Source organism: Lepidochelys olivacea (genome assembly GCF_965140295.1).
Source record: "Lepidochelys olivacea isolate rLepOli2 genome assembly, chromosome: 2".
Taxonomy (NCBI): domain Eukaryota; kingdom Metazoa; phylum Chordata; order Testudines; family Cheloniidae; genus Lepidochelys; species Lepidochelys olivacea.
In genome coordinates this window covers 99,305,573-99,377,661 of record NC_140412.1, presented here as the reverse complement: position 1 = coordinate 99,377,661, position 72,089 = coordinate 99,305,573, and positions in this window count along the sequence as shown.

Sequence of the window (72,089 nt, the reverse complement as noted above, 5' to 3'; positions counted from 1 at the left end):
CGGATGCATACCGTGGAAACTGCAGTAGACATTATATACACACAGAGACCATGAAACAATACCCCCTCCCACCCCACTGTCCTGCTGGTGATAGCTTATCTAAAGTGATCATCAAGTTGGGCCATTTCCAGCACAAATCCAGGTTTTCTCACCCTCCGCCCCCCCCCCCCCAACTCACTCTCCTGCTGGTAATAGCCCATCCAAAGTGACCACTCTCTTCACAATGTGTATGATAATCAAGGTGGGTCATTTCCAGCACAAATCCAGGTTCTCTCACTCCCTCACCCCCCTCCAAAAACCACACACACAAACTCACTCTCCTGCTGGTAATAGCTTATCAAAAGTGATCACTCTCCCTACAATGTGCATGATAATCAAGGTGGGCCATTTCCAGCACAAATCCAGGTTTTCTCACCCTCCGCCCCCCCCCCCCACACACACACAAACTCACTCTCCTGCTGGTAATAGCTTATCCAAAGTGACCACTCTCCCTACAATGTGCATGATAATCAAGGTGGGCCATTTCCAGCATAAATCCAGGTTTTCTCACCCCCCCACCCCCTATTATTTGATTGCACTTTTCATGTTTCATGCATACAATGTATAATTAGGTCGAGAAAGGTATCTTTTCTTATTAGTAATAAAACAATAATTATTGTGTGATACCAATGAATATTAATAAGAGCCTAAAATGGGCACAACAGAACTTTTTAAAAAGGGCAAATGTAGTTCTGCATGTCACTCATACTAATTTGAATGATTCTTGACAGCCTGACACATACTGTGTGCTGTCGAAAGGGCACTTATTCAAGAAGAAAGCAAATAGAGCCTGTTTGTTAGTGAATGCTCTGTTACTATAAAGTATAGTCATGCAACAGATAAAAGATAGATAACTTTATATAGGCCACTTTCTGCTACCTTTGCTTATGCTGAGGAGTATCTGTGAGTAAAGCTAGAGGAGTCAGTGATAAGAGTAATGGTGGCAGAATCTAGCCCATATACATATATACTCTTAAAACAATATGGGATAGATTGTGCAACTCTTACTCCCACTGCTGAGTCTGCTCATGTGAGTAAGTGCTCAGCAATGTAAAGGTTGTGTGAGCTAGTGTGATTTTGCCTTGCAGTATTTTTCTTTATTGCAGGGTGAATTTTGCCAGACCAAAGGCATGCTAAACTGCTGTGCCCATCAAGTATAACATTGGATGTTTTTGTCAGACTCTGTAGATTTCATGACTGATTCTAAGTAAGGGCTTGTTCATGTCCTTGATTCACATATTTATTCTGACTCAGACATGTTCAGTAGACAAGTTAGTGGCCATTAAATTCACATGCTTTACACACACTGTACTCACTCTCACAGATTTATAGACAGGTACCATATTTTGAAGATAATTTAAATTTGCAATAAAGAAAAAGTGCTTTGTTCTATAACAGCAGACTTAAGCGATTTGGAAAAAAAAATGTAATATGATGCCATAGCTGTCACATCTCCAAACGGCTTATATGTCTCATAAGAAATGACTGCTACTATAAAGTCAAAATAATTATCCGCCTGAGAAAATAGCCTGTGGTAAACAAACTTCTGTAGCACAAGGAAAAAGCAGATTTTGAGATAGAAAATTAAAATTTCATAATACCAAGTCTGTTAGATATTCATAATTCTGTCTTCTCAACATACATCACAAAATTACCATATCCTCATTTCAAAACCCTTTTTAAAAAAATAAATAAATTTAGGACTCCGTAATCTCTATCCTAGGAAGATTCAAGCAAATTCAGGAAAGAAAAAGAATAATAAAAAATAAGGGAATATGGTGCTTTTTATAATGATTTTATAATCTCTTATGAGTCAGCAAAGACTGAAATAGCTATGTGGAATATTCAGTAGATATGTGTGTTTTGCTGAATCATCTGAGGAAGAATGCCAGCAAGAAATGAAAAGTGACAAGGTTGCTTCTTGGTTCATGTTTCAGTAGATATCCAGCGCATTTATTTTTTTTAAATACTCCTCTTTGAGGAGGCCTGGATATTATTGTTGTATCCTAGGAAAAGAATGGTGCAACAAAGATAGGAAGCTATGGTCTAGAATAACTGCTTTTTAATAGCTAATGACTAAGAGCCCAAATAATCAATTATCTGAGATTAGGGCTGACAGAGAAATCTAAACCATTGTTGGGAGATGTATTTGTGAGTTAGCTTTACTTGCTTAACATCTAATTAGAAGCAAAGATAGACATAGCTTTACTAGTGATAGGTTTTTGTAACATTTCTAAAGTAATTACTTTTCTAAAACAAGCGTGTAGAAATGAAATTTGTGATACGGCAAGTTCTTTCTTCATAAATGTATTTAATTTATTCTACAAGGGTTTCTTAACTGTTCGTCAGATTGATTCTCAGAAAAAAATGTGCTTAAACATTTCACCCAGGAGAGGAGACAGAAATGTTCACTCAGAGCTGTTTAGAGAACAAGGTGAAGTTCAACAAATTTAATATAAAGAGAAGAGTTATTGGCAGAAATGGTGTTTTTTAACAAAATGTGATGGTAAGGAATACTGCTCAGGATAGTCACGTCAGAGACACACTCTGGTATCGTACTACAGTAGGAACTTTTTCAGTTAGTAAAAACAGGTGAACTAATTAAACTGAACTTTGTTTGACATATATGGTTCAGAGGCAACATCTCCTTGATAAGATTCTCATTGTTTTACAGGGACCAGGTGATCACAGTCGCTTGCACGAACTACTTTTGTTGGCAGATGACCACCATTCTAGAAGTTTCTCATAAACTGTCAGTATGTCAATTAATGTCTAACCACCAAATTGAACTTGCCCCTGTGCACTTATATCACTGAAAACCAGTAAACGATGTGACTGGGAAACAATGAGCATCTCAGTTTTTAAACACTGATGCAATGAAGTGTCCAAAGAGGTAGACATGGACAACTTTAATGCCATCAATGACATTTTTAAACCTAAACATTACAAAACATATGAACGTTTTAAAAGGTATTTTAGGGCAAAGCATCACACGTTGTACAGAGAACTTGGTTAAAGAGGAAGTTTTAGACATACATTTATGAACATTAATATAGTTTGAGTAGCATCAAATCTAATTTGCTTTTAAAGTCTGTTTTGAAAATAGAAGTGTAGTGAATATCTTCCTCATCTTTCTATGCCTCCCTTACTACCTTCTGTTACCTTATACAGCAGTGTCTATCAACTATTCCTCCTCATGTCAAATTTACCTCTATCCCAATGCAAGTATAAAGTCTGTTCGCTTTTGTTGGAAATTGATTATATCAGGAATGTCAAATCATGAAACAGATTGTAAACAATGGCATTTATCCAGTTCTTAATTTGTAATGAAAGAGGTGCTGGGACTCAAGCAATTAGGTGCCACGGCTCAAACAATTTTTTTTTATATTCATAACTGATGCAGCAAGCCCAGGGGTGCCAGGGCTATGAACTGCAAAGCTTAGATGTGCCGGGGCTCAGCCCTGGCAAACCCTGGCACAAATTAAGCACTGCATTTATCCTGAAGTATCTCAAATAATTTAAAGCTTCCTGCCTATTAATTTTGGCACTTCTGGATGAATACACAGTATGTGTTACAAAGGGTAGCAATAGAATTGTATTTTGGCCTCTGCAGTGACGAAGAGACTAATTTCATCATCTTGTTATTTTTGCCGTACCTTCAAAATATAAAAAATACCCCTGAGGATACCCATGAAAGTGTAAAACCATGCATGCTGTCAGATTACTAGTATGTGAGGGTTTGTTTTTAAATCCCATCACACACCTGATGTATTAATGTGTAGATACAGACAACCTTGCCCTCTATTATGGGCATCTCCCACCCCCCTCCACGCCCCACACGTGATCCAGAAAAATTCTCAGAAGGAAGGAAAGGTTCCCATACAGAAGGAGTAGCAAAAAGCCTGTCCTCCCTGCAGTTGCTTTGTTGTACAGGGCTGTGGGTCTAATGTGGTCTAGAAAATCCTTATGGCTTAGTATACATGATGCATGCAGTTGTGTTGATAGAATTTTACATGACCTTTTCTCGCTCTTGCAATGTTGATATTGGTTTGTGTGGTCTTTATGTATTTTTGCAACATCTTAATTGGGTGTTTTCTTTTTATATTGTTACATTCCCAGAAGCTCTAGAAGTGCACATCTTACTTGTGAGAGTAGTCTTGTTGGGCCATAGCCTGAACCATCCATATGTCCTATTGGGTTCACTGGAAGTTGCATTTGCTTAACATCTCTCCTGATTTGGCCTACTAGAATATCTTGTGTTAGTTAGGAGAACAGGATTGGGCTTGCCCATTTACAATATTTTTCTCTCCTTTTTCTATGATCCTATAAGAAAATAAGTTAAAGCACTTCACTGTTATATATCAATACAATACCTGTGTTTATGTTTGAATATACTGTGAATATATCATGAAGTTTCCTGTGCTGAATACAATTGCATGTCCTTATTTAATTTTCTTCAATTTTTTTTTTGTACTGTAGCTGAACACAACAATATATGAGGTTGCTCCTCGGCACCATTTTTTCTCAAATGTCTTTTCTTTCTTCAGTGGGCATTAAAGGTTTGATTTGGAAATTGGCAGAAAGGCTCCTACTAACTTCAATTGGCTCTGGATCAGACCACTGAGTTTTTGATTAGTGATGAAACAAAAACTTTATTTAAAGTGAAACATAAAATGAGCAGGGATGTTGTTTAGGGACCGAATAGTGCTGTTCCAGGAGATAGTTTGCCTTCATATTTTGGCCAGAAATGTGCCGCAGGGGTGCTGGAGCAGTTTGTACAGTGGGGGTGCTGAGGGCCATTCACCCAAACTGTAAACCCTGTATGTAATGGAAACCACTTCAAGCCAGAGGATGCAGCAGCACCCCCAGTACCCCTAGTACCAGCACCTATGATGTGCCATACAGAGTAAAACTACCTAATGACTTTAGATGATGAAGGGAACATTTAAGGAGGGAACTGATGAAAGGAGCATTTAAGGCCTGGATCTCTCATGAGGAATAAAGAGAGAATTCATTCCCACAACTGAGCTCCAGTTATGTTGCCTTAAAGTTTGTTTGTTTGATATCACATTAAACAAAAATGTTACCTCTTTGCCCGAAGGATGGCTATAGTACGGATACATTCAACATCCACAAGAAAGAACCTTCAGTTTAGACTTTAAGATCATTATCTGGACTTCTTGTTGCTGTTAAGCACTGTAATTCCTTTCTCTCTCATGTAGTTGGTATTCTGTGTCTGGGTTGCCTTGAAGCTCCTGCTTATAGTGGGAGTGACATATTATTGCTGGATGTGTGCACCAGTTGCAAGCTGAATTGGTGTCACTACTTCACGTATGAAAAGCTAACCCCTTCAGAGATCAGTGGGAATACCAAGCATATCCATTTGTGCTTACAAAGATTCCTCATATACACTTATATATGCATATTTATAAAATACGCTAATAGACGGTGACATATTGGGCTTGTTCCTGACATGGTGTCTGACCTGGCATGGCAGAAGCTATGTTATTTGGTTTGGGAGTGGATTCCAGATCCTCTTTTCCAGATTAAGAGGAAATAATAGATTGATTATTATGTTTTATAGTACCGTCTGTCAGTCATTAACTTGGTACATAAGCACCTGACTCTGGAGAAAGCTTCTCATTCCATGAACACTCAAAAGCACTATGGGAGGTTGGTGGCAAGTATTAGGTTCTCATATATACTTTCAGTATGAAATTCTCACTAACAGGTCAGAGATACAATTTACAAGTATTTAAAGCACACACAAGAAGTAACAATAAGAAGATTATGAATATGATCTTAAGAAGCCAATTTGCATGCCTACTTCTGTGTACACATTTCATCCTCTTCATTTCTACCTGCTCTTATATGTGTAGATGCATAATTAAGGAGCTGAGTGCCTATGGGTATGTCTACACAGCATTTTGGAGCCTGTGGGAGAGAGCCTCCCAACATGGGTAGACAGACTCAAGCTAACGGGACTAGCATTCATGGAATTATTGGGTTAGAAGGGACCGCAAGGGTCATCTATTCTAACCCCATCCAAGACAGATGGCTAGCCAGCCTCCTTTTGGAAACCGCCAGTGAAGAATTCTAAAAATAGCTGGGTGGACAGCACTTTGAAGTCGCAGCTTTGCGCTCCCTCAGCCCAGCCCCTCCTTAGACTTCAGGGACACAACCCCAGAGCATTTGCCTCCTTCAGCAATTTTTAGCATGCCAGTGCAAGCCCCACAGGGCCAAGTCTGTCACCCTGGGCTGGGAGGCTCAACCCGGCATGCTCCCATGTGCTCCAAATTGCTGTGGAGACGTACTCCTTATGACTAAATGGCTGCCCCCATAGCCAGATATTCACTAACCCTCATCTTGAACATTTGGTAAGTGCACATTCCCAAACAGATGGGAGACTCCCATCTTGGCTTTATGAAAATCACATCTTTTGTGTAATGGCATCATTTTGATGAAATTTAGCTCTCTCTCTATAGAACCTGCTGGACACTAGAGAAGTCTCAAGTACTTTAGAGCTGGTCTGCTATCCTGAATTACCTCACTAAGGTAACAAAGGACAATTATCCTGGTACACAGGACAATCATACCACAGCAAAGCATATATCAAGTAATCCTTTCCCTGATACAAAGTTACTCAAAAATATCCTACGTGGGGACTTTAACTTAGTAAAAGTGTATACAGCAGCTAGCAAAATGGGGCCCAGTCCTGATTGAAGCTTCTGGGCACTATTGCAATATAAATAATGGACATTTTAATATTCACCTACACATAAGAGAAGTCCAGATGTACACTACTGATAATTCAAGGTCTTTTAGCCAGGGAGAAATAGCTTTTATTTTTACCCAAGAGGGAAGGAGAAAAGGAAACCTAAGTAACCCTTGAAATTCAAACTGTGCTCTGCACTGAATTGTTGGCCTAAAGCAGGAGGACATCTTGAATTTTTTTTAAGAGGCTAGTATAGTTTACTTTGACAACCATTTCTCTTTTTCTACACTTTGCTTTTGAGTTGGAGGCACTCACTGCGAAAAGTGTCTTATTCCCCTGCTACAAGAGAGAGCTGTACAATTTTCTGGCCTTTTAGTCAATCATTTCCCATTCAGGAGAGTCAGGGCTATTAAGTACTGCTCTGGTGCTTGGAGATTTATCTTAAGATGGTGTTTTCTCACTGATTTGTTGTAGTTCTTGAATGGACTTTTAGATATTACTCTTTACTGTCAGTGTCAAAAATGATCAGAATATACAGCATGCCACAGCGGGAGCAGGATCATCTCTTGCATGTATTGCACAGGTAGATAAATGTATTAGATTGGAATATGATCTGACCCAGCCCCTAAACAATATTCCTGACCTGAACCAAAGACTATATATTTTAAAGTTTCTAATCAGTCTTGATAAAACCCTTCTCCAAAGCTGCCCCCTTTTCCCTCCCCCCCCCCTTTTGCTTCTCAAGTTTGGAGAATTGGCAGCTGTGGCAGCCTTTCTGTTGAGACCTGTTGTAGTTTGAATTCCAACACTGCATTAATGAGGCACGCTACAACCAGCTATGCATATACATAGCACGTTCCCGTCTCTTTAAGCCTATTACAAATATTCCAGAGAAACAGTTTTAAAAAAATCTTCAGAACGAGAATGTGGTGTCATCACTCTGGAAACTGTAGGGAACAAAACACGAAGCTTTTCTGCACTCCAAGTCTGTCTTCATTAAACCTGTTTCCTACATGTTCAACCTTCACTTATTCCAGTAAACTAGTGGATTCTTTTTTATCCTCATATTGGTCACAGTGTGTCATTCATAGTGGGCTGGATGCAGTATAAGTGCCAGAGCATTCTCTACCAAAATGGCCTGCTCTATCATAGCCAAGTCTCCCCTTCTGTTCAGAGTAACTGAGCTTTGGTCAAGGAAAAGAGCAATTTAAAGTTGGGAATCTCATCTGGTCCTGAAAGAAGACTACTAGCCCTTCAATTTTTATCTGAGCTTATGTACCTACAGCTGCTATTTTTATTTAATGTATGTTTCCATCTGATCCTGTCTTGAATCCTATTAAGCCAATTGCTTCAATAATATTCCACAGCAGAGAGTTCCATGGCTTAATTTTACATATATATTTTTAGGATAGCTCTGGGATCTGAGAAAGTGATTTTTTTTTATTATAAACTGTTATTTTGAATGGAAAGAAACATGGCCAAGGGAAAGGAGGAAAATATTTCCTCTCTTCACTGTGTTCTGATGTCTCCTACTCAAACATCTTTTACTCAATAATCCCCTGGCACAAGGAATTGCTGTAGTCTCTTGGACTGCAGTTTCAAACCTCAGTTGGAAGGGATGCTTGTAAAAAGGTTTTTGGTTTTCATGTTATCCCTGGTACTTAATGTTTAGCTCATATGTCCCAAAGGGTCACAATTGATGCTTTTCCAAATCTCTGTTCCTTAGTGGCATTTTGTAGTAGTATTTGCAATGGAAATTGAGTCCACTCATAAAATCCATACTAAGGTCTGTAGCTAATACTTAGCCCATTTAGGATGGGGTTCATAACTCTTTCAATACTTTAGAATCCCTAACACCCTCATAGTTACTGGGACTCACTACTGAGACTTCAACCATGTTCATCTTCCTATAAAGATGAGGATGACTTCATTGGACATTTTTTTTTCAAGCATCCCTTCCAACTGAGATCTGAAACTACAGTCCAAGAGACTGCAGCAATCCTCTGTGCCAAGGGTTTATTGGGTAAAATATGTTTAAGTAGGAGACATCAGAACATAGTGAAGAGAAGAAATATATTCCTCCTTCCCCTTGGCTATGTTTCTTTCACTCAAAATAACAGTTTATCATAAAAAAAATCACTTTCTGAGATCCCAGAACTATCAAAAAAAATTCAATGTAAAATTAAGCCATGGAACTCTCTGCTGTGGAATATTATTGAAGCAATTGGCTTAATAGGATTCAAAACAGGATCAGATGGAAACATACATTAAATAAAAATAGCAGCTGTAGATACATAAGCTCAGATAAAAATTGAAGGGTTAGTAGTCCTCTTTCAAGGCCAGACATGATCATCATCTGGGAACATTAGGAATATTTCCTCCTTGTGAAATTACATACGTTGTACAGTTCCTTGCCGAGCTCATCTTACTTTCACAGCAGGAAGATTCTGATGTTGGCATCAGAAAAAGTAATTGAACAAAATGCATGCATACAACAACAATTAATTAATTATTCATTTCAGGCCTACTCATCTCCCATGGACATCAATAGAAAGATATCCATTTACTTCATTGGGAATTGGATCAGGTCCTTGGTGTCTTTTGAAAATGTCTTGTTTCTTTATTATGAAAAGACATAATGTCATAAATATAAAGGAAAGGGTAAACCCCTTTGAAATCCCTTCTGGCCAGGGGAAAACTCCTCTCACCTGTAAAGGGTTAAGAAGCTAAAGGTAACCTCGCTAGCACCTGACCAAAATGACCAATGAGGAGACAAGATACTTTCAAAAGCTGGGAGGAGGGAGAAAAACAAAGGGTCTCTCTCTGTCTATATGCTGTTTCTGCCGGGGATAGACCAGGAATGAAGTCTTAGAACTTTTAGTAAGTAATCTAGCTAGGTATGTGTTAGATTATGATTTCTTTAAATGGCTGAGAAAAGAATTGTGCTGAATAGAATAACTATTTCTGTCTGTGTATCTTTTTTGTAACTTAAGGTTTTGCCTAGAGGGGTTCTCTATGTTTTGAATCTAATTACCCTGTAAGGTATCTACCATCCTGATTTTACAGAGGTGATTTCTATTTACTTCTATTTCTATTAAAAGTCTTCTTGTAAGAAAACTGAATGCTTTTTCTTTGTTCTCAGATCCAAGGGTTGGGTCTGTAGTCACCTAGGCAAATTGGTGAGGCTTTTTACCAAACCTTGTCCAGGAAGTGCGGTGCAAGGTTTTGGGAAGTATTTTGGGGGGAAAGACGTGTCCAAACAGCTCTTGCCCAGTAACCAGTATTTGCTTGGTGGTGGTAGCGGCCAATCCAAGGCCAAAGGGTGGAATATTTTGTACCTTGGGGAAGTTTTGACCTAAGCTGGTAAAAATAAGCTTAGGAGGTTTTTCATGCAGGTCCCCACATCTGTACCCTAGAGTTCAGAGTGGGGAAGGAAACTTGACATGGTGGCGGGATTAACTTGAAATCATTTTGAGATCTAGCTGAGATTTTTTGAACTAGAAATACAGATTTTAAAAAGGATTTTTTTTTCCTTCCTTTGGAAAGGAAGTCCAGAAAGCAGCTGTTTTTTTCTCTGCTTTGTGGCCAAGCAGAGACAAAAGAGGATAATCTTTGTGAATTGCAGGTTTTCTTTGCCTGGAGGCAGGGTACTTAACTCCTGCAGGGAAATTCACAGTCTTCCAACACAGAGTTGTTTTTTTTCCCTAAAAGTAAATGGGGGGGGGGTGTTCTACCCATTTGCCTGGAGACAAATAAGGCAGGGGTTTTTTGGGGGGGGATTTTGATTTTTTACAAGGAGCACAAGTTCAAAAAGGAATTTTTTTTTCCTTTGGGCTGCTGGTAAGCAGGTTTCCAAGTAGTTGGAGGTTTTTTGCTTTGATTTGGGCCCAGAGCAGAGACAAGGGAATTGTCTTTTTCTGTAGGCTGACAATCGCTATCAGAGAATAGGTATTCTATTCCAGCACAGCAAAATTTTACAGCCAAGTTTTGTTTGTTTATTTCTAAACCTCGGGTGTAAAGTTAGTTAAAAACAGAGAGGTAAAGATGTCAGGCACCAAGGCACTATACAAATTGGAGTTAGCCAAACTGGAGACATTGAAAGCAACCGAAAAAGCTCTAGAAGCTGCTCACAGGAGAGCAATGGGGGCAAAGGAGAAAGAAAGGGAGGCAGCGAGAGAGGCAGAACAACACCAAGCGACTACTCACAGGAGAGCTATGGAAGCAAGGGACAAAGAACTGGAGGAAAAGGAAAAAGAGAGGGAGCATGTGGAGGAGATGGAGAAGATAAAGGCCCAGCGGAATATACCAACAAACCCTAGCAATCCTTCTCCAGGTACCACTTCCCATCCCAGAAAGTTCCCCACCTACAAGGCAGGTGATGATACTGAGGCCTTCTTAGAAAACATCGAAAGGGCCTGCCTTGGGTACAACATCTCTACTGACCAATACATGGTAGAGCTGAGGCTGCAGCTCAGTGGACCCTTAGCTGAGGTGGCAGCTGAAATGCCTAAAGAACACATGAAAAAGTATGAACTGTTTAAATCCAAGGCGAGAGTCAGAATGGGGATAACACCCGAGCATTCTCGTCGGAGGTTCAGAGCCCTAAGGTGGAAACCAGACGTGTCATTTACCCGACATGCCTACCACATTGTGAAACATTGGGATACCTGGATATCAGGAGCAAGTGGTGAGTCTCCAGTAAATTTGCCCTTCCTAATGCAAATGGAACAATTCTTAGAGGGTGTTCCTGAGGAAATAGAAAGATACATCCTAGATGGGAAGCCCAAAACTGTAATCGAGGCAGGAGAAATTGGAGCCAGATGGGTGGAGGTGGCAGAGAAGAAGAAAACTGGTCGCAGTTGGAGCGGAGACCAGAAGGGACAACCCCAGACCACACCCTATTACCGGGGGCCACCCAAAGCCCCACCTACCTCCCAAAGAACTCTCCAGACCCCTTACTGTCCCACCACCCCATTCTCCAGCAACCCACCTCCCCCCAGTGACCCATCAGCTGGATGATGTTTTAAATGTAACGAGCTGGGGCTTGTAAAGGCCAACTGACCCAAGAACCCCAACAAATTACAGTTCATTGCACCGGAATCACACCAGAGGTCCGCAGGCCCAGATACCTCCCAGATACCCTTGGAGCAGAGGGAAACTGTGAGTGTGGGCGGGAAAAAGGTCACCGCGTGGAGGGACACCGGAGCACAAGTGTCAGCTATCCATGCTTCCTTAGTGGATCCCAATTTAATCAACCCAGAGATCCAAGTGACGATTCAACCCTTCAAGTCCAACTCTTTCAATTTGCCTACAGCCAAGTTGCCTGTCCAGTACAAGGGCTGGTCAGGAACGTGGACTTTTGCAGTCTATGATGATTATTCCATCCCCATGCTGTTGGGGGAAGACTTGGCCAATCATGTGAAGCTAGCCAAGAGGGTGGGAATGGTCACCCGCAGCCAGGCTAAACAAGCCGTGAGGCCTAGCTCTGTTCCGGAAACTTCTATCAGGACCCGGTCAGAGGTGATGGACCCAGACCCCAGGCCAATGTCTGCAACAGCAGTAGTGGATCCAGTCCCAGAGACCCAGAAGGAACCAGTCCCAGAACCGGAACCAGCCAAACAACCAACACTAGACCCATTGCCAGCACTGAATCCAGTACTTGCAACCTCAACACCAGAGGGCCCCACCAAACCTGAACTGGCAGCAGCCGATAACCCTACACAAAAGGCTCAGCCGGAGCCTGAATCCCAACATAGTGCACCAGCAGAAAGCAGTTTACAGTCAATGGAAACAGCCCCATCCCCTACATCACTTGCAGAGGGACCAAGCCTAGGTCCACAATCCAATGAGGAACTGATGTCTCCAGCATCAAGGGAACAGTTCCAGACCGAACAGGAAGCAGATGAAAACCTCCAGAGAGCTTGAACGGCAGCACGGAGCAACCCACTGCCTCTCAGCTCTTCTAATCGATCCAGGTTTGTTGTAGAAACAGTACTTTTATACAAGGGAACTCTTTCTGGTGGACACCAGGAAGACTGGCATCCTCAGAGACAGTTGGTAGTTCCAACTAAATACCGGGCCAAACTCTTGAGCTTAGCCCATGATCACCCAAGTGGCCATGCTGGGGTGAACAGGAACAAAAACCATTTCGGGGGGTCACTCCACTGGGAGGGAATGGGCCAGGATGTTTCTACCTATGTCCAGTCTTGTGAAGTATGCCAAAGAGTGGGAAAACCCCAAGACCAGGTCAAAGCACCTCTACAGCCACTCCCCATCATTGAAGTTCCATTTCAGCGAGTAGCTGTGGATATTCTGGGTCCTTTTCCAAAAAAGACACCCAAAGGAAAGCAGTACATACTGACTTTCATGAATTTTGCCACCCGATGGCCGGAAGCAGTAGCTCTAAGCAACACCAGGGCTAAAAGTGTGTGTCAGGCACTAGCAGACATTTTTGCCAGGGTAGGTTGGCCCTCCGACATCCTCACAGATGCAGGGACTAATTTCCTGGCAGGAACTATGAAAAACCTTTGGGAAGCTCATGGGGTAAATCACTTGGTTGCCACTCCTTACCACCATCAAACAAATGGCATGGTGGAGAAGTTTAATGGGACTTTGGGGGCCATGATACGTAAATTCGTAAATGAGCACTCCAATGATTGGGACCTAGTGTTGCAGCAGTTGCTCTTTGCCTACAGAGCTGTACCACACCCCAGTTTAGGGTTTTCCCCATTTGAACTTGTATATGGCCGTGAGGTTAAGGGGCCATTGCAGTTGGTGAAGCTTCAATGGGAGGGATTTACACCTTCTCCAGGAACTAACATTCTGGACTTTGTAACCAACCTACAAAACACCCTCCGAACCTCTTTAGCCCTTGCTAGAGAAAACTTACAGGATGCTCAAAAAGAGCAAAAAGCCTGGTATGATAAACATGCCAGAGAGCGTTCCTTCAAAGTAGGAAACCAGGTCATGGTCTTAAAGGCGCTCCAGGCCCATAAAATGGAAGCATCGTGGGAAGGGCCATTCACGGTCCAGGAGCTCCTGGGAGCTGTTAATTATCTCATAGCATTCCCCACCTCCAGCCGAAAGCCTAAGGTGTACCATATTAATTCTCTAAAGCCCTTTTATTCCAGAGAATTAAAGGTTTGTCAGTTTACAGCCCAGGGAGCAGACAACGCTGAGTGGCCCGAAGGTGTCTACTACAAAGGGAAATGTGCTGGTGGTGTGGAAGAGGTGAACCTCTCCATGACCCTTGGGCGTATGCAGCGACAGCAGATCAAGGAGCTGTGCATTAGCTATGCGCCAACGTTCTCAGCCACCCCAGGACTGACTGAACGGGCATACCACTCCATTGACACAGGTAATGCTCACCCAATTAGGGTCCAACCTTACCGGGTGTCTCCTCAAGCTAAAACTGCTATAGAACGGGAGATCCAGGATATGTTACAGATGGGTATAATCTGCCCCTCTGGAAGTGCATGGGCATCTCCAGTGGTTCTAGTTCCCAAACCAGATGGGGAAATACATTTTTGTGTGGACTACCCTATGCTGTAAATGCTGTAACTCGCCCAGACAACTATCCAATGCCACGCACAGATGAACTATTAGAGAAACTGGGATGGGCCCAGTTCATCTCTACCTTGGACTTAACCAAGGGGTACTGGCAGGTACCGCTAGATGAATCTGCCATGGAAAGGTCAGCCTTCACGACACATCTCGGGCTGTATGAATTTAATGTACTCCCTTTTGGGCTGTGAAATGCACCCACCACCTTCCAAAGACTTGTAGATGCTCTCCTAGCGGGATTAGCAGAATATGCAGTCGCCTACCTTGACGACGTGGCCATATTTTCGGATTCCTGGGCAGACCACCTGGAACATCTACAAAAAGTCCTTGAGCACATAAGGGAGGCAGGACTAACTGTTAAGGCTAAGAAGTGTCAAATAGGCCTAAACAGAGTGACTTACCTTGGACACCAGGTGGGTCAAGGAACTATCAGCCCCCTACAGGCCAAAGTGGATGCTAGCCAAAAGTGGCCTGTCCCAAAGTCAAAGAAACAGGTTCAATCCTTCTTAGGCTTGGCCGGTTATTACAGACGATTTGTACCACAATACAGCCAAATCACTGCCCCACTGTCAGACCTAACCAAACAGAAACAGCCAAATGCTGTTCAGTGGACCGAAAAGTGTCAGAAGGCCTTTAACAAGCTTAAAGCGACACTCATGTCTGACCCTGTACTAAGGGCCCCAGACTTTGACAAACCGTTCCTACTAACCACAGATGCGTCCGAGCGTGGTGTGGGAGCAGTTTTAATGCAGAAAGGACCTGATCAAGAATTCCACCCTGTAGTGTTTCTCAGCAAAAAACTGTCTGAGAGGGAAAGCAACTGGTCAGTCACTGAAAAAGAATGTTACACCATTGTCTACTCTCTGGAAAAGCTACGCCCATATGTTTGGGGACGGCGTTTCCACCTGCAAACCGACCATGCTGCACTGAAGTGGCTTCACACCGTCAAAGAAACTAACAAAAAAACGTCTTCGGTGGAGTTTAGCTCTCCAAGATTTTGATTTCGACATCCAACACATCTCAGGAGCTTCTAACAAAGTGGCTGATGCAGTCTCCCGTGAAAGTTTCCCAGAATCAACTGGTTAAAATCATCCTTGAGATGTAGAAAATATTGTTAGTCTTTATGTACTTGGTAGTATATTTAGAGATGCATGTGTCTTATTAACTCTGTTTGTCCTAGAGCTCCAGGAAGAAATCCCAGGCAGTGTTTCACCCTAGCTGAGATTTGGGGGGCGTGTCATAAATATAAAGGGAAGGGTAAACCCCTTTGAAATCCCTCCTGGCCAGGGGAAAGCTCCTCTCACCTGTAAAGGGTTAAGAAGCTAAAGGTAACCTCGCTGGCACCTGACCAAAATGACCAATGAGGAGACAAGATACTTTCAAAAGCTGGGACGAGGGAGAGAAACAAAGGGTCTCTGTCTGTCTATATGCTGCTTTTGTCGGGGATAGACCAGGAATGGAGTCTTAGAACTTTTAGTAAGTAATCTAGCTAGGTATGTGTTAGATTATGATTTCTTTAAATGGCTGAGAAAAGAATTGTGCTGAATAGAATAACTATTTCTGTCTGTGTACCTTTTTTGTAACTTAAGGTTTTGCCTAGAGGGGTTCTCTATGTTTTGAATCTAATTACCCTGTAAGGTATCTACCATCCTGATTTTACAGAGGTGATTTCTATTTACTTCTATTTCTATTAAAATTCGTCTTGTACGAAAACTGAATGCTTTTTCATTGTTCTCAGATCCAGGGGGTTGGGTCTGTAGTCACCTAGGCAAATTGGTGAGGCTTTTTACCAAACCTTGTCCAGAAAGTGGGGTGCAAGGTTTTGGGAAGTATTTTGGGGGGAAAGACGTATCCAAACAGCTCTTGCCCAGTAACCAGTATTTGTTTGGCGGTGGTAGCGGCCAATCCAAGGACGAAGGGTGGAATATTTTGTACCTTGGGGAAGTTTTGACCTAAGCTGGTAAAGATAAGCTTAGGAGGTTTTTCATGCAGGTCCCCACATGTGTACCCTAGAGTTCAGAGTGGGGAAGGAACCTTGACACATAATAAAGACAATTGTGGGTTTTTTCCCTATTATAAAAGAAGGGGCACAAGAGGTGATGGGTAAAATGTGTTCTGGTTTACTTTATATTGGTATATTTCCAAAAAACTCCACTGAAGTTTGGCCAAGTGAGAGGGTATGTGAAGCCATGTGGACTTTTTATAAGAGAGTAGAATGAATATAACCCCAGATCCTCCTGTTTTTCATTAACCAATTCACCTTCTCTGTCCCTAAAAAAAGACAAAAAGTTGAATAAAAACTTTCTTTAACAACTCCCTTCATTGTAGGTAGTGGTAGAAAATTTTAAAAGAAATGACATATGGCCTATAGTATTCAAATTTCTATGCAAATGAAAGTGAACAAAGCTGAATACAACAAAAATAGCCATCCAAGGAAATATTTGATTTTTTTTTATCTTCATGATGATTTTGCTAAAGGATTAAATAAACAAACTCTTCCCCCCCCCAATTTAACGTAAGCAGCTTTTCAAGTATTTGCCATAAAGCTAAATATATCTCAGCAATGAACCAACAATTAACCAAATGGCTGTGATATTTAAAAAAAACCCAGAGGCTACTTAATGGTGTCAGGTAGGTCTTGTGCTTATGGCTCTGGACTGGGACTGATGAAATGTGGGTGGAGTTCCTGAATCTGCCATAGGTTTCTAGTGTCACCATGAATAAATCAACCTCTCTGTCTGTCAGCTCTCTATTTGCAAAACAAACATATGCTTCCCTGCTTCTACACTTTATCTTATGTACTATAGGGGGAAAAGTAGCAAACTCTATGTTTAAATTGCCTAATCTTTCCTTATCTTTTCCATTTTTTTAAAGTGGTTGAATGCCTCCATATTTCGAAGTAGGACCTGGACATTTGGCATGGGGATCGTATTGAGGTCAGGGAGGTGCTTTCTGTTGTCCCCATGCAAATCCATGCAATTTGGTAGAGTTCTAAACTACCAAAAATCTTCACTGACTATGCTATAGTCTTACTGGGCCTCCTTAGACAGTCCAGCACATTGAGCATGCTCCCTTGCATCTCCCTGCATCAATCTGAAGAAGTCACAGGGAACTTACAGTCGCAAACACTGGAGGGTAAGGAGATGATTCCCCCGTCCACTCTCATCCCTCCAGAACTTTTTTTCATCCATGGCAGTAGGGCTTCCCTCAAACTATGCCTGCCCTCTGGCCATGGAGTTAGATATGGGAATGCTTATCCTAAAACATGACCTTCTGCTGCTGCTCATCTCTGTTTAATGCTCCTTGGAACAACCCACTTATCTTCTCTCCTCTCCCCCAGCTGTTACTGTCAGTGTTAGGCCATCTGTGCTGCTGCTGGCAAAGAGTGCAGGAGGAGAAGGAAGCCAGTTACTGTGGCAATTCCTCTTCCTGTAGCTCCCCCCACCACACAGAGGATTCAGCACCAGGATGTAAAAGGGAGCATGGGAAGGACACAGTGAAGACTAAAGACAGTTGGAGGGAGGAGGGGAGAGAGCACAGACCAAGAGGTAGAATTAAGGCTAGGTAAGGGAGGAGAAGCTTCTTCTGTTGGGGAGAAGATCCTGATTGTGTCTGTGCGTAGACCTTTTTCTCTTTGCTATGCAGGGGTAGAGGGAAGTTGTATACCAAGTCTCTTGTGTATGGACTGAAGTTTGGGGAATCAGTATGTATAAATAGATGCTGAAGAGAACCAGCACATGTTTTCTGTTTGTAGTTTTTCTGTATATTTGGCAAAATTCAATTTTTTATTTTTTTTATAATTTTGATAGTATCAATATTTATTTTTAAGCATTTTTTTCTATTTGTCAATTTTAAATGTCCACAGTTACAGGAAGGTATGGGGAGGAGGGTTCAGACCCTGAGTGGGGCAATCAGACATGAATTATTTAATAATAAACTTTTGAGATTCAGAGTTAAAGCTTAATAACTGTTAAAACACAAATTGTCAACATCACGTCAAAATATGCAAAGCAAATATTTTTAAATCAAATTCTAATAAGTTCTCAAAAAGCATTTTTCTTACTTTGCTTATCTGTAAACTTTGATTATTATCAACAGACATATTTTTGTTGTTTTGTGTGAATATGATTAAATTGACATTTAACAATAAAAAGCTAATCCTTCCAAGCCAAAGTATGTAGTACAAATTGGTGCTTCTAGGTCCTACCTACAAATAATGTCTACAAAAGTATGAAAATTGCTAGGATGCCAGTGTTCTGAGGCCACAGTCTCTCATGCTGACAAATATTGTCTCATTGTTTTCCTGTGATCCCCCTCACTGGCCTGTATCAATCTATCTCTAGTTCTAGCCTTACATTGTAAGTTCTTTGAGGCAGGGAATGTTGTCTTGTTCTGTGTTTGTTTAGCGCCTAGCACAGTGAGGTCTTGGCCCAGAACTAGGGCTTCTAGGCACTACAATAATACAATTAATCATTATAATGATGGTAAACTGAAGGAAGAAAAAACACCCAAAGAAAATGATGATCTTTGCCATAACAAAAACGTTTGTATAAAATTTATTTACTTTTGGCCATTGCCACAGATATAACATAACAACCATTTTGCTAGTAGTGAACTGACTGGACAAATGTGAGATGCTTTCTGATACCCCACTGTAGGGTTTGCAGAACATATTGTTTTCAGGGCTAATGTAAATAAATTGTTGTTCAGTGAGTAATAGATATCCTTAGGTTAGGTTTCACATGAAAAGGTAATGATTTTAGTTTTCATTAAGCTGTACAAGTATTTTTTTACAGTCCCATGAACTTTGTAATCATCTTCAGCATGCTAACTTGATTCATCATGATTCATTTACCCCGGCAATTGTCTACGTAATGAGCCCGAGTTTATGCATTTTCTGTAAACATATAATAAACCAGCTTCTCATAAGATTTATGCAAAATATTTCCTGAACCTGAAGATCAGAGCCCTTCAGTGCATTGCCTCTCGCCTAATGTCACAGGGCTTTAATTCCATTTATTTGAAATGCTGTAAAGTTTTTCATGTAATATACAGCAATATCACGTATTAGATATGAAGTCACTTTTTGTTCTCACTATAAGTATGTGTGTGTGTGTGTGTGTAGATGTCAGTGTATTCTTAATTTGTTTTAATTTGTGGTGTTCTAAATTCAGGCAAAAAATGTGGACAATCTGGATACGGAGCTACGGTAGTGGGCAGACACAATTTCATCTTTTTTCCCCCTCCTAATGAACATAATCTAAATTTCCAGGGTTTTTATTTTATTTTTTATTTCTGTGGAATCTGTCAAGATCATTGTCATAAGTCAACAACATGAAATAAAACATCCTACAAGTCAAACTTGTTTGCCCTACGCACAAGAATAGTTCTACTGACTTCCAGGGGTCTGGTTGCATCAGATAGGTGAGAAGGGTGTGGCATTCCTTTACCCATTCTGTGTATTACTCATGTGAGTAGAGTCACTGAGCTCTACTGAAGCATGAATAGGGATTGCAGAATTATTGGGCCTTATGTTTCAAATAATGACAGCTTGAGGAAGGCAGCTGGGCTACTGAAGAGATAAAATGGCAGCAGCTATAGGGCAGAAAAGATTTTTGAGATTCTTAGCAGTCTAATGAGCAGTTAACGTTTCCAAAACATTTTAATGATGTAAGATGATATTAAAGTTCTATAATTTTATTTTCATTGGGTAACCATGTTTTCAAAACCCAAGAGGACACTTTTGTTTCTTTAGCCACTCACCCTTTAGTTTAATTTTAATGCTTACCTTAAGGCTATGCTGCTTTTGGGGGGGGCATCTCACCCTGCCACTCTGTGTCCCATTTCCTATTTTATTTCACAGTCCTCTCCTTTTGCCTATATCATCTGTCCTTCATATTTATTAATTTATTTATTAATTTTCTGATTTTTTTTTATACTTTTATCTCTGTCCAGCCAGGCACAGTCATGGCGTGAAAAAGGTTTTGAAGGGTGTGTCTGCACTGGTTCCTCTTGCTTCTGTCTCTGAAGTCTCCACCTTTCCCTTCTCCTCCGGAAGTTTTTCTTTCCCTTTTCTAATCCCAGTTTTTTTCACTAGCTCTCCTTTTCCCCTTGTCATAGTTATCCCTCGTCCCCTAGTTGTTCTGAAGCATCCTGAGTACCCTGTCTGATTTTCCTCCTGAGGGGGCTATAAGGGGCCTGAAAACATTCTCTTAGCACTGAAGCCTTCAGCGGCCTGAAGATCCCGTTGACAGTGTCCAGAGCTTTGAGTAACCTGAAGGTTTAATAGGATCTGCTGCCTCAGGATGGGAGAACTCTTTTTTTTTCCCCTCACCCTTCAAGGAATGGATAGGATTTCTGCTCTAACAAGCTAACAAATAGCCAGCATCACCTGGGGGCATTGTATCTGTCAGGAGAGATGCTGATATAATGTGTTCATAGCACAGCAGCACCTTTAAAGGCTAGGTGACCATTTGCACTAAATTCTAGCACAACCAGGATAAAATCCTGGCTATAGTACAACCAGCAGGGATATTACAATATTGTGAAAAACAGTGGCATCCTCAGGATGATCTGACTTCAACATTTACATTTCTTATCTGACATTTTCATATCTTTCTTCAGGGCACAGACAAAACCCATTAGAGATTGCAGACAGACATAACAAAGCCTGGAATTTGCGTGTACCTCTCAAAGGTAAAAACTCAAAGTTCAGAACTGTGCTGTGCTCCAATTAAAAGAGATGTAAAAAGGTCTGAGTAGTAAAAACACCTGATGTGAAGAGAGAGAGAAAGACAAAAGATGTCAAACAATAAATTACATTTATCACATAACCCATCAAGTGAGATTGGAGACAAGTACTTGCAATACACAGTAAGGAGAGCATTCCAATCTTGCATTCACAGTGAATATCCATAGTGTATATTCTGCAATCCATTTTATTTGATCTAAATCAAATAATCCTATGGTTATTTCTAAGACTCCTTTTATGCTGGTATCAATGGAAGTTGCATTCAAGGAATAACTTCAAGAATCTAATGTAGATTGCAAGGGAGAAGTTTGCCCAAACTGCTTGAAGAGGATTTTTTTTAAAGTATTCCTTAATTTGTATAAATGGGTTAGTTGATAATCAGCAGGGTGGTTGGGATTTTCACATTTGAAAAGTCTCAAATGCAGTGAATCTCCAGTTCTAGAGTATAGAATTTTGCGGTGTGCAAACAAACTCACATCATGCTCACTTACCTCTAATAACTGTACAGCATTCTGCTAGGATTGAACCATTTAGTTCATTCAGAAATACAGGTTAATTCTGTAATGATGTACAGATGAATGCTGAGTGACATACCTAATTGACAGTAACACTTAGTCCCAATGAATACCAAGAACACAATGCCTAAACATCAGTAACTCTTCAAATAAATGTTGTTGGTCTTGGAAGGACACAATAATTACAAGAAAACTACAGCCCACTCATTGATGGGCAATTGGAACATCTAAGAAATACATTTTGAATGAAAAAGCAAAAATGGTAACTCATTTTAGGGAGAGGGAGAGCAAAAGGCACACCACCATGTTTAGCCACTTGCTAATGAGGCAACCAGCTACATTAAAAGAATTGTGCAATGAGTATTATAGAAGTGCATGTGTGAATGGTTGCTTTGTGGATTAAGGTAAATAGAGAGCACCTTGTACACTGAGTAAGTTATGATGTTGATGTTAGTCATCCTCGTTCAGAGACAAATGAAATACTTTAAATTATTATTATGATAGCCAGAATTTCTATAGTCCATGATTTTATCTGAATTCTACCATTTCAGGACTCTTTTGAATTTTGATTGTCAGTTGTTCCAGTGTTATCACCAAGAAGAATAAGGAGCATAGACACACTTAGTAGGTCTGCCTTACAGGAATGAAATCTGCCAAACTGGACTCCAACCTGCTAGACTGAGGTCTCCTAAACTGAGGGCTTAATTGCACGGATAGTCTCTATGTCTGTTCTAGGTTTATTGCAACTAAGAGGTTTCATGCATGCGATGCATCTTTCCAATCTATCAAGTATTTCAAATAAAGATGACCAGCGTTTTTTCAGTTATTTTTATTGCTAAAACATGAGGGTGGATTGAAAGTATGCAGCATGAGTAGCTGAGGATCAGGTACCAAGACCTGCAGTAAGATTTGTCCATACAGGAAAAAATCAGCCCCTGTAAGACAATGTACCACACACCTGCCTGGTATATTGCACTGTGGGATGCTTCTTATGACTGCTTTCTGTGTGTGAGTGAGCAAGTTTTATGAATGGCAGCAAATGTATTGGCCTGATTATGGGCCAACATTGCCTCTGTCCCCGAAACCCCTGTCAACTCCATTCTGATCTGGTGAAGCCCCTAGCACACTGCTGTGTTTCATCACTGCATACCATTTGCCGGCATACTTGAGCATCTCTGACTGTGCAAAGCCTGCATTGTTACTGTCACCCTTCACCCTTACATATTCCAGGGCAGGATTTAGCCTTACCTATAAGACAATCTTTCCGTTTAATAAAAAGCCCCTAGAGGAAGACAGGGTTCAGAGTAACAGCCGTGTGAGTCTGTATTCGCAAATAGAAAAGGAGTACTTGTGGCACCTTAGAGACTAACCAATTGATTTGAGCATAAGCTTTCATGAGCTACAGCTCACTTCAAGACTGTTTGCGTGTAGCTTTCCAGAGGAGACAACTGAAAGATTAGCTAAACTTCTGTGGATGAGATTAACTTTACCACTGCCCAAGTTAAGAGAAAAGTGTGACCATCACCTCTTATGTTTCCCTGCATGCAGTTCAGCTTTTTTTTTTTTTTTGCATAGCTATTTGACATCTTTTACGATCTCAGAATCAATTGATATCTTATACTGCTGCTTGGTTCATAAAGCCCCATGACATTAGAGAAGCATATTTCACAATGGGTTATGATATTAATTCAGTATATCAATACATGCTGCTAAGAAAGGAGAGCCTCGGAGAACATATGAATCAGGCTAAGAGGAAAGAAAAATGGTAGATGAATGTAAGCTTCCCTAAAACAAATACATTAACAGGAATAGCATAAAAGTTCCTCCTATGTTGAGGCACATATAAAACCAGAATGCACTGTCGAGACATTATTCAGGCTCTGTATGTTGATAAGATGAATTAAAATTGTTGTCTCTGCTAGCACCTGCAAATATACAACAAATTACAAACTAACAGAAAATAACAACACTAGTAACAGAAATATAGACCATTGGTAGGTTTTATATGAGCAGGCCATTCTTCACGTTCCACCCTTAATGAAATAAAACTACGAATAAAATGTATCACCTTTCATCCAGGGACCTCAAATATTTTCCTAAGGTGGGTATTATCTCCATTTTACAAATGGGGGAGCCTGAATCCTAGATAAGTGACTTATCCGTGATCACACAGCAAATCCATGGCAGAGTCAGGAAAGAGGGAAGCCAGGCTGGCTGGCACCCAGTCCAATGTACTGGTCATTTCAGCATGCTGCCTACAATAGCTTGTATCCCATCTCCATAAAAACTGTTGCTGCCAATGGCTGTCAACAACAGTTTCTCTTTATTCCCATCCCCCACGTTCACCTGTTGTTCAAAGCTGTTTATATGGTAGTACAGATGGAGAACTGTTTTCAGAACTATTACTTGTTCCATCAGGGCTCAGTCACAGTTTCTCTAATGTTGTAAGGGGGAAAAAAATCATCTAAACTAGCAGTTTAATCATTTCAGGGAGGGGAAGCCGGAGGGAATCTGTGGCTGATAGTACTGTCCTCAAGAGGTCATTTTCTGCCATAGTATAATTCTCTCTTCATGCTCATTCAGTCTATTGACTCTCTGCTGTGACCAACAAGATATTGCTAATGGCAGGTGCTTTTTGTATGGTGAGCACTAAGACATGTCCTATTTTGGTCAGTGATATCCAGGAAACATTTGAGAACAAAAATATGATTTTTTTTAATATAACCACAAACAATATTTTGCTCCCCCCGTTCTGCATACTGAAAAATCTCTAGAGATTTGATGATGTGACTTGGTATCCTAGAACATCTTGTCTTAATGTGGCTTAATGTATGCAGTACAACATAATTAATCGCCTGCAAAGTTAAACCAGAGAAATATTCACGGAGGCAAGCTGCCTTGAAAGATGTGTACATGCAAAAGACTCACTGCTGCCTATCACAAACAGATTAAGATCTCTTTTTTCCCCTACCTATTCCTTCATGGCTAATGACGAACACACAATTTGCACAAACAAGCAATTTCTTCTGCTGCCTTCAGGAAGAAGCAAGTACTGAGTAATTGGTCTTGGGACCAGGACACATCTCTAGAAAAAGCCAAGTTTCAAAGGATCTGATTTACAGCTATTATTAAGGCAAACGAGAAATATGAACAATCTTCCACTTCTGCTCTATGCACCAAACATTAATAATCATCATAATGCAGATTCATTATATAGCGGGGCCAAATCTTGAATAGTGCTGAGATTGTGCAACTACTGTTAAAGTGGTTGGGAGGTGCAGGTGCTTAGCACCTCTCAGAATTTGTCCTACACGTGGAAATAAATTGTGTACATTCATAGCAAAAGAATTACTTCTCTAGTCTTGGAGAAAAGAAATTAAGTACCTGGTCCAGCAGCCCTAAATATCATGAGTTGTCCAAGTGAAGTTCATAGAGTAACCAAGAGTAACAGCAGCTGGATTGATCACCAAATACCCTCATACTCCGCACTGGAAATCAAGACTGTACACTGTAATCTTAGCCCTAGAGTCAGCTTGAACCTACATTCAGTGTAATCTATGCATGAAGTGTTAGCAAATTTGAAATGAACTGGATCAATAATTCTTCAGACAAGCAACACTCTGTTTTTTTCATTAGGAGCTAGTTGCTGTAATGCAAAACGAAATGTCACCATAATCTTCCTTCGCATATAAATAACAACTGTTCATGGGTGCAGTTATTTAATAACTTAGACTCATGACACAGATGAAATCTGTACTTGGTGTCATGTTTGTTAGATTTTCTAAAATACACCTTGTTTGTTGGAAATAAAAGGCCAACAACTAATTTTTCAGTGTTATATGTGATTAATTGTTGTATAGCTATTATACAAATGCTATTGCCAGCATATTTGGATTAATTTTGTTTAAAGTACCTTTTGTGTAAATTTGGAGTATGGTAACTTCATTGATTTAAGTGGAGTTATTCTGGATTGACAATGTGGAGTAAATAGCAGAATTTTGGCTAAGAAGCCTTCAAAATAGGGGTGTCAAACTCATTTGGTAGAGAGGGCAAAATTCTATGTTTAATTATGGTCTGTGGTATAATGTCATGACTATGTATTCTTTGCAGTTCAGAGTGGAATGCCTTCTGGGGTCAGTAGGAGATTTGCAGAGATTAAGAAGAGAATACAGCCTTTATGTAGCAACTAAATGTTAAGATAATTATTTGTTACTGTTATGTTGACTCGGTATGAAAATATGCTCCCCTTTAACTCCATTGCTATTTCTGCCTTTTGTTTCTCTTCCTTCCCATGCTTGACACTAGAGTATCAATATTGGTCTTTAAAGCTAATATTCCTATCAGATTGATAGAGGTGAGGAGGATTCAAGCCTCTAAATTAACATTTCAGGCTGCATGCATACTCAGAGAGATAACACAGCATCAATTACATTCTGTTTACATTTTGAAAGTTATCTCTGTAGCAATGCGGGGCTGGAAATTTACCTTTTTTTAGAATTAAAGCTTAGACTCTGGAGAACCTGAATATATAATTGCATGCCACATCGTTAATAATAATAATGGCTAGATCCAATAAATACATCACATGGGCCAGATCCAGCCCATGGGGTGTCTGTGTGTTTGACACCTTGCTCTCTTTTAATTAACAATATGTGATTTAAAATTACAATTTTTAAACTTGTAAACTTTTTGAGTTCTGATTTTCATACCCCTCAAAGCAAAGGGTACTAATAACATGTATATGACTGACATTTAAAACCCATTATAAATTATCTAAAATGACTTTCAGAATAATCAGCATGTCATGAAGTTATGGTCCAGTGAAGTACCAGTGCTAGAAACTAATGCTGCATGCCATTAGAAAAATAAGATATCAGCTAACCAATGGAGAAGGTGGCTGTTAATTGATATTAACAGGTGACTACATATATTAGATCTTAAATCTAACAATGATTCAGGATTGCCTATTACCAGGCCTGGACCATTGTAATTTATATCTCCTAAAGCTATAGAAACTTCCATGCCCTTTGCCATCCTACCAGGGTCAAAGACGTTCAGAGGATGATCTAGTAGGTAAAATGCTGATTTGAGTGAACTCTCCTCCTCTCCAACCCAAGCAATTCTTTAACCCTAATTTCATGTCCAATCTCTGAACTTCCTTTACTCCTCTTCACCAGGCATGAATGTTCTGATGTCTGGTTACCATTGATTTACACAGCCTCTTGGGCAATAAATTCATCAGGATTTGGTACCTTCTTTGTTCCTTTGAAGTAATCCATAATCTACTACAGCTATCTTTAAACAGCTAGTAGTAGCTCATTCCCTACAGCTTTGTGACTTTTTAGAGAGTAATGTTTGTGATGGAAAAAATTTAGTCCTTTTCCTTGAACTAATCCAATTACATCGGAAGATGGAACTGAGGACGGGAGTTAGGGCTTGCTTATGTTTCAGCGAGACTTGGTGGGCCCTGTGGTGCTTCAGCGACAGGACTGTAGCAGGTACAATTTCAGCATTCCAGCTTGCAGAGGGGAGAGCCTGTGACCTGTAGTCATTATTTTGTGAATTGTATTTTACCCTGATAATGTTAACAATTGTTGTTTAGTGTAACCCCTTTAATTGAAATAGTTTCTAACCTCTGTCTGCCCTTCTCTTTGCCAGACTAGGAGAAAAGTTCCTTTTTGTGTGTGCAAGTGCCATTCCTGAATGAACCCACCAAGTGCTAGATGTCCAATTGCTCTGTTAGCTGGAACATCTACAGGACTTTCATTCAGGCTTTGTGGTGCAGTGGTCATGGTTAACCAGTCCAAGCAATTTCTGTACACCGCTGCTAATGCAGGCCCCTCAGACACAAGTGTGTGTGTGTATTATGGAAAGGATTCTGTTTCCTTGTATACATTCAGCTTGCTCTAAATTTTCTCTATTACAAGTTTTAGAACTGTTCGTGATTGGACCTTTAAAATAAAGAGAGCGAAAGATGATAAACCATTTAATTATTCCAGGATGGGAATTTTTCCAGGTCTATCACACTTCCTATCTCAGAAATTTCAGACATCAGTGATAATTAAGTTACAATACTCTTTCTTCTCAAGGAAAATAATTTGGTGCATAATTTACAGCTCTGTAGGACAATTACCAAGATAGATTGTATACTGTACATGCCTTGCTTTACTCTGCTTTGACTGTCTCTAAGTAAGAATGCTTAGCTCAGAAATACATTCAATGCAAAAACTTCATGTTATTAACGGTTTCACTCCTGAATTATTTTAACCACCATAACAAAGTCTCACACTGGAACTGTTTGGAATAAAAGCAATACTTGCAATAACAGAGACTGGGTTACATAGAGTGAAAGCTTGGCAGAGATGATCATTTTGAAAATGAGGAAAAACTACAGTTGTATGTAGTGTTATTGTAACCATGTCAGTCTCAGGATGTTAGAAGAAGAAAGTGGGTAAAGTCATATCTTTTATTGGACCAACTTCTGCCAAGCTCTATGTGAAAGCTCAAAAAGTTGTCTCTCACCAACAGAAGCTGGTCCAGTAAAAGATATTACCTCTCTCACTTTGTCTCTCTGAAAAACTACAGAGGCAGCCTGGAGGTAGGGGTGAATTTGTTTTAGTGAGTGGAAGGAGTGAGGAACAGAGAAGGGAATAAATGGGGTGGAGTGAGAGAGGGAGGGTCTGAATGAAGATGCCGCCTGGAAGATTCTGTCATTGGGTAACTGGCCCTTTTACAGGGGAAGCTCACTCCAGTATACCCATGACTAATAAGGGTCAGCCATCTTGAGGATAAGTGATTTTCCAGCTGGCTGTTTAGGGCTTAACTGGTAAATGAGCCTTATAGGAAGCTCACAGAATTTAGTGAGAGTTGACCAGGGGAAGGATCAATTGGGAAGGAAAGACCCCTAGAGAAAGGAATTCCCTACCACCACCAGCTGTCAGCCACTCAAGCACTCGCCTCTGGGTTATACCACCTGTGTCTTCACCTTGCAGGTTAACAAGAGGTGCAGCCTAGTCCCCAAGTCCCCTTGAAGAATTCCCTTATGAGATTGAGCCCCTGACACTGGGTACTCATGGAAATCCCAGATTCTCTGCTCCCAAAGAAGCAGTGTATCCCAGTTTACCAGTTTTACCTCAAATCACCACTCCTGAATAAAACAAAGCATGTGTGAGCACTTATAATAAAACAAAAGGAGGCTTATTTAAGACAAAATGAAGATTCCACTAGAAACAAGAAATAGTGATGGGAAGAAATGGTTACAACACATAACATGAACTAGAACCCTACACTTATTAATAGTTTACTTTCTCCCCCAAGTTGTAGAATTCTACAACAGACTAGAAGTCTGTTACGGAATCAGCTGACTTCACAGTAACAAAGATTAAATCTTTCATGAAACACCTCTGCTCAGCAGGATGTCTCCTCAGTGAAAGGATGTAGAGTGTCTTTCTCCATCCTATGATATATTGAATCAGTCTTTTGTTTCTTTACTCAAAGATAGCATGATCTCCTGTCTGTTATCATATTCCTTTTTACCTCAAAAGGGTTATGATTATTTGCAATTGTCTTTCATAGTTTTCCATAGATTTCCTGGAATAGGGCAAGGGAAGACATTTGATCTTTGTATTACATGATAGGTTAACGAGGGAGGGGTAAAAACTCCCTCTGTCTTGAATGGCCCATTACAGAGACATATGATTCCCTGCTGACTAACCTTTACTCCAAGACTGTAAGGCGTAGTTTTCAATATACTTATAGTATTCCTTAAATATTACTTATACACACATCTCACAATGACTATTAGTATTGATAAGTTACAAGCTTTCAGTAGAGATCTCACATGCTACCCTTTATGGATAAATACCATGGAAGTGGTGGATTAGGTATAGTGAGTTTGTCAGGTTTAAGAAGTTGCTTGTAAAGAATAGTGAACCCTTTGCCTGTTGGCACCAATGTCAAAGGGAGGTAGGCGACGGAGAAGAGTTGAGAAGCAGGGTCAGCCTGCAGGTGACTCCCACTGAGAAAAATAGTAAAGCATGGAGGAACTGAAGAGAGCAATGATGACAATGGAGGGAAGCAGGGCTAGCCCGAAGAAGTGTAGAAGAGGAAGCGATTACTCCAGGCAACTGCAAAGAGAATGCACCATTGACATGAGCATTACAGCTCTTTGATCTGAGAGCTCAATGTGCCCATTGCCAGTTTATCCCCTTGTTTCCATAGTATCCTGTGAAGAGTTTGGTAAATTTGCCCTTTTATTTCTCTAAACATTTCAGTGAAGGTGTGTCTTTTCTTACTCTCTTAAAATGACAGCAATAAGTTACTCACCTATCTCATAAGGGTGTTGTGGGATTTTTTAATGCCTGTGAAGCACTCTGAAGATGAAAAGTGCTATATAAATTCCAAGTATAATTATCAGTAAGTCAAAAATATTTAAGTGGGCTTTAAACTACTTTACAATAGTCTATAATATTTTGGGGAGTACCATATTGACATCCTTTATATTCCAGGCCATCTTTTCAATGATATGCTAGTTAATTACAGAGAAAACTGCTTTCCCCACATGAATAGAAAGGAAGTAGAATTAAATTCAGCGATGGAATGTCACAGGGTAGCTAGCTGTCTGAAGGAGACAGACACCCAGCCTGGCTCCCAAAGGAGAATGAGGCAATCCAGATCCACTGGTAAGTAGCTAATTACCTACCCAACAGTTAATTAGTTAAGGAACACGTGGCCTAATAAAGGCTTATGAGGGCTCAGTCAAAAGGCCTCAGAAGACAGAGAGGAAGCTCCTGAGGAGACAGACTTCTTAGGAGAGTTGTTTTTAAAGAGCTCACCAGGAAAGGTCCTCCCGGAAAGAGCAGGTTCTAAAAAGAAGAAAAGCGCTAGGGTAGGCTCAGTCCCTGCAAAAGGACTTTACGCGGGTATGTTAAGAGGTCCATGTCATTGGGGAACTTTACACTGCTGCAAGATAGAGTTGTAGCATTTTCACCTCTGCAGGTTACCTGAATCCAGAGAAGGTACCCTTACCCAGGTAATATTAGGTGGTCAGACTCCAGAAGAAGATTCTGGGTCTAGAAGGCCTTACTAGTGAAGAGCCTAGATGGGAGAAAAGGAGGGACTCAGATAGAGGCAGACTAAGATTAACCCCTTCCCCTCACCCCCCGCAACTAGGATGCTGAAGTGAGGCTTTTTTGCATACATGTCTGGCCTTTCATTTAATAAATTAGACCCCTACAGGGACTATGTTCACTATATACAAGCTTGTGTACAAGTGAAATCATTGATAACCAATAGGAAGAAACCAAGGCAGGGATGCAACCATGGTTCTGTATCAGGTCATTCCAGGAGCCAGTGCCCACTATAACAAGGAACCACATTACCAGCAAGGTATTGGTACTTTGCAGGGAGTTCAGAAAAGAACAACAAAAATGAACAGGAGCTGGAGGGAGTAACCATGAAGGAAGACTAACAAAACCGAATGTGTGCAGTAGAACTTGTAAAAATGCAGAATTTCTGTTCCGTGGGAAATTCCAACATTTCAGAATATTTTTTATTCCAAACTGGAACAAAAAGTCAAAACTTTGAAATTCCCCAGGAAATAAAATTTCTGAGAAAAATCATTTTGATTTTGACTTTATTTTAATATTTTATATTTGTTTTAATGTTATTTTCTAAATTGGTTTGGAAAATGTTACTCTAATTGTGTTGATTTATGGTAATTGGTATCCTAATTTGTTTAGTAAATTGGTACTTGGTTTGTTGAATTGGTATTCTAACTGGTCATTTTCAGTTGTTGTTATTAGTTTGATAATTGAGATACGTATATTTTAGATAAAAGGCTTTTCAAAATAAAAAAAATCAAAGTGTTATGTTCCAATAAGATAGTTCAGCTTGCCTAAGTGATCACTAAGGGGAACCTTACTGTCAACAAATAGTTGATGGGCTATAAATACCAAGAATGGAGATTAAATTATTAAAGTGGCACCCAGAGGTAGGACTTTAATTAACAAACTGAATAAATTCCCCAACAGAAGGAGAGGTGTACTTGAGAAATAGTCTTCCAAGGAAAACATTGGAAGACCCAGCATTTGAGACTTTTAAAATTAGACTATATAAAACATTAGAAAATATATTTTAGAGAATGGTCCCACACTGTCAGTAGATCTGGCTGAATGCTGCACAAACTTTCCGACTGATATCATCTATTCATATATTACATAAAAATTTTTTTTTTTGCTATGTTCACTCTTCTTTTGTTTGCTTTCTGTGCATGAATGTACCCACAGGAATACTCACTAAAAAGAGAATTTGAAGCAAATATTGGAAGATATTCAGAGAAAATGTTTTTTCAATTCTTTGGTGGAAATGTTTACATCAAACCCTTAATTCTAATAGTCAAAACATCTTATCTGTTGAAATTTCAGCTATCATATATTTACAACAGACTGCTGGTGAATAAACTGCAAACCAGGATTATTCATCGAACTTTGGTAAACAATTTCAAATAATATATACATTCATTAAAATCATGGTATTACTAAGAAAACACAAAGAGTAGGTGAAAAAAATTGAATCAGTACATACATGTACTATTTGCCCAGCACTAACTGGCAGAGAAATAGATTAGATGATATTGTCATTCTTTTCCATTTCTAACTTACATTAAATTAATAAAATTTAAATTATTTTTTCTCATGATGATCATTGTTGCCACCTCTTCTAACTCTATATCGTGGAAAGTTACTGTTAAACACAGTAACTGATGTTGTGAATGATTCCTCTGAGCAACTAATCAACACATATAATCAGGCTGCTAGACTTAATCCAAATTTTTAAAAACATGTAAGGTTAAATTTTTAAAAAGAGGCAATATTGCACATGTGAGGAAAACTAATGCACCCCAGCAGTATTTCTGAATAGGCAATGCTATTCTTGCTTGTGTTTTTAATTTGTTAATGCTAAGCTTAATATCAAATTATTGTGCAACACAATAAGAAGAGAAACACCTTTTGTCATCCTATGGTTAGCATTGCATCTGCAAAAAACAATACCTAGTTGCCTAACTGCACACTCCAATAGATATTTTTCCATGTATAGTTATCATCAACTTAAAGCTTTCCATTTGCAATGGATTGTAAATGTCTTGGGTTATTTCATAAAGTCCAGAGCAAAATCTTCACTTGAATATGTGTGCGAAAAGTGGTTTGTACACTTGCCTGAACTAATCTTCTGTTTTAAAGAAGTAGTGCAATAGTGCAATCTGGTATATACAGGTGGAGCCTTATATCCACATGAGGTTCCATAGAAGTTGCTCGTGCTCTGCACAAGTTCAGGGGTCTACTAGTGCAGATCAAATTGAAAGAGCAAGTCTTAGGTCTGGTCTATGCTTGAAAATTGTATTGGTATAACTGTGCTGGTTAGGGGTGTGATTTTTACCGATATAGTTATGCCAGTGCAAGTCCTAATGTGGATATAGTTATATCGGTTTAAAGATTCCCTTCCAATACGGGAATAGCTATAACAGTATAAAGCACCTTTACACCAATATAATTGTGTCTGCAAGTGGTTTTTACTGCTTTAACTATACCTATAAGTATAGAATTATTAAGAAGGAACAGAAAACTAATCCAATGGCAGGCTTGCTGACCACATACTGTTTCATTATTTAAAATCTCCCTTATTTGAACTGGACCTTTGCGAACAAATTGGTTGTAAAGGAAATCAGTACAGTTGCTGCAGTAGAGATGATAACAATACAGTGATCCTCTCTGGCCAAATCATTGAGTGATACAGTTTTTCACCCACCTAGACCCAGATATGCTGGTGGTTGAAGGGAACAGAAGTATGAGCACAGATAAACCATAGTTTCCTCAATTATAGGTCACAATCAGTCAAACAAATAAAAATCTGCACTTTTTGACTTCAGTGCCAGTAAAAGACCTGGGGGCAGGCATGGAGCTAGGAAAAGGGCTAATAAAAGACCCATATTCAATTTTACTGAGCTCCCAATTACATGGTAAGTGATTAAATTACATAGAGGCAAGTGAAAAATTATCCCTGACTTAATATTTTCCCAAACATTTTTCCATTTTGCATGCCATGATTCCATAGACAAATCAGCTTCCGACCCTCCCTGAAAACTCATAAACTCAGAGATCCAGGGCCTCTTTTCTTTTTAGGGTATGTCTACACTGCCCCCCAAAATAAAAGTTTTTACCTGGGTTAACTAACTTGCATTAGCTAACTGGAGTTGAAATAGCAGTGACGATACAGGTTATTAGCTCAAGTTCAACTGCAGGCTCCACAATCAGTTTGAACTCATGCTGCTAACCTGAGGTAAAAGACAAATTGTTGTCTTCACTGCTATTTTCACCCGAGTTACCTTTTTTGTGCTGTGTAGACCTACCCATCATTATGCTGGAGTAAATCAGGAATAGTTCCACTTGAGTTCCACTCAAGTTGTAGTGGGGGAGGTTTAGGTTGGATATTAGGAAAAACTTTTTCACTAGGAGGGTGATGAAACACTGGAATGCGTTGCCTAGGGAGGTGGTGGAATCTCCTTCCTTAGAAGTTTTTAAGGTCAGACTTGACAAAGGCCTGGCTGGGATGATTTAATTGGGGTTTGGTCCTGCTTTTGAGCAGGGGGTTGGACTAGATGACCTCCTGAGGTCCCTTCCAACCCTGATATTCTATGATTCTATGATATCACTGGATTTACACCAGTGTCAGTGTAAATGAGAGAAGAATCAGTCCTCCAGACTTTACTCTCTCATATTTAAGACTACCTAGGTAGGTTTACTTATATGATGCTGTAACAAAAGATAATTACCATTCATCCACACAACATGCCTTTTAGTTCCTCTTGAGTCTTCAGTTAATGTTTAAGTACTGAATTTTGGAAATAGGGACCTGTAGCTTTAAGGCATTAATGAGTTTGGTCTCCAGCCTCTTTCTTTCTCCTTAAGTATATAAAAACTTGTAGGCTGTCAGTCAAACAAGCTTGCTTATGTTTTCTGTGGCAAAGTAGAGTGGAACTGCTGTTAACTAAACAAAAAGGAGCACTGAGCAGTTGTCTTACACTGGTGTCTAAAACGGTATTTTGTGTTCGTGCAAGAACAATGGCATCAAAAAGTGTTAATCCCAGATCACTCAGGCAAAATGCCTGTAATCAGCAGGAGTGAGCCTGTATAGATAGCTGCCATTATTAAAAGCAGCAAACAGATAATCATCTTGTTCATGAGTTGTCAGAGCTGCTCCAAGAATAGGAGCCTTCCAAAGCTAATGTTTTATTGCTTAGGAGTGAAAGCTCTGTATACTGTGTGAATTGGAGGTAGTTTCTGAGGTAGTTATTATAGACTGTTATAATTTTAGAGTAGGTCCACTTAAATCAATGGAATTATTCTGGATTTACTCTGTTGTAATTAAGAGAAGAACATGACTCTCTAAACTTAGCTGCTATGGATTAAATCTTCTAGGCTGATTGTTAGATGTAAAACTAAGTATGGAGCATTCCAGTATATACTGGTGGTGGTTGATAATATTATCCTTGTTTGTGTTACTACATGTAACAAGTTGACAAAGTGAATTGTGAATGCAAGCAAAATGCATTCTGTGTCTGGCTCTGTGTGTAAGGACAGGCATGTTTTTAAAAACAAAAATCAAAACTAACCTACAGGCCTGATTCACCGTTCTTAATTACTCTTTTATACCAGTTTTACAATTGTGTACTTCCACTGATTTCAACTGAAAGCTGAATCAAAACCTTTAGTTCTATATTAGAATATTGAGCCACACCTCTTATTACTGTTACACCCTCCCAGGGTGGCTTGATATGTATAAGTATTGGATTATGAGAACATATCTTGCATAGTAATTAAATGTTCATTACTAGAGTGTGTGGTAGTATTTTTTATTAATATTGAATACAAATATAAGTGCATATTTTTGTTTCATACCAGTACTCATGAAGTATTTGAAAAATCCTATCTTGTGGTATTAGCTTGTGTGTAGAACAACATAAGTAAATGCACATTTTTGCAAAGACAAATCTAGTAGGCAGACAAACAAAAGCTCAGGCTCATAAAGCAGCTCTAATGGTATTAGGTGAGTATTTCCAGTTTCTTAACTTCTTATTCCCATTATTTCAGATTTAACTTCACTGATTACTCTTTATCAGTTAAAAAAAATCCTCAAAGCTCCATAATACTAATTTTAAATAATGCACCTGTTAAAACAACATGAGGGAGCATGTTTAATTTAGTTTCAATTATATGAACAAATAGTACTACAAGTAAAAGTGATTTTAAAAAAGACATCGGGGCACTTTCTGCTAACTTAATCCTAGAGCCTTTTAAATGTTTAGTATTTAAATTGTCCATAAATTAGCTTTTCAGCACCATGGAAAGCTCTGGGTTTATCAGGTCTAGAAGCAATAGTTAGACCTCCATTACGTTTGCAATCTTGCCCACTGTAAAAGTGTTCATAGAAATTAGAGGGGAAAAAAAGACTCATTTGGTTATTTAGTCTATTACCTTGCCAATGTAAAGTTGTTTCTGACAGTACAAGTATTTTTTGCCAGGTTAGTTTCCAAATCACTAAAGTGCTATGGCTCTAACTGTTTCCCTGGGGGGACTATTCTACAACCTTACAGAGCTCACAGTAAGAGAATGTGTCTTGATATTCAGCATGAATTTTCATCATTTAAACCCATTCTTGTTATACTCCCTTAGTCCACCCTGAACAATCCTTCTTCTACCTTGGAGTCTGGTGGCAACTTAAAAACTAACAGATTTATTTGAGCATAAGCTTTCTTGGGTAAAAACCTCACTTCTTCAGATGCATAGAATGAAAGTTACTCACAAAAGCTTTCACTACATGCATCTGAAGAAGTGAGGGTTTTTTTACCCATGAACGCTTCTGCTCAAATAAAGCTGTTAGTCTTGTTGTTTTTGTGGATACAGTCTAACACGGCTACCCCCTGATACTCTTCTACCTTGGTGGTCCCCAGCTTTCAAATGTTTATAGACTGATCAGATCTCCCCAGACATCATGTAAAAAAGCTATACTTAGTTCTTTAATCTTGCTGTTTTGGTTTCTCTATTCTGAATCCTTTCTCTTTTGTGGAACACATCTGAGTGTAGATTCTCATGTAGATTTCACAGAAAATGTATAGGCAATTTCTTCATAAATCACTTGCTTAGAAAGTTATAATCCCATTCACAAAAATATATGATGTAGATTTCCATTACTACTATTACTGGAGCTAAAATTAGAACATTTGTTGTCTAATTGTGGCTTAATGTATACGTAGATTTGTAAGCCTGGAAACCAATGGAGGGAGACCATTGAGTTTCACAGAACACAGCTTCTGCATAAAGATTGCTCTGTGATAGAAGCCATGAGACACCAATGTGGCCCTTTGCTTATTATGTGTACTTCCCCTGATGTAGCAATAGTTGCCAAGTTTTCCATATCTATTAGTAGGAATAGACTGGTGATTGGTATATGTATGGAGTGGCTCACAACCACAGTACAGGAAAACCTTAATTCTGCTTTTTGTAGAATCTGAGCCAGATTTCACCAGTGCACTCGGACACAATTGTCTGGTTAGCTCAGCTGATGGTTGCTTTGGACCGCCAGAGCTACATAAGAGGGTGAGAGCATACGCAGGAGGGTGAGAGCAGGGAGAAGGAGGGGAAGCTCCCCACTTCCCCAGAGAGGGACAGGCTCATCCTAGGTAGGAGCTGCTTGCAGGGAGGGTGAATCAGCTAGTGTGATTGCTCAGCATCAGATCAGATCGCAAGCATTGGGGGAGAGGAGGTAGCTTAGCTCCCTCTCGTCCCAACCCTGCTTTTACCAGATGACTGGAGAGAATCTGGTTTCGCTTCATTCCTGCTGTGGCCAGATTAGCACTGGGAGAAATATACCTTCAGTGGCAGGCGGGGGAAACAAACACTGCACAGGGCAGTTCTAGTGGGGGTGAAAGGGTAAATGGTGGCCCAGGGGTGGGCTCTCCACAGCCAGGGCAAGGGGTTGTTACAGGGCAGGGGTAGGGGAAGCCCATAGAAGTGGTGTGTTAGATCACCCAGTGCAGCAGGGGAAGTAACCACACATGCAGGTGAGCAGGCTGTGTTTGCTGGTGGGTTAGTCAGCAGACATTTGTGGCAAGTGGTCAGTGAGGTTGTTTCTGAGGTTGTTTCAACAGCAGTGCTGGGCTTCCAAAGTGTACTGGGCCACCCAGAACCACAATGTTCTTCTACGCTGAACCCAGGAGACGGGGTGGGAGGGGGAAGAGGCTGATTCTAGGGGTGAGTGTGCTTTGCAACAGAGGGGAGATAGGTGACAGAGGTGATATCCTGCCTTGCAAGGTGACAGTTTGTGGTGGTTGCACAGGCCTCAGAGAGGTGCAGAATCCAGGCTCAAATTGGCCATCTCAGAGGGTACTTGAGCGGAACAGGAGTGAGCCTTGTGGGGTAACAAATAGACCAGGACCAGAAATGGGAGTTCCAGAATCCATATCAGACCCATCTGGAGGGTGCACCCCTGCTGGGGACACTAATGGTGTTGTACAGCTGCTGCAAGCTAATCTAAGGTTCCTGTGACAAGTTCAGGCATCTGTGCATGATGGGTCTGACCTGGGTTCCAAGAGAGGCCCAGCATGGGCACGAGTTTGGGAGTTGGGAGACAGGCACATGGGGCAGACCCGGCCACGGGTGCGGGGAGAGCGGTGTGTTTGAAACCCCTGGGCACATGTCAACTCACCAGTCGTTAAGACAGATAACCTTCTGGAATAGAATTGAGCTTCCTGGGGGTGCTGTGGGGGAACAGGGCACTGAGGAGGCCCCATCAGTCAGTCCCCAGTATGGTTATGCTGGGGTGGGTGACCTGATGGGAGTTCACCTGCTCAGTACAACTAAGGATAAAATGGTGAGAGGGGAGTACGTGGCCATATTACCCCTCTGGCACAGGGAGGTGTTGACAAAAAGTAACCACGGGCAGAGCACACAGCATAAGGAGTGGCCCAAGCAGCCACGGGTGCCTAGCACGTGGGAAAATGGGGAGGCTGCCTTCCTTATCGATGCAGGTGTTCTAGTACAGGTTTACCCGGAGAGGCGCTCAGCCTTGTTTAAGTATGTGGATATAGTCAGGCGGGCATACAGTACTTTGGGGGCATGTCTTGGTTTAATTATGACGAGCAGTTTCGATTAAGGGCAGCAACACAAACCGGGAGCCAGTGGGACATACCACATCACATGCTGTGGTTAGAGTGGATGTCTCTGTGGAGACCAGGAGTTCACACAGATAGTGGCCTGTTCCTTTCACAGCAAGGGCACGGGTCACACAATAATATTTGCTGGGCATTTAATAACAATGTTTGCTTCTGCAACCCTTGTAGATTTAAGCATGTTTGTGAGGTTTGCTTTGGGACCCATTCGGCCCGTTCTTGCCGGAGCGGTAGGGGACGATCGCAAGGGGAGAACAGGATTGGGGGTGGGTGGAGTGCCAACCGCAGGTTTGGCTCAGCTGAAGCAGGTCATGAGGTGCGGAACACAGGCGGGGTAGGGGGGCAAGCTGGGGGTGGTCCAATGGGCACGGGCACCACTGCCAGTTAGGCTTAAGGTGTTCATGGTTTCCTATAGCATTACCCTACCCGAATGAAGCGCATATGGCATATTTGGGAGGGGTTAACTTTAGGATTTTGGATCCCCTTTTTGGGGAATAGTACCCAAATAAGCTCAAAAAATTGTTTTATCCATTGCCTTTAGGGAACCTAAGGGTTCCCTCCTGAGTTCGGTCCCCAGCAGCACTCCAAAGGAATATCGAGTAATACATCACCTTTCATACCCACAAGGCAGCTCCATTCGCACTACAATGAATCAGGTGGCCTGGCAAAACATTTGGGGGTACCTTACAGAAGATGAAACAGAGGGCGCTTCTACTACATTAGCATACCTGGGTATCGAGTGAGCACAAGGGTGGGCATATTACAGTTCCCTCCCAATAAAAGTCTGTCTTTCTGGTATGACAACATGGCAGGCCAAACTTCCACCTCATGCAGGGTTATTAAGTTAATGAGAGAATATATATTTTTTTCTTTTGTGAAGTTTACCATACATAAAACCTATATTAAGGCATTAGGTACATATTAGGGACTGTGGGATAGTATCATTGTATTACCGCCTAATGAATATAGGCTCATTTTGTTTGAACAATATTAGACGTGTGCATCTGGGTTTTGTGCTTGCACGTGTAGGAGTGTGTGGGCAGAACCGGGCCCACAATTTTCAGCCCCTGCAACTGACTTCATACAGATGCAGTGATCTACCCACACCCAGTAAAACTGGATTGGAGCCTTTTTGGAAAAACCTCAGTGTAAATGTATTAATGCTACTGCTCAGGATATTTGGGTCCCTTCCTTAAACAAGCTATCAGAATTAGTAGTAGCTCAAATTAATATACAGTATTGTATTTTAGGGCAGGGTAGAGAGGTTTTTCAATATAATGCTTCCGAATGCATATTGGAAACCTGTTGCTGTATTTTGTAATGTAGCTGAATTTATTTTATACTATTAGCTTTCTTACTTTGGGTGTTTAATGCAGACGGTTTATGTGATTGCATCGCACACTGGGATTATCTGGATTCTGTCTGATTTAGCCATAGATGAGTATTATGACAATCCAACAAAGTTGGACTCTTTCCTGTCATTTTAGGTAGTAAAGTGAAAAGATTTGCTGACTTTCTAGTGAATTCACTTCTCTCCTAATTGCCCCCCAAGGAGCAAAGTGTCAGCAACAATTTCTACCAAATCTTGCATAATGATTAAAAATGGGGAAATCGAGGTAGCTGAAGTAAAGGTCACTCTACAATCCCCATTTATTGAAACAAATAGAGTTAATGGAAGTACTCCATCTTTTGTATATATCTTGGTGGGTTTTTTCTTTCAATACTCCAGAACTGAGACTTTTCAAATATATTAAATTGTGTTTAATGTTCTGTTTATGAGCTTTCTGCATTGATAGTAATGAGGTGTGATCCTCTTGTTCATGCCTTTTTCCTTGAAGAAAATTAACATTTTAAGCAAGATTTAATTACACTTTAATATATCAATGACCGAGGACATACTCATTTCCAAAGAGGGGAGGGAGAGGGGCCTGTATTGCCTAGCTGTGGGGATTATGAGATTCAGCCTTGTGGACTTCCATAACTTTGATTAGAGGAATGAAATAGTGTCCATCATATCAGAATAATGTGGAAATGAATTCACTCTCACCTGTGTGTCTCTCACACACATACTGCTCTAGACAAGTTTTTACATATTTGCTATAGCAGTTATTCACGAAGCATTGCAACATGTTAATATTTTACAGTTTCTATGCTGTAGTTTGTTTAGATAGGTCTTGTTACATGAATTAATCTTTTAGTTCCTAGGCAGGATAGATCTGTTAGTCATTCACAGCCATAGGTACAGTACTGTAGAGCAATGCCATGGAACAATGTGGTTTGAACAGCTTGTTTATATCTAGTTGGTTTTTGTTTTGTTTTGTTTAATAAACAGAAGAAATCCATGTGGTCTCGTGGTCAGAGATTTGCTGTGTTACATTGAGCAAGTTGCTTAGACCTGCCAATGCTTATGCACATGAGTAGTCCCAATTAATTCATTTAATTCAGTTGTACCAGTCACATGTCTAAAGTTAGGAATGTGTACAAGTGTTCCAGGATCAGGGCCTTTAACATCTTTATGTCACAGTTTATAACATGTATAGAATACTCCCTATCTCTCAAGAATTTTGTGAGGTTTAATTAATGTTTTCAAACCACTGAGATGCTCAGTTGAAAGATACTATAGATGAGATTCCTTTTCTGGCCTCAAAGGGTTTGGCTACACAGTGATAAAAAACTCACAGCTGGCCCGGGTCAGCTGACTTGGGCTTATGGGGCTTGCACTCCAGGGCTGAAAAATTGCTGTGTAGACCAGGGGTGGGCAAACATTTTGGCCCGAGTGCCACATCGGGGTTGCGCAACTGTATGGAGGCCCGGGTAGGGAAGGCTGTACCTCTCCAAACAGCCTGGCCCCCACCCTCTCTCACTTCCCACCCCCAACTGCCCCCCTCAGAACCCCTGACCCATCCAACCTCCCCTGCTCCCTATCCCCTGACAGCCCTGACCCCTATCCACACCCCCGCCCCTGGGACTTCCACACCTATCCAACTCCCTGTTCCCCATCCCCTTGGATGTGACCCGCAGGCCGCAGTTTTCCCACCTCTCATGTAGACGCTCAGGCTGGAGCCCAAGCTCTAGGACACCAAGAGGGTGGAAAGTCCCAGAGCTCAGGCTTCAGCTCAAACATCTACACAGAAATAGTTAGCCCTGCAGCCTAAGTCAGCTGACCCAGGCCCACCATGTTCATTCTGCTGGTCTTTAATCCCTGTGTAGCCTTACCCAGAGTGGCATTTAGTGACAGCTCTCTTGGCTCGTTAATGCTGGCAGCAAGCCAAGTGCCATCTAATGAGCTGTTTGAAGGGCAGGGTAGTTTCTGGAATTATAGAATAGAATTGTGATACAGAGTAAAGAGAAGAACAAAACTTCCATGACCTCTACAGTACTTGTAGAAAAACATTATGTCACTGGCTTGTTAGATTCTGGTCTGAACAGACCAAAATCTGACCTTGATTTCAGTTTTTCTTAAGTCTAAAAAAAATTTTTTTTGCACTGTTTGTATGAGAGAACAGTGTTACTTCCGTTCGTTTAAAGAATGAGAACTTTTTTTATCCAGCAGAAAGAAGATTCTATTAGGGTTGACTCTGCAGTAATCCTTTTATTATTTGAAGTGACACTTATTCTCTCTCATAAGGATGTAAAACTTTTATCACTCCTGGCTTCAACACAGTAAAACTACTGATGAAATATAGTTTATTATGTAAAGGTATGCCACGGGATGAATATACCGTACAGGATGGATTTAAAACTGATGCCCTGAGAAAGTACAGATTTTTGTTTGGCTAACAGTTTACAGGAAGTCCAGAAAAAAAGCACCAAATTCTATAGAAATATTGCTCCTAATATGATCTGCAGCATTAGGTGATTTTTCCCATAGCACAATTTACTGGCAACAAACCTCAAATCATTAATTTCTTGTTCACAGTTATAGTTTGATCTTCAGTTGGTGCAAATCGATATGGCTCCCTTGGAGCCAGTGAAGCTACCTCAGGGTACACTTGCTGGGGATCTCATAACTTCAGTTTCTACTTCAGGATCTAACATAACATAAGACTGCCCATTAAATACCCACTAATCTTAATTTTTAAAATGGAAGCTTGTCATTGTACCTGTTTGCTGGAATCTGCTGCATTCTGTAGGCCTACTCCTGATCACACTTACACTAAAGTCAGTTCCTTAAAACAGCATAAGTGAGATCAAAATCAGGCCCTGTGTTTAATTGCTGAAAGTAGTGCTGTTGGAATGTTGGTACATTACAGGTGGGTTACTGAACCTAATACATGAGTCAGCAATCGAGGTGCATTTTGGCCCATATACAAATATGCCCTCTCCTTCATTGACACCAAATTCTAACTGTTGAAACTGAAGACACTCTCCCCAGGTCCCTATATTAGTCTGGAGGTTCACATTGCCATAGTAAATATTGGTCTTGTTATGTGTTGAAAGAACAGTAATGAGCACACAGGAGAAAAACCTAAAAGAAGATAACAATGCCGTTACAACCAATATTCCTTGGAATAAACACAGCTGCTTTCTGTCAACATCGGTCATAGATATTTTTAGGATTTGTCTCATGATGCGCAATCTGCATTTATCCATGACTTCTGGATAAATTGATTCATCTCTTATGCTGTTCCTTTCTACCCCATTCATCTAGGACATAAGTGAAGAGATATTGATTTTGTATCCAGGTGACAGATCACTGGAGTGTGGGGGAAGCAGGAGGACATTGGGCCAAACAGTTTCCTGGGAGAACTCTAACGTCAAAAAAATTGCACTACAGAAGAATTTTGTCCATCAGGTTTATTATTATTTCAGATTCTATTATCTTGGCTCCCTAAGCTTGTTTTCTTACACTAGCTAAGTTCCGTCCTGTCTTTTGGACAGCAACTAGTGCCTTTACCACTCCCTCTTCCCCATATTCTCTACTCTGTTTGTGCAATCTATTTCAGCTCTAGTACAAATTGATAGGGGGGACCAAGTGGGCAGTCCTGTGAGAGGAAACAGAATGTGGTAAGAGGCGAAATCTGTCTTAGCGTTGTTCAACCTTTCCATGCTACTCCTACTTCAGTTGGTGGATAGGGTCTAGTGATTTGTATATTGTACAGAATCAAATTAAGCTATTCTATGCCACTTTCTAACTGATCACTGTTCAAGCCAAATAAATTAGTTTGCATGTAAGAGACTGACAGATGAAAGGCTAGATTCCACTCTTGTACCAATGTAAATCTGGATATGACAAATTTACACCAGTGCAACTGAGAATAGACTTTGACTCCATTTCTGAGTATCAAATGTGGTGAAAAATAGGATTTTCTGGCAGCACAGTCATGGTCCTGCCTGACTATCTGTGCTTACAGTGATAGATGTGTCTGCCATTGCGACAGTTAGTCCAAAGCTTTGACTATAAATAATACAAAACAGATTCTTTGTAGAGGACTCTTCTGTGTAAGACTCCAGTAAAAGTTGTCTGGGGAGTAGGATGTAGAAATGTAACACAATTATGTCTCCACTGTCTTTGATTCTGCAGGTAAGGTTTGTGTCTAACTGGCTAATATATGGTTCCATTTAGATCACAGGTGAGAATGAGTCTTATCCTGCCACTAAAAACTTGATCTCCACTCTGTTTCACTGGAGGACATGAAAGGTAACTTCAAAATATTAGAATTTCCCACAGTAGAGAAAAGTGAGTTTTGAGTTGCTCTTGTGCTATGGTTCTCATTTTTTTGTACCGGTGACCCCTTTCACATAGTAAGCCTCTGAATGTGACCCTTCTTATAAATTAAAAACACTTTTAAAATATATTTAACACCATTATAAATGCTGGAGCAAAAGCGGGGCATGGGGTGGAAGCTGACAGCTCATGATCCCGTCATGTAATAATCTCACAATCCCCTGAAGGGTCCCGATGCCCAGTTTGAGAACCCCTGCTCTTGTATTTAGTACCAGGTCCTTGATGTTTGAAGTTTGAAAAAAGGCAGTGATGAATTAAAACTATTTAAGGCAATATTGTTTGTTTAAAAAGATTCCTTTACTTGAGAATTCCCTAATAATCTGTGAAAATATTAGATGGCCATGGAAATTGCAATGCATTCATTCACTCTGATGAACTTTGTCTCAAAAAGAACTCCAGCCCTGTCACTACTGGTGTATCTTTACATCAGACACCTGCAATCTGCGTATACGCTTTTGTTGACATCTTCGGGTTAGATGCAAAAGTTTATTTGTGTAATGTTTATATTATTTCAGTGGGAGCTCTACGTTGTGTGAAATGTTTAACTGGGTCCTTTAAAACCACTGGTCCATGATGGAGCCAACGCAGGTGACACAATGGAAAGAGGTAGCCCAATGTTTCAGCACTCACTCAATGGATCCAAATGATTTGTCCTGTTAAAATGCTGCTGGGCTCTTGGGATCATTTACTTGAAAACATAACACCTCATTGTCAACTCCATCACAAATGTTAACCTACCCCTCTAGAAATTAGGTGTAAATCACCCTTTCATGATGGAGTTACCTTGTCCATCCTTTCATGTTATGCTTTTCTCAAAGAATTCTATTGCAGAGAAAGTTTCCACAGTATGCATCCGATGAAGTGAGCTGTAGCTCACGAAAGCTTATGCTCAAATAAATTGGTTAGTCTCTAAGGTGCCACAAGTCCTCCTTTTCTTATTACAGAGAAAGTGTCATTTTTCTTATTTCATTATCAAGAAATTGGAGTAATGAAGATTGGCTTACATAACCATTCATTGCTACAGGTATAGCCACCAAGAATGCTGAGGAACAGGCCTTACCACCTCTAGGCCAAATATCAGTAAACAAAAGCATTTTCCAGTTTGAACTAAACAGTGGGTCTTTCCTGTTCCAGGGAATGGGAGTTTTGCCATTGTCTTCAGCAAGACAAAGAGTTAGTCCATAATATCCATACATCCCATCGCTGAAGTTGACATGAGAGCACAAATAGAAAGATCTAAAGGGAAGAAACAGAAGACAACCCTTTTGAACATTTTACAGTTTATTTCCAGAACGATCCAGTAGGTTTGGTAAACATTTTTAGTATTTCATTCACCTAAGCAGTCATGGCTGATATATATACATTTACATTTTGAGAATAAATGAAGCATTTCAAGAGTTTAGGGAGTCACAGTATCCAAAAGACTATTTTTGGTCCTACTAAAAACATAAAATATACGTTTGCCATTAACAAATTCAATAAATCACATCTCAAAACTCATTTAGCTAACATCTCTATTGAAAACCCAGAGTATTTCAGTCAAATAATTGATTATAATTCTCTGGTAATTAGTTTATTGTCTAATATTGTTTATACAACTCAAGTTGTTTCCTAGTCATGCTCCTATTTCACCCAAGATACTAAATATTTATAAATACAAGCTGTCTCTGTTAGAGAAATATTGATAAACAATTTTCAAGTCATCCCTTTGTTCAGTCTGTCATTTAATCATACTCAAGAAGCAAAATATTTTTAGATACAAGCTGTCTCTGTCAGAAAAATCACTTTCATCTGATGTTCTGGCTGTTGCATTCATCAGGGAAGCAGAAGTGTAGAATGCTCAGAGGAGATTTAAATAACCAAGAGCGCCCCTCCCCACAGAATCTGCATATTGTAGCAAGGAGGCCCAGTACTTCTTTCAGCTCCACTTGGGCAGCCTCATTGAACTGACTGGATATCCCCAAGAATAGATATTGCAGCCAGCAGCCCGATTTCATATGTACTTGTATGACTGGATTAACTCATGTGAGTTACTGTTGCTTTATACTGGAATAAATTACAGCAGAAGTGTGGCCACGAGTGTGTATGTTATATGGTATATCTGCCCTAGGCTTAGTGCTGAATTGTGTAAAGTAGATCCTGAACCTTCAAGTCACATATATATATATATATATATATATATATATATATAAAAAAAAATAAAAGAACAGCCAAGTTTAAGACCTGGAATTGAAAGTCATTATTACACTCACCACCAATGTGATGACATTAAAGCTAGGGTTGTCCTGAATTTTAAATATGTGTAAGAGCATGAGAAATTCCACTTGATAATCGAATAGATATACTGGTCCTGAATCTTCTCTCACTTACATCAGTGACAATCCACTGAATTCACTGGTGGTATTCCTGATTTAGCCTGGTATAAATAATAGTAGAGTTAGCCCACTGTATTTAAATGATACATCTGTCTCCTATGTAAGCATGTGGTAAATATTATGTACAGCTACAATAAATAAGCTAATGGACATACTGGGCCTCATTTTCATTTCTGCTCTGGCAGAATAAAGGGAGCTTAAATGAAAACAGGGGTTATCTGTTACATCGCCCATGCCACCCCTGCACCCAGAGCCAGGATCTCAGCAGGTGTAAAACCCTAGATTCCCAAAGGAACTTAGATGTGGTGACAGTCAGGGTTTGCCATATCTAATGCTCACTGCCCAGGAGAGCGCACTAACTTCCAGGCTACAGTGTTATTCTCATGCTTGCTCTCTCTCTGCCCCAGAGATTCGTTCATTACTTATCCAAAGTGAAACAGCTTCAACACTGGACCAGAGAGAGAGTTGTGCAAGCCTGAGAATGACTTTGTAGCCTGATGGTTATAGCATGCATGCAGAAGATCCAAGATCCAGTCTTCCTGCGCCAAAGAATTCTGAAATTATAAATCCACAGATGAACAGCTTGAACAGGAGAGACTGAGGGAGCCTCATGTCACAATATCCTGCAGCCCAGGGGCTAGCATGCTCACTTGAGAGGCACCAGATCCCTCTTCAAAACCCTTCTCCCCCTCATGTGGAGGTCCCACAGGAGTATCCTAACCACTGGGCTAAAAGTGACAAAGCTTCCACATTCCACCCCCCTTGCCCCCTCCAGCGATTTTGTTTAAGATCCCTATGGGGGTCCATGCAGTTTGTGAGCTCTGAACATCCTTATAGGATTAGGTCCCACACACAAGTTAGGTGGCGGAATGCCTATCTTCCCCCAGATCGTGACCTGGGGCTCCAGAGCACATGAACAGAAGAAGAAACAAAGGTGCCTATGGAACTTTTCTTGCAAAAGTTAAGGTACTGAGTGAGTTTAGGTATCTACAGGGTTCAGTGGCAACTGAATGGGGGCTTTGTGAATCCCCGTGGGGCCTGATCCTGGGATTTAGGCACTTACTTCTTTCTGTGAATCTAGCACTATGTTTTTATGCGTAAATGACTACACAAGGTGCAGAGTAAAACAAAATGAATGTTTTTGCCAGTGATGGTTGCTTAATCTTTTGTTGATGTTGCAGGAGACACTGGAGTTTGTTATAAATACCATCCAGCCATACTTCTCAACTGATAGAAACCAGACAAGTAAGCGGAGGTGACATGTTGGGCCAAGCTGAAGCAAGATTATTAGGTGAGATTGCTGCCAGCCTCCCTCCATGAGTGAGATTCTCACTCCTCTTTCTGCCCCTTTGCAGGAGGTAAAAGGGCCTGAGCAGAGTAATGGGGCCCTGGAAAGCTCTGAATCCATTTGGCAGAGAATTATCCTGGTGCAAGAACTAAGTAAAGGAGCTGCAGGCTGTCGTCTTAAGATTCCCTTGAAAGCCCTGGCGTAGCCAGTGTGCTGGGAGCAGAAGAGGCATTGCAGGTCCACAGAACACAGGATGGCAGAGATTCTGGACAGCATTTCTGCCCCTAGGCAGCCAGAGAGTGGCTGTTGTAACTGACAGAGCCCTTAGGGCAGAGGTGAAAGTAAGCCGGTATGGTACAGAAGGCTGTACCGGACCGGCTTCCCCAGGCCAGTGATTAAAAGGGCCTATGGCTCCCGGCAGCGGCTGGAGCCCCAGGCCCCTTAAATTGCCACCAGAGCCCCGCTGCCAGAGCCCTGGGCAGCGGAGGTGGCTCAGACGGCGATTTAAAGGGCGCGGGGTTCCAGCTGCTGCAAGGCATTCTAGGCCCTTTAAATCCCCACTGGAGACCCGCTGCTGGATCCCAGGTTAGTGGCGGCGGCAGCCAGGGGCTCCGGTGGCAGCCTCCTGCAGAATCTGGAGCCCCGGGCCTTTTAAGTCGCTGCCCAAGCCCCACTGCAGGAGCCCTGGAGTAGCAGCAGCGGGGCTCTGGCAGTGATTTAAAGGGTCTGGGGCTCTGGCTGATGCTGCTGCAGTGGAGCCCCAGGCCCTTTAAATCTCCGCCAGAGCCCCAAGGTAGCGGCGACAGCCGGGAGCCCCCGGGGCTCCGTTGGTGCTTTAAAGGGCCCGGGGCTCTGCTGCGGTAGCAGTGACTGGAGCCCTGGGCCCTTTAAATTGCCCCCAAGCCCCAGGGCTCCCAGCCATCTCTGCAGCTGGTGGCTCTGGGGGGTGATTTAAAGGGCCTGGGGCTCCCAGCTGCCACTGCTGGAGCCCCGGGCCCTTTCAATCTTGATTAATCTTGATTTAAAGGCCCTGCCTCTTCCTGTTGAGGCCACGCCCCCTGCTCAGGACTCCAGCATACCAGTAAGTCCTTTAAGTTACTTTCACCCCTGCCTTGGGGCTGTTTAAATTATGTGGAAAGGTCCAGAACAAAAGGGTGCAAGAGTGATTTACAGATACCTTAGACCCCTCTCCCTCCGACTTACGAGTTTTGTGCTGCACTGTTTAGAGGCAGACCCCAGAATCTCACCATGGATGCTGGCATCGTCAGGAGTAAGTTGAATCCACTGGTAGCCGGGACCTGCATTCAGTGGAGCTCTGAAGTAGAAAAATTGTGTATGTTTCCACAGGATCAGGACTAAACTTAATTTTTTACTCACATTTTTTCCCCAACAACAAAAATGAATGTGTTGACAAATGAACACTTTCACTTTGGTAGAAAAGCCTTTTTTTGTTTGTTTTAAATCACCAATAAAATTTCACTCCCCACATTTTTATATAACATGCATTACATAATATAATGTATTACAAAATCCTTGTTCTTACTTTGGTCTTGATCAGTTTTAGGCATCAGTGGAGAGTCTGAGTACCAACTAGTAGAAGGATCTTTGGAGAATACCACCCTAGAGGACCTAGTTAAACACAATGCTCAGTAGCACCTTATATGGTTTAAGTGCACCCATGAACTGAATTTGGCAAGGTTGGAAAGGAGGCAGTACATCACTCATCATGAAAAAGTTGAAGATATTGGGCCAAGTGCCAGCTGTGGGTGAGACTCCTCCTTACGCTAGTTCTCATGGCATGTGTTTCAAGAAGAAGACATGCTTCTTCGGAGGTAAGCCAGAAGGCATCCACTAAACACAGTTTCAACACAAGACACTGTATGAAGCAGTCACTCTTAGCGAGAACATTGCACAGAAAGTAAAGATAAGTGGGTGCACTGACTCAAAAGATGTCCATGCATATTGACATTGAGTGTCATGTAGAGTGCTACACAAAAAATGTATGTACTATGTTGCGACAAAATGTAAAAGCAACAGAAACAAATACTGATTTTACTACTGCAAATTGTGCAATTCAGCTGGAGTTCATCAATTGCCTCTCAAAGATACTAATGGATGGGAAAATGGTAGCAATGGGCAATACAGAGGCTAAGTATAGAGAAATATGTGCTTTGAGTGGAATTGAAGAGGAAAAATGCTTAGCAGAAAGGCTCTTAAAGCACGTATTGAAGATGAACTGTTTGCTAAAAACTCTGTCCATATCCATCTTATCTGCAGAAATTAATCACAGAACATACCCTAAAAAGCTGTACAAGGCCTGGTGCTATCAAAAGTGGAAGAAAGCGTACGTGAGAGTTTCAGGGATTCCAAAAATAAACCAGCGTGGCCTGTACTACTACTGTGGTAGTGATGCAATAGTGGTCACAGTGACTTCAGCATCAGCAAGTATAGCACAGAGCAAGGGGAGCAAAGCTGCCACTGTATTGCAAAAGCTCACATGCAAGTGCCTGAGAGAAAGGCGGGTTTCCAACACACATGTAACTCTGTGTGGCATATGTGTAATTTGCCACCACAAGTAGCTGTTGGTTTAACAACTCGTTCCAAACCCCGTAGCAAATTCTTCATGCTGTTATACCAATAAAATAAAACCCGCCAGGATCTTTTAAAAGGAGATAAGACAAAATGCCATGTTTATTGTGAATACAAAAAGAGGCACAGCAAACAAGTAATCATAAACATTCTATCCCATGCACTCACACAAAATACCAAAAGAGGCAAAGCAAGTAAACAGTCATATTTACTACATCCCATTCACTCCCACACATACGCATACAAGTTCTGCAAAGTTGTTGTAGTTACCGGCCTAGAGGTTGCTCATGCCAAGTTACTGGCCAGGTAACCTGGGCATGAGGGTGGAGCCGAATCTTTGTCAGATGCACATCTGATGCTCCTGGAGGGTGGTTGCAGAACCAGACTCAAAGTCCTTATTTATTAGGGACTGTTTTTATAGGCGTTTTATTCCTATGCCAGTCTATGGAGGTGGCTTTATCATGCTGTTGCTGAATAAACCAGCAGGTGCCACATCCCTGATGGCTCTGTGCTGGCAGATGTTATCTTGTTCTTTGGTTCTCCCATCCTTGAGGCTGTTGGGTGGATTCCAGTCTGCCCTCCGGGGGTCATCCGGTTATCTCCACTATTAGCACATTCCTCAGCCAATCGATACTGAAGTGGTAACTCTTAGGCTGGCACTCCTAACCATTCATCTTCTATTTACACACAATATCCATTCGCATGCATTCACGAGCTTTATTTCAACATATATCTCTTCTGACTTTAGGGTGTAACAAAACTGCTTAATCCCCTTACCAAATAACATACATAATAAGCAAGATAAAGAACGCGAGAAGGATGGGAGGAACAGTTGTTTTTGCAAAATCTTATCTCTTCTGAGAACAGACTCTCTGTCCCAGGATGTGCTGAGCAGTTTGGCCTTGCTAACTGCTCACAGAGAAAGGAAAAAAGAAAGGCCTTCTAATTAACATTACTTTGGGATCTTAAAACTATATAAAATTAAAAATCATACAGAAATCCTCTGGTATAGTAACAATGCAGCATTCATCCAAGAACTATAACAAAATAGTCCACCTGGAGACTGCAGTTGCAAATGAGGTTCTTCACCACATGGAACTGAATGAAGGGTTGTACATTCCCCAGGACCTTGTGAAAGGTAGGTTTATATTTTGTCCTGACAATAACTTAAACTTTCTTGAAGAAATGAAGGGTACATTTGCCATCTGCTATTGATGCTGTTCTGGTCTGCTATCAGGAGCATATTAATGGAGACCAGTCTGTAAAGTTGCCGGCAGTGACCCAAGAGCATCAACCTCAGGGCAGATTTAAGAACCAGGGCACAAACCCCAAATAGTTTGTGAGTTCTATACTTAGATTTCACCAACCAACCATCCATGTAAACTTCTCAGGCATTACAACAGCCTAAGCATGGAGTCACAGTCACTTTGGGTACTTGAATCTATCTCACCATATCCAGCTCAAGAGCGGGAGCACCCACAGAAAAAAAAATTAGCAGGTACTTAGCACCCACCGGCAGCCAAGCTCCCCTTCCCACTTCAGAACCTCTCACCTGCTGGCGGTCCCGCCGATCAACTCCCCCCTCCCTCCCAGCCACTGCGGATCAGCTGTTCCATGGCATGCAGGAGGCACTGTGAGGGAGTGGGAGGAGCAGGGACAGGGAAGGGGTGGGGCTTTGGGGCAAGGGGTGGAGTGGGACAGGGCCAGGAAGAGGAGAAGTGGGGGTGGGAGCTTGGAAGAAGGTGTGGAGTGGGGATGGCGCCTTGGGCTGAACATCCCTGGGGAAAGTTGGAAGCTGGCACCTGTGGTTATATCAACTGCAGTAAAGTTTTACATTCACTAACCTTGCCCACATTTGGTTATTGTACAATAGTAGGCTGCACTGCAGAGGCAAAAAAATCGTTGAGTACAGCTTCAACTTAAGATATAGATTTATCCTTTAAATGATCTGAACACCCAAGGACATACCATACCACACCATTTCAGGAGAAAGGTATACTCCAACATGGTTGGCGGTCAAGGATCAGAAAGACATGTCTAGCCATGATGTCTTAGACAGTGATGACACTGATGATGACTTTAATGAATGAATGTTTTCAGTTCTACAAGTCAAGGCTAACTTCCAAGGATTGCCAAGTTCAATGTCTTTTTTTTTAGGTCAGCAATTCATCCCTGTGTTAAAGCATAATTTTAAAAAGTTGGTCTTTAAATATTTTCTCAAATATATATCTACATATTTTTCTAGGTTTGTCATGTTTGGAACCATTGGGTTGGTGGGAGAAATGGCTCTAGAATGATACCGAACTCGATGCATTTCTTATGACATTGTATTATCACAACATCCACAGGCAGAGGACCTGCAGCTTTGGACTGGGGGAGAATAGTAGTGAGTCCCCCCTGCCTTGTTACAGGGGGTGAAATTATGATTCTGTAGATTTTTATGAATCAGATAACATATATCCTTTACTTTTCTATCACTAATTTGCCCAGAGAATGAGATTTTTTTTTTAAATTATGCTCTCAGACTACCCTTGGATCTATGAGTGAATGAAAAGTCAGTGGCATTAGTAAATCAACTTGGACTTTCTTCCAGTATAGCTCTGTAAAACTTAAAAGACAGATGCCTGTCAGATCTACCTACTACAGTATGCACTTGGTTTGTTGTATTGGCACTGCAATGCTTGGGTTTTCTTCTCTTCTAGACTGAAGTTCTCCAGAAGTTCAGATTAAAATAAAACGTGGTCAACTAATGTTTCCTTTTTGCTTTAGCTGGAGAGTTGCATAACTGCTGTTGGACATTACATTTTCTATTCCTAGAGATTACTTAAAGAAGTCTTTATTAACAGATGATTGTCAAAAAATTGCATTTAATATCCTTGGAGGCATAGAATATCCTGAACCATACTCATATTTAGAGCCAAATAATTGATCGATTAATAACTGTGATCACTGTGGTAAAATATAATCTTAACTACCAGTATAGCTGAATAACTGCCAAAATATTTATGCAACATATTTAATGTTGAAATGAAAACAGTGGTTATCAGGGCTCTGTGTTTAAAATAAAATTAGGAGTAGAGAGTTTAGGACTAGGATAGGGTTCAGAATAATTCACTATATAGCTTCTTTAGCTCGGTGAGCAGTTGAATTTGGCAATATGCATGTCTGCAATTTGATATTGTTTATTTTATTCTTTTGTTTGTTTTTATTATTTCTATTATGGTAGTGTCCAAAGGCCACAGTAGGATCAGGATCCTCTTGTGCTAGGTGCTGTACAAACACAGAAATATCTCCACACCAAAGAATTTACAAAATAAATAAGCAAATGACATGCAATTAGATGTCAAAGATACACATCTAGCAAGTTCCTTTTTTTATTAGATTGATTATTTTTAACCATTCCCCATCTGTGCAGGGTCCAGGTACCTCAGTTAGCATGCTACACTATTGCTGTCCCCAATATTCTATCCTTCCTGCTTGTGCACCCCATGAAAATAAATCTAGGGGGAAAAATTCTCTTTGCCTTAAAAATTTTCTTTCTTCAAGTGGGGAAGGTCTGCAGCTCCTGCTTGCAGCTCCTTGGTGGCAGAAACCAGATCTACCAATCATGGTATAGTCCTGAAAACCCGCCAGCCAGTTCAAGATGGCTCTATGCAGCAGCTTTGGCACTAAAGTTTTATTCAGAGGTCATCAGATAGCACAACCATTCATATCAACACGTCCTAAGGTAAGCAACTTCAGATTCCACCACAACTACCAAGGTGGGGGGAAGGGGAGAGAGTGCTCCTCTGCGTACCAATGGTGGAATTTGAATTATACATAATGAAAGTGTGGAAAACATGAGCAGGTAACCTGGCCACTCTACATCTCTTTTTTTGTAGGCTGGATATGATCCTTCAGGCCAGAAGGCTTCCAGGGCTCTGAATGAAAGCATGCAAACGTTTGTGGGGAGAAAGGACACCTTTGAAAACTTATTAAATGTTCCAAGTTAGCCACATGAAAAATTAAGTCTCAGCAGCAAGATGAGTTGTGTGGTTTTGTTTTTGTTTTTTAACTTATGATGGCAATATAGGCCACAGCTAGAGATTTTCTGAATTAGATACAGCACTCAATGTTGATTTGTAGAGCTCTATTGAGATCAAGACTTCGACAGTTGTGTTTGGCAGTTGTTTTTCTTTTTCTTGTTTTTTTCCAAAGGCATTTTACCAGGGCACAGGGAGAGGTGGAAAAGAAAACAATTTCTTGTAACCAGGTTTTATTTTAGGAATAAAGGCTGTGTTATAGCTTAATACAACTTTGCCCTCATGAGAGGTGCAGTACTGTTGTTCCCTGTTAAGAACCTCCAGATATACTCTTTGCTGAAGCGACAACCAGATGACAACCTCTAAAGACAGAAAATCTATGGGCACTTCTGACAAGGGATCAAAAAGATGCATAGGCAGGGCATTTAATATTTAATATTTAGTTCCAGAAGCAAGGTCTCCTCAGTGGTGCAGATTTGAGAAACATGGCAGCTCTATGAATTTTTTTTTGCTTCTGGATGCCTGCCTGCTGTCTCTATGAGTTGGAAAAGGGTACTGCTTGGATTTTAGAGGTTTTAGACCCAGATTAAGATTTTACTATAAGAACACCAGAAAAAATAACTTAACACTCTGCCATTCACAAAAGCTCTTTATAGATGCTCTGTTCGTAAATTACTTTCTCAAAACAACACAAAAATGTGTTACGAACATATCTGAATCTTTTATTTTAATTACTACCTCTCACATATCATGTAACTTGGTTTAAGTTTTCCTAGCTTGGGTGCAGAATTTTGTCCTTGGGAGCATTCTTTTTGTAAAGGAGGCATAAGTGAGCAATGGTTGCCACCTGATTTGGATATGAGAACCAGAACCCCCCGGACATTGTAGGGCTAATTGGCTCACTTCTGCTTTTTTTCCCTCCCCATATGTGTGTGTTATCTCCTTGAGAACACTGAACAGAAGAAGAGTTATGCTTGTGGCCATGGAAGAAAGTGCAAGTTTGTAGGTACAGCCAATTAATCTGTTAATATGGAATAATACTTTGGTTTCTTTGCCGGGTTGTGGATGCAAGTATATCCATTGATAGGTGCTTGACCCAGGGCTCATCTCTCTACTTGAAGACCTAAGGTTGTAGACTTCATCTCCCAGATGTATCCCTTGCTTTTTCAGCTAGTCGTTATGATGATTATTACCATTTTTGTAGTGGTTGAAGTAAAACTGAGGGGTTTTTTTCCTCGCTTTTGCCCAGGAAAAGAAAAGATTAGACATCCATAGCCAGTTTCAACATTTGGTACCTTCTTTCTTGTTGATAATTCACTTCTGAAGTGTTGTAAGACATCATCAATACATCTTGATCGATTAGGGTTAGAGTTGCAGCTCTTAGGGACTATCTAATTCAGAGATTGGCAACCTTTGGCACATGGCCCACCAGGGTAAGCCCCCTGGCGGGCTGGACCGGTTTGTTTACCTGACATGTCCGCAGGTTTGGCTGACCGCAGCTCCCACTAGCCGTGGTTTGCCGCTCCAGGCCAATGGGGGCTGCGGGAAGCAGTGCGGGCCAAGGGATGTGCTGGCAGGCCGCGTGCCAAGGATTCCGATCCCTGATCTAATTGCTCTGAACCTGAGCCAATGGAGGTCTGAACCTGAGACTGTTGGAGGTCTGCCCCCACCCCCACCATTAGCCTAGGATGAAATTGTTCTCTGCTCTTGAATCTGGCATAGATTTTCTCCACCTACCCTCTCTGATTCCAACACGGTGTGTCATTCTGAGTATGCCTTGGCAACAGGAAATGGAAAGACAGGGATGGTGTATCCTGTGAAATCAAGAAAATAGGAAATTTCTGCAGAAAACTCATGGCATCTGTGCATAATAGTATGCCAGTTAAGAGACCTTTGTCCTGATACAAAAAGTCAGAGCCCTGATAGATGTGGCTGGAGAACAAGTGTCATTGTATCTCATGGCCACCAACTTCTAAATTCTGTTCTTTGATAGAAATAAAACTTCTCTGGAGGTGGTTCTCACTGATGACTATGAAAATTAATATTGACTCAGTTGCATCATTTGGGTCTTGTTGGTGTTGACAAATCCATATCGTTCCAGAATACATCCTGAGGGGCATGATGGCTATTTTGTGGACCTTTTCCAAGAAGAGTCCTCCAGTGAATCCCATCATTTTAGAATGAGTAAACATGAACCCTTTTCTTGCTTTACAAAAACACTATGTTAAGTATAATGTTCTGCATTTTCAGTTTTATTCTTGAAAAATAAAACTACGGGAATATTTCAATGTTTATTTTCCAAACATTAAAACTGGGGTGAGATAGGGTTAGAAATAATTTTAAAAATCAGGACATATCAGGAAAAAAGAAGAAAAAACCCTTAAATATGCACACTTTACAACAGTATAATTGAAACTTTTTGTGTACAAAGGTATTTTTTTCTCTCTCGGAGCTAGAAGTTTCTTCAGAAATCCTGGTTGAGGATTCATGTTGAGCCTCTTGCTTTTTCAGAGGTAGTCCAACTTTGAAAATATATATATCTGTATATCAATAGATTCAGGGACTCAAAGCTCGCAATGCCACTTTGCTGAAGTTCAGGAGAGTATCTTGGTGACTGTTCCAAAAAGCCTGCACATCAAATTGCACATTGCCGGGGTTAGGCATGTTCATATAAGTAGTAAATTTCCCTTTCAGGTTTGAAATTTCATCGTTCATGACAAATGGTTGAAACACTTTGGTATAATCATATATTGCTGCAAAATTCATTTTGAGGATGGGGTTCAACACCTAGATGACATTCCAAAAAGAATTTTTGGAACCAAACACTTCAGGGATTAGATTACAGGCCACAGTTTCCCATTTCCCACTGAGCTTTGTGTTGAAGGTTTTGAATACTTTTTTGGTTTTCTCATGTTCAGGGTTGGAAGGATGTCCAGAAACAGCTGGGTTTTCTTGCCATAAGATTCTCTTGCAGCTTTTGTGCTCAATTCAGCTGAGATATTTGTGGTTGGGATCAGGTAAACATCAGTATTGGCAAATGTGTTGGCAGTCGTTGGAGGAACTCCTATGTTTTCTGTGTTTCACACAGTGATTCCAAGTTTTCAGTGATGAACATTACCTTGGTGCACAGAATCTGGCGTTCATTTTGATTATTTGATAATTTCTTCTTTAGAACCAATGAATTCAGGATGATTTAGGAGACACATGAGCACAGTCCATGTCTTATTTACATGACAGGTAGCAAAATACAAGCTTATCCACAAATGTGGCACTACAGGGGTAGGTAATTGGCTGTTGGATCTGCACTCATTTCACACTCTGTAAAACAAAACCTTCAACTTGTTTGCATGCTTGAAAACAGCCCTGAATCCAATGATGCAAGATTGCCCGTCTTTCATTTCTTCTGTAGCAGTAACTTCTGACAATCCAACAGTTAATCAGAGGAGCAGGACAGGTAACATGTAGCAGCTCCAGTTTCAGTTTAAACTTATCCATGTAGGAAGCAGTGTTAGTTGTGGCCATATTTTCCGAAGTTAGTTGGTACATCTCAAACATGTCAGTTATTGCTGTGTCAACAAAATGGCTGTCAGCAGAGGGGATGAATGTCCCCTCAGCACAAGACAATGCAGGTTTATTTGCTGTGAAATAAAACAAACAAAAATAAAAGGTCAAGAATCGGACGCTCTAAAGCCTCGGGAGGCCTGTCAAAAATCAGATTAGACGCCACATTTCCAACATTTTGTTCCATCAGTTCAGATACTAAAACATCATAATTTTCTTTCAGATACTTATGAGTGAGGTTGTCTGTATTCGGAAGGGGTTTTGCTGCTGAAGAGTCACCAATAGGCCCCTCTGTAATTAACAGCGGTTGGCTGTCAAAACAAAGAGCATGCACAAATTTCTTGACACAATCTTCTATGTCCTCTCTTTCATTAAAGCCCTATGAAAAGTCCTGATATTGACTGTTTATTCTACAGCTCACTGTCTTCTTTAAGCTTCTTGTGTCACTTGCTTTTGACGTGCTCCTTTAATCTGTCAGCCTGAGGACTGACCTCAATGCTGCAATACTTGCAGCACAATGCAACCTATCTGGTCCTGTCTTAACTTTTTTGAAAATTTCTAAGCACTGCTTTTTCTTGTTGGTATTCAGGCATAGATTTGTATTTTTGCCCCATGTTTATTTTTTGACCTAATCTGTCTGTAAAGGATTGATTGTTTAAATTCAGCACCATACCAAATGGACGCAAAGAAATAGGTGAGCAGAGTTTCCTTGTGAGCCAAAGTGCGATATTAATGCTGTTTGATTTTCCGACATCCACTGCATGGCTGTTCTGTGTTTTACAAAGCGGACTCAACAATCATGTAAAAGGAGTTTTGTTAAACACTAACAAAGTACCCCAAAAATATTGAATTTGGATTGATAAACAGGTATAAATCAGTATAAACCAAGCTCCCTTAATTAAAAAAACTGGTAATTTATCAGTGAAAAATCAGTAAAAACTGAAAATGCAGAACACTAAATTAGAACTTGGAGTGGCAGGTAGGCCAAAAGGTGAAGTAGGATACTGGTAATACTGTCTGTTGCATGTGAAGCTGAAATCTCCTGTGGGAGGCTAAATAATACTGTATAAATAGGTGGGTTTAGACCAATTAGTGATAGGAAGAATAAACTATTGGAAATGGCTCTTATGGTGGAATTTAGGATCTATATCCTGAACTCTGGCTTCCAGAGAAATCTGTTCAAGAACTTCTGGTTCAGAGTCCATTATCTTGTTCCCAGAGAGATCAATTACCTCACCTTGAAACTGATTGTACATTTCAGTCTTCATACTTTGGTGTTTCAATCAGCGGAGGGACAAGGGGATGTCAATAAGCTTGATTTTGGAGTTATGTTTAATTTACAGTTGTAAGCCAGGCTGGATGCCTCTGTCTAGAAGTCATTCTGATGTAGTATCGAACCAGCACTTTGAAATGTCATGCCACTTGCCCCGGAAGTCATACTTACTTGAAAGATATACAGGTTTTTTTGCTCTCCCCCCATAGTATCTCCTCTCTTGTGACACTTGGTGTATTCAATAAGCTAGTTAGAACTACTGGAGGGATCTTCAAAGTGGATATAAAGAGTATCAACACCTGTGGTAATGTCTACACTTCTTTTTCAGCTACCAGTTTCCTTAGATTTTCCTATCTTTATTTATTTAAAGGAGGCTCCCATGGTTTTCCATGGGATCAGGCACAGCTGGTGGTGTGATTGGGACACAGAATGTATTTAATTGCTCTTACTGTAAATCTCATGCTGGTTGGTGAGGAGAGGGGTGCAATCTCTCACAAGAGCTATTACTAAGGAATTTTTTCTCAAATAAGGCTTCAAGTTCAGAAGATCTTGTGATCTTGAATGATAACAAGGAGTGTGACCTTGCATGCGTGAGTCTAGCACAAAAAGTGAGGACAGCATATGAAAGGCTGCTGAGGTGACTTAATTTTTATTATATTATTCTTTTAAATACAGACTTGCCACTTCTTTAGCTAGACATGACAGTTGCATCAACTTTTGGGAGTATAAATTTACCTGTGGTTGAACTAACTCCTCTTCTCTCCCACTGCCTCCCATGTTTTCTTTTTTAGAGGCAGAATGCAGAATCTGCATAATACTCTTCAGAAAGATTTCAAATTATTGCTCCTCAAAATACCGATTCAGTGATCAGAGTCTAAAGTCTGAAAAAAAACCAAAACCCTAGTTCTGTGGGCCTGCACCTCTCCATCATAAACTAAAAACATACACACAAAATTAAAAAGCTTCTACTGAGCCTTCAGTTATTAGCTGGCTAACTTGATACATTTCAGAAGCTTTCAAACATAGACACCTTCTCCCTCCTCAGAGTCATGGAAGCCTCCTGGCCTGAGGAATCATATCCAACATACGAAGAAAGATGTAGAATGGCCACTTTTCACTCCTTCACTCTGTTCTTCAAACTAAGGGTATGTCTACACTATGAAATTAGGTTGACTTTATAGAAGTCGAATTTTTAGAAAGTGATTTTATACAGTCGATTGTGTGTCCCCCCACTTCAAACCATTAAGACCATTAAGTCGGTGGAGTGTGTCCACAGTACCGAGGCTAGCGTTGACTTCCGGACCGCTGCATTGTGGGTAGCTGTCCCACAGTTCCCACAGTCTCTGCCACCCATTGGAATTCTGGGTTGAGATCCCAATGCCTGATGGGGCAAAAAACATTGTTGCACGTGGTTCTGGGTATATGTCTCAGGTCCCCATTCCCTCCCTCCCTCCCTCCCTCCATGAAAGCAATGGCAGAAAATCGTTTCACGCCTTTTTTCCTGGGTTACCCATACAGACTCCATACCACGGCAAGCATGGAGCCTGCTCAGCTCACCATCACCGCACATCTCCTGGGTGATGGCAGTCATGGGACTGCATTGCTACACAGCAGCAACTCATTGCCTTGTGGCAGCAGATAGTGCAGTACGACTGGTAGCCCTCCTCCTCATCTTCTGGGTGCTCTGGCCAGCCTAGGTCAGGTCGGTCGGGGCGCCTGGGCAGACATGGGTGCTCCTGGCAGATCTCGGTGAGGACTGTCATGGGCACCTGCAAATAAATGGGAGTTACTCAGGTCATTCTCTTCTTTAAGTTTTGTCTAATGGAGATTCAGACCTGCCAGGAATATTGGCAGAGGGATAGCTCTCCCAGCCAGCAGCACCATCTGCTGCCAGCCTACCCCTCCCTCCCTCTGTGAAAGCAATGGCCGACAATCATTTCATGCCTTTTTCCATGCGGGCGCCATATTGCTGTCAGCATCATCATCCACCCGCCGTTTCCATTGCCACTCTGCTTTCCTACTCACACCATACTACAGCAAGCATGGAGCCTGCTCAGATCATAGAATCATAGAATATCAGGGTTGGAAGGGACCCCAGAAGGTCCTCTAGTCCAACCCCCTGCTCAAAGCAGGACCAATTCCCAGTTAAATCATCCCAGCCAGGGCTTTGTCAAGCCTGACCTTAAAAACCTCTAAGGAAGGAGATTCTACCACCTCCCTAGGTAACACATTCCAGTGTTTCACCACCCTCTTAGTGAAAAAGTTTTTCCTAATATCCAATCTAAACCTCCCCCACTGCAACTTGAGACCATTACTCCTCGTTCTGTCATCTGCTACCATTGAGAACAGTCTAGAGCCATCCTCTTTGGAACCCCCTTTCAGGTAGTTGAAAGCAGCTATCAAATCCCCCCTCATTCTTCTCTTCTGCAGACTAAACAATCCCAGCTCCCTCAGCCTCTCCTCATAACTCATGTGTTCCAGTCCCTTAATCATTTTTGTTGCCCTTCGCTGGACTCTCTCCAATTTATCCACATCCTTCTTGAAGTGTGGGGCCCAAAACTGGACACAGTACTCCAGATGAGGCCTCACCAATGTCGAATAGAGGGGAACGATCACGTCCCTCGATCTGCTCGCTATGCCCCTACTTATACATCCCAAAATGCCATTGGCCTTCTTGGCAACAAGGGCACACTGCTGACTCATATCCAGCTTCTCGTCCACTGTCACCCCTAGGTCCTTTTCCGCAGAACTGCTGCCTAGCCATTCGGTCCCTAGTCTGTAGCTGTGCATTGGGTTCTTCCGTCCTAAGTGCAGGACCCTGCACTTATCCTTATTGAACCTCATCAGATTCCTTTTGGCCCAATCTTCCAATTGGTCTAGGTCCTTCTGTATCCTATCCCTCCCCTCCAGCGTATCTACCACTCCTCCCAGTTTAGTATCATCCGCAAATTTGCTGAGAGTGCAATCCACACCATCCTCCAGATCATTTATGAAGATATTGAATAAAACCGGCCCCAGGACCGACCCTTGGGGCACTCCACTTGATACCGGCTGCCAACTAGACATGGAGCCATTGATCGCTACCCGTTGAGCCCGACAATCTAGCCAGCTTTCTACCCACCTTATAGTGCATTCATCCAGCCCATACTTCCTTAACTTGCTGACAAGAATACTATGGGAGACCGTGTCAAAAGCTTTGCTAAAGTCAAGAAACAATACATCCACTGCTTTCCCTTCATCCACAGAACCAGTAATCTCATCATAAAAGGCGATTAGATTAGTCAGGCATGACCTTCCCTTGGTGAATCCATGCTGGCTGTTCCTGATCACTTTCCTCTCATGCAAGTGCTTCAGGATTGATTCTTTGAGGACCTGCTCCATGATTTTTCCAGGGACTGAGGTGAGGCTGACTGGCCTGTAGTTCCCAGGATCTTCCTTCTTCCCTTTTTTAAAGATTGGCACTACATTAGCCTTTTTCCAGTCATCCGGGACTTCCCCGGCACCACGGCAGTTGTGACCACTCTAAACACCACGTGCATTATCATGCAGTATATGCAGAACCAGAATCTGCAAAAGCAGGTGAGGAGAGTGATGAGGACATGGACACAGACTTCTCTCAAAGTATGGGCCCCAGCAATTTGGCCATCCTGGTGGCAATGGGGCAGGCTCATGCCGTGGAATGCCGATTTTGGGCCCGGGAAACAAGCACAGACTGGTGGGACTGCATAACGTTGCAGGTCTGGGATGATTCCCAATGGCTGTGAAACTTTCGTATGCATACGGGCACTTTCATGGAACTTTGTGACTTACTTTCCCCTGCCCTGAAGCACCAGAATACCAAGATGAGAGCAGCCCTCACAGTTCACAAGCGAGTGGCGATAGCCCTCTGGAAGCTTGCAACGTCAGACAGCTACCGGTCAGTAGGGAATCAATTTGGAGTGGGCAAATCTACTGTGGGGGCTGCTGTGATGCAAGTAGCCAGTGCAATCACTGAGCTGCTGCTATCAAGGGTAGTGACTCTGGGAAATGTGCAGGTCATAGTGGATGGCTTTGCTGCAATGGGATTCCCTAACTGTGATGGGGCGATAGATGGAACGCATATCCCTATCTTGGAACCAGACCACCAAGGCAGCCAGTACATAAAACGAAAGGGGTACTTCTCACTGGTGCTGCAAGCACTGGTGGATCACAAGGGATGTTTCACCAACATCAGATTGGGTGGCCAGGAAAGGTACATGATTCTCGCATCTTTAGGAACTCTGGTCAGTGGGAATGGCTGCAGCAAGGGACTTTCCAGACCAGAAAATAACTGTTGGGGATGTTGAAATGCCTCTAGTTATCTTTGGGGACCCAGTCTACCCCTTAATGCCCTGTCTCATGAAGCCATACACAGGCACCCTGGACAGTAGTCAGGAGTTGTTCAACTATAGGCTGAGCAAATGCAGAATGGTGGTAGAATGTGCATTTGGATGTTTAAAAAGGAAGGAGGGAAGCACCGGGTGGGGTGGGGGAGGAGGGGAGGATGGAAGAACAAGGCCACACTGCACTTCAAAACTTATTGAATGCCAGCTTTCTGTTGCTTGTGCAGTCCTCTTGGGGTGGAGTGGTTGGGTGCCGCATTCTTGGGCGTCTGGGTGAGGAGGTTACGGAACTTGGCGGGGGGGGAGGTCGGTTGGTTACACAGGGGCTGCAGCGGCAGTCTGTGCTCCTGCTGCCTTTCCTGCACCTCAACCATACACCGGAGCATATTAGTTTGATCCTCCAGTAGCCTCACCATTGCATCCTGCCTCCTCTCATCATGCTGACGCCACCTCTCCTTTCGGTCGTCCCTCCTGTCCTCTCACTCATCCCTCCTCTCCTCTCGTGCATCCTTCCTGTCCTCGTGTTCATTTTGTGCTTTCCTTAACTCTGACATTGTCTCTCTCAACGCATTGTGCTGGTCTCTTTCAGCGTGGGAGGCCTGCATGAGCTCAGAGAACATTTCATCGCAAGTACGTGTTTTCTGGCTTCTAATCTTTGATCTTTGGGACGGAGATGATAGGGGGAGCATTGAAACGTTTGCAGCTGCAGGAGGGGAAAAAGGGAGATTAGTCTTCAAAAAAAGACATTTTAGAGAACAATGGGTAGACTCTTTCATGGTGAAACAAGCTGTTAATATTACATAGCACATGTGGTTTCTTTACAAGGTCGCATTTTGCCTCTTATATCGAGGGCCTGCTGGTATGGTGTGAGAGATCACACACGCAGGGCTGGTGGGCAACAGAATTCAGCTTGCAGGCAGACATGCTAAGCCACAGTCTTTTAGCTTCTTTAACCTTCCTAACATGAGGGAATGGTTTCAAACAACAGTGCCCTCATTTCACATACCAAGCACCTGTTGGGTTCGCCCTTTAAAATGGGTTGGCCATTTAAAAGGAGGGGCTGCCGTTTTTGGGTTAATGTGCAGCACAAACCCAACTAATCCCCTCGCTCCCCCCCACACACAACTCTCTGGGATGATTGCTTCTCCCCTCCCTCCACCACGTGGCTACCAGCGGGGATGATTTCTGTTCAGCCACAGGCAAACAGCCCAGCAGGAACGGCCACCTCTGAATGTCTCCTTAATAAAATTCCACTATTTCAACCAGGTGACCATGAATGATATCACTCTCCTGAGGATAACACAGAGAGATAAAGAATGGATGTTGCTTGAATGCCAGCAAACACCAGGACCCTACCCTGCCATGCTTTCTTATGCAATGATTCCAGACTGTGTGCTGCTGGCTTGCCGTGGTAAAGTGTCCTACCATGGAGGACGGAATAAAGCTGCCCTCCCCAGAAACCTTTTGCAAAGGCTTTGGGAGTACATCCAGGAGAGCTTCATTGAGATGTCCCTGGAGGATTCCCGCTCCATCCCCATACACATTAACAGACTTTTCCAGTAGCTGTACTGGCCGTGAATGCATCCCAAGTCTTCAGGGAAAATTAATCATTAAATATGCTTGCTTTTAAACCGTGTATTATATTTACAAAGGTACACTCACCAGAGGTCCCTTCTCCGCCTTCTAGGTCTGGGAGCCCGCCTTCGGTGGGTTGGGAGGGTACTAGATCCAGGGTGAGAAACAGTTCCTGGCTGTCAGAGAAAATGGTTTCTCCGCTTGCTTGCTGTGCTTCAACTCCTCATCATCATCTTCCTCATCCCCAAAATCCGCATCACTGTTGCGTGAGAGTCCATTGACAGAGTCCATGCACAGGGCTGGGGTAGTTGTAGGGGCACCCCCAAGAATGGCATGCAGCTCATCATAGATGTGGCATGTCTGGGGCTCTGACCCGGAGCAGTTGTTTGCCTCTCTGGTTCTTTGGTAGGCTTGCCTGAGCTCCTTAAGTTTCACGCGGCGCTGCTGCGGGTCCCTGTTATAGCCTCTGTCCTTCATGCCCTTGGAGATTTTTTTCAAATATTTTGGCATTTCGTCTTTTGGAACGGAGTTCTGATAGCACGGATTCATCTCCCCATACAGCGATAAGATCCAGTACCTCCTGTTTGGTCCATGCTGGAGCTCTTTTGCGATTCTGGGACTCCATGGTCACCTGTGCTGAAGAGCTCTGCATGGTCACCTCTGCAGATGAACTCACCACACTGGACAAACAGGAGATGAAATTCAAAAGTTCGCTGGGCTTTTCCTGTCTACCTGGCCAGTGCATCTGAGTTGAGAGCACTGTCCAGAGCCGTCACAATGGAGCACTCTGGGATAGCTTCCGGAGGCAAATACCATTGAATTGCATCCACACTACCCCAAATTCGACCCAGCGAGGTCGATTTCAGCGCTAATCCACTCATCGGGGAGGATTCCAGAAACCGGTTTTAAGAGCCCTTAAAGTCGTAAAAAATGGCTTCATAGTGTGGACGGGTGCAGGGCTAAACTGATCTAAAGCTGCTAAATCCGACCTAAATTCATAGTGTAGACCAGGGCTAAATGTGCAAGTCCCCTCAGTCTTTACCACTGGAGGAAGGGAGCCACACACCATGCTTAGTAACTTATTTATTTATTTTTTAGAAAAATGTACATGGGAGGGAGAGCTTCTCACAATTTCTCATTCATCCTTTGTTTTCCTGCTTTGGTGACACACTACTATTGGATATCCCATTGTAATGTAGCTGCAGACTTTCCCTGTGAAGAACAGGAACATTTATCTTACCTAAATAGTTTCCTTTCTTCTGTCTAGAAAATCTGCAGATCTAACTCACCCAGCACAGAGATTATAGTTTTAAGTGAGGCTTAAACTGTCACACTCACCTCCATTTTCTTTGTGGGCACACTATATCTGTCCTCCATAGTTGTGATGGAATTTGAAGCTTCTCTGCAGCAGGAAGTGTGTCATAAATATAAAGGGAAGGGTAAAACCCTTTAAAATCCCTCCTGGCCAGAGAAGAACTCCTCTCACCTGTAAAGGGTTAAGAAGCTAAAGGTAAATTCACTGGCACCTGACCAAAATGACCAATGAGGAGACAAGATACTTTCAAAAGCTGGGAGGAGGGAGAGAAACAAAGGGTCTCTGTCTGTCTATATGCTGCTTTTCTCGGGGATAGACCAGGAATGGAGTCTTAGAACTTTTAGTAAGTAATCTAGCTAGGTATGTATTAGATTATGATTTCTTTAAATGGATGAGAAAAGAATTGTGCTGAATAGAATAACTATTTCTGTCTGTGTATCTTTTTTGTAACTTAAGGTTTCACCTAGAGGGATTCTCTATGTTTTGAATCTAATTACCCTGTAAGGTATCTACCATCCTGATTTTACAGAGGGGATTTCTTTACTTCTATTTACTCCTATTTCTATTAAAAGTCTTCTTGTAAGAAAACTGAATGCTTTTTCATTGTTCTCAGATCCAAGGGTTTGGGTCTGTGGTCACCTATGCAAATTGGTGAGGTTTTTTATCCAACATTTCCCAGGAAAGGGGGGTGCAAGTGTTGGGAGGATTGTTCATTGTTCTTAAGATCCAAGGGTCTGGGTCTGTAGTCACCTAGGCAAATTGGTGAGGCTTTTTACCAAACCTTGTCCAGGAAGTGGGGTGCAAGGTTTTGGGAAGTATTTTGGGGGGAAAGATGTTTCCAAACAGCTCTTCGCCAGTAACCAGTATTAGTTTGGTGGTGGTAGCGGCCAATCCAAGGACAAAGGGTGGAATATTTTGTACCTTGGGGAAGTTTTGACCTAAACTGGTAAAGATAAGCTTAGGAGGTTTTCATGCAGGTCCCCACATCTGTACCCTTGCGTTCAGAGTCGGGGAGGAACCTTGACATGGTGGCAAAGTGGTGGGATTAACCTGAAATCATGTTGAGATCCAGTTGAGATTTTTTGAACTAGAAATACAGATTTTAAAAAGCATTTTTTTTTCCTTTGGAAAGGAAGTCCAGAAAGCAGCTGAAACTGAAAGCAGCTTGTTTTTTCTCTGCTTTGTGGCCAAGCAGAGACAAAAGGGGATTATCTTTGTGAATTGCAGGTTTTCTTTGCCTGGAGGCAGGGTACTTAACTCCTGCAGGGAAATTCACAGTCTTCCAAGCCAGAATTTTTTTTCCCCTAAAAGTAAATGGGGGGTCGGGAGGGTGTTCTACCCATTTGCCTGGAGACAAAAGTGGCAGGTTTGGGTTTTTTTGTTTGTTTTTTTTGGGGGGGGGATTTTGATTTTTTACAAGGAGCACAAGTTTGAAAAGGATTTTTTTTTCCTTTAGGCTGCTGGTAAGCAGGTTTCCAAGTAGTTGGAGGTTTTTTGCTTTGAATTGAGCCCAGAGCAGAGACAAGGGAATTGTCTTTTTCTGTAGGCTGACAATCGCTATCACAGAATAGGTATTCTATTCCAGCACAGCAAAATTTTACAGCCAAGTTTTGTTTGTTTATTTCTAAACCTCGGGTGTAAAGTTAGTTAAAAACAGAGAGGTTAGAATGACAAAATCCACGGCTCGACAAAAGCTGGAATTATCCAGGTTTCAGGCTGAGGAAAAACAAAGGGAACATGAAAAACAGATAGAACTCATGCGGCTGAAGAAGGAGGAGAAGGAAAAAGAAAGGGAGGCAGCGAAAGAGGAAGAACACCACCAAGCGGCTGCTCACAGGAGAGCTATGGAGGCAAGAGCCAAAGAAATGGAGGCAAGGGCCAAAGAACTAGAGGAGAGGGAAAAAGAGAGGAAGCATGTGGAGGAGATGGAGAAGATAAAGGCTCAGCAGAATATACCAACAAACCCTAGCAATCCGTCTCCAGGTACCACTCCCCATCCCAGAAAGTTCCTACAATGCAGGCGATGATACTGAGGCCTTCCTAGAAAACTTCGAAAGGGCCTGCCTTGGGTACAACATCTCTACTGACCAATACATGGTAGAGCTGAGGCTGCAGCTCAGTGGACCCTTAGCTGAGGTGACAGCTGAAATGCCTAAAGAACACATGAACAAGTATGAACTGTTTAAATCCAAGGCGAGAGTCAGAATGGGGATAACACCCGAGCATTCTCATCGGAGGTTCAGAGCCCTAAGGTGGAAACCAGACGTGTCATTTACCCGACATGCCTACCGCATTGTGAAACATTGGGATGCCTGGATATCAGGAGCAAGTGTTGAATCTCCAGTAAATTTGCCCTTCCTAATACAAATGGAACCATTCTTAGAGGGTGTTCCTGAGGAAATAGAAAGATACATCCTAGATGGGAAGCCCAAAACTGTAATCAAGGCAGGAGAGATTGGAGCCAGATGGGTGGAAGTGGCCGAGAAGAAGAAAACTGGTCACAGTGGGAGCGGAGACCAGAAGAGACAACCCCAGACCACACGCTATCACCAGGGGCCGCCTAAAGCCCCACCTACCTCCCAAAGAACCCTCCAGACCCCTTATTGTCCCACCACCCCGTTCTCCAGCAACCCACCTTGCCCCAGTGACCCGTCAGCTGGACGATGTTTTAAATGTGACGAGCTGGGGCATGTAAATGCCAGCTGCCCCAAGAACCCCAACAGATTACAGTTCATTGCACCGGAATCACACCAGAGGTCTCCAGGCCCAGATACCTCCCAGATACCCTTGGAGCGGAGGGAAACTGTGGTGTGGGCGGGAAGAAGGTCACCGCGTGGAGGGACACCGGAGCACAAGTGTCAGCTATCCATGCTTCCTTAGTGGACCCCAACTTAATCAACCCAGAGATCCAAGTGATGATTCAACCCTTCAAGTCCAACTCTTTCAATTTGCCTACAGCCAAGTTGCCTGTCCGGTACCAGGGCTGGTCAGGAACATGGACTTTTGCAGTCTATGATGATTATCCCATCCCCATGCTGTTGGGGGAAGACTTGGCCAATCATGTGAAGCAGGCCAAGAGGGTGGGAATAATCACCCATAGCCAGGCTAAACAAGCCGTAAGGCCTAGCTCTGTTCCGGAAACTTCTATCAGGACCCGGTCAGAGGTGATGGACCCGGACCCCAGGCCAATGTCTGCAACAGCAGTAGTGGATCCAGTCCCAGAGACCCAGATGGAACCAGTCCCAGAACCGGAACCAGCCGAACAACCAACACCAGACCCATTGCTAGCACTGAATCCAGTACTTGCAACCTCAGTACCAGAGGGCCCCACCAAACCTGAACTGGCAGCAGCCGATAACCCTACACAAAAGGCTCAGCTGGAGTCTGAATCCCAACATAGTGCACCAGCGGAAAGCGGTTCACAGTCAATGGAAACAGCCCCATCCCCTACATCGCTCCAAGAGGGACCAAGCCTAGGTCCACAATCCAATGAGGAACTGATGTCTCCAGCATCAAGGGAACAGTTCCAGACCAAACAGGAAGCAGATGAAAGCCTCCAGAGAGCTTGGATGGTGGCACGGAGCAACCCACCTCAGCTCTTCTAATCGATCCAGGTTTGTTGTAGAAACAGTACTTTTATACAAGGGAACTCTTTCTGGTGGACACCAGGAAGACTGGCATCCTCAGAGACAGTTGGTAGTTCCAACTAAATACCGGGCCAAACTCTTGAGCTTAGCCCATGATCACCCAAGTGGCCATGCTGGGGTGAACAGGAACAAAAACCATTTCGGGGGGTCACTCCACTGGGAGGGAATGGGCCAGGATGTTTCTACCTATGTCCAGTCTTGTGAAGTATGCCAAAGAGTGGGAAAACCCCAAGACCAGGTCAAAGCCCCTCTCCAGCCACTCCCCATCATTGAAGTTCCATTTCAGCGAGTAGCTGTGGATATTCTGGGTCCTTTTCCGAAAAAGACACCCAGAGGAAAGCAGTACATACTGACTTTCATGGATTTTGCTACCCGATGGCCGGAAGCAGTAGCTCTAAGCAACACCAGGGCTAAAAGTGTGTGCCAGGCACTAGCAGACATTTTTGCCAGGGTAGGTTGGCCCTCCGACATCCTCAGAGATGCAGGGACTAATTTCCTAGCAGAAACTATGGAAAACCTTTGGGAAGCTCATGGGGTAAATCACTTGGTTGCCACTCCTTACCACCATCAAACAAATGGCATGGTGGAGAAGTTTAATGGAACTTTGGGGGCCATGATACGTAAATTCGTAAATGAGCACTCCAATGATTGGGACCTAGTGTTGCAGCAGTTGCTCTTTGCCTACAGAGCTGTACCACACCCCAGTTTAGGGTTTTCCCCATTTGAACTTGTATATGGCCGTGAGGTTAAGGGGCCATTGCAGTTGGTGAAGCAGCAATGGGAGGGATTTACACCTTCTCCAGGAACTAACATTCTGGACTTTGTAACCAACCTACAAAACACCCTCCGAACCTCTTTAGCCCTTGCTAGAGAAAACTTACAGGATGCTCAAAAAGAGCAAAAAGCCTGGTATGATAAACATGCCAGAGAGCGTTCCTTCAAAGTAGGAGACCAGGTAATGGTCTTAAAGGCACTCCAGGCCCATAAAATGGAAGCATCATGGGAAGGGCCATTCACGGTCCAGGAGCTCCTGGGAGCTGTTAATTATCTCATAGCATTCCCCACCTCCAACTGAAAGCCTAAGGTGTACCATATTAATTCTCTAAAGCCCTTTTATTCCAGAGAATTAAAGGTTTGTCAGTTTACAGCCCAGGGAGGAGACGACGCTTAGTGGCCTGAATGTGTCTACTAGGAAGGGAAAAGTGCTAGTGGTGTGGAAGAGGTGAACCTCTCCACGACCCTTGGGCGAATGCAGCGACAGCAGATCAAGGAGCTGTGCACTAGGTACGTGCCAACGTTCTCAGCCACCCCAGGACTGACTGAACGGGCATACCACTCCATTGACACAGGTAATGCTCACCCAATTAGAGTCCAACCTTTACCGGGTGTCTCCTCAAGCTAAAACTGCTATAGAACGGGAGATCCAGGATATGTTACAGATGGGTGTAATCCACCCCTCTGGAAGTGCATGGGCATCTCCAGTGGTTTTAGCTCCCAAACCAGATGGGGAAATACGTTTTTGCGTGGACTACCATAAACTAACTGCTG